The sequence below is a fragment of the Scomber scombrus genome, chromosome 1, assembly GCF_963691925.1.
Source record: "Scomber scombrus chromosome 1, fScoSco1.1, whole genome shotgun sequence".
In the NCBI taxonomy this organism is placed as follows: Eukaryota; Metazoa; Chordata; class Actinopteri; order Scombriformes; family Scombridae; genus Scomber; species Scomber scombrus.
The window spans coordinates 32701337-32773425 of record NC_084970.1 but is presented as its reverse complement, the minus strand read 5'-3'; the positions used below and the strand labels follow the sequence as shown (position 1 = coordinate 32773425).

General features: G+C 39.1%; 3 protein-coding genes across 4 annotated transcripts; 1 reads left to right on the top strand and 2 right to left on the bottom strand.

Annotated features, from left to right (window-relative positions):
• Nucleotides 1-18073: 18073 nt before the first annotated feature.
• zdhhc13 (zinc finger DHHC-type palmitoyltransferase 13) lies at nt 18074-33755 on the top strand. The gene is made up of 17 exons (XM_062439244.1): nt 18074-18141; nt 20497-20738; nt 22957-23079; nt 24206-24283; nt 24594-24738; nt 24982-25046; nt 25388-25550; nt 26288-26413; nt 26527-26660; nt 26807-26909; nt 27573-27695; nt 27787-27849; nt 27994-28087; nt 29182-29265; nt 29363-29520; nt 30013-30110; nt 33134-33755. Exons 1-17 carry the CDS (start codon nt 18115-18117, stop codon nt 33270-33272), a joined length of 1965 nt encoding a protein of 654 aa, XP_062295228.1. The 5' UTR covers nt 18074-18114; the 3' UTR covers nt 33273-33755.
• A 3875-nt stretch (nt 33756-37630) lies between these two features.
• csrp3 (cysteine and glycine-rich protein 3 (cardiac LIM protein)) lies at nt 37631-41130 on the bottom strand. Of its 2 annotated transcripts, none has more exons than XM_062416810.1 (5): nt 41019-41130; nt 39464-39641; nt 38329-38452; nt 37945-38038; nt 37631-37704 (listed from the first exon to the last, which is right to left on the bottom strand). In XM_062416810.1, exons 1-5 carry the CDS (start codon nt 41128-41130, stop codon nt 37631-37633), a joined length of 582 nt encoding a protein of 193 aa, XP_062272794.1. The 2 variants fall into 2 exon arrangements, with proteins under 2 accessions (XP_062272794.1, XP_062272801.1); XM_062416817.1 differs by having other exon boundaries at nt 39470-39641.
• Nucleotides 41131-44445: 3315 nt separating this feature from the next.
• On the bottom strand, nt 44446-55441 carry e2f8 (E2F transcription factor 8). Its single transcript, XM_062416798.1, has 14 exons — nt 55274-55441; nt 53646-53706; nt 53242-53505; nt 52993-53146; nt 51869-52189; nt 51298-51459; nt 50816-50953; nt 50420-50635; nt 50232-50313; nt 48649-49141; nt 47680-47949; nt 47444-47579; nt 46609-46949; nt 44446-45408 (listed from the first exon to the last, which is right to left on the bottom strand). Exons 2-14 carry the CDS (start codon nt 53697-53699, stop codon nt 45238-45240), a joined length of 2802 nt encoding a protein of 933 aa, XP_062272782.1. The 5' UTR covers nt 53700-53706; nt 55274-55441; the 3' UTR covers nt 44446-45237.
• Nucleotides 55442-72089: the final 16648 nt, after the last annotated feature.

Here is a 72089-nt window from a genome sequence, read left to right as displayed (position 1 = left end):
TGTTCAGGGTTTAAGTTACCCTTAAATGTTGCTTTCTTCCCTCAGCTAACAAGAATGTTGCTCTCAGTTTGGAGCTGTGTTTTTACATTATCTGAAATGCTAAAATACCATTTAGTCCCATTGACTTGATGACATAGAAAAGTATTATGTTACTTTTATTACTTGATGTTCTGATCATCAAACTGAGCTTTGATAAGCTAGCACTGCTGTTGGGTCACAGTCAATATAGTGTATTGGCTCAAAATAACTGATATGGATTTCAAAAATGTATATAATTCACAGAATTGCATTGGTGTCCTGCTTTTGTGTCAGTGAGCAGATGGCCGTGGTGGTGGAGTTCACACGAACAGATTAAACAGAACTTGAATGCAGTCCAGTAAAGACCGTTGCCAACCCTTCACTCAGATCCCTCAGCTAAAAATTCCTTTATCTCCACAGAAGGCGTTTAAAATCCTCGAGTTAAGCTCACCTCGCCAGAGTCGGCTGTGCTACAGAGAATTTACATATCCACAAAAAAAGGTGTTTTTTTATTAAAGCGGTCGGGCCGATGAGCCGGCGATAAGACAACAATTTCATGTGGTGAAGCAGTTTCGTCTCCAGCAGCTTTATGTGTTAATGGAAATAATTTCATTCTTAAGTGGGTTCATGTCCTCTGGGCTTAATATGAGCTGTTAATCAACAGCAATGAATGTGACAGTTTCCAGGTCTGTGATGTCATTCTGTCCAGTGTTTATTTTAAAGGGCAGATCCTTTTTTTCTTTTTCTTTAAGGGTTTTTATATCATTCTGTAGCTTTCCAGTTGTGGTCCATATGTAGCCTATTCGGGATCATCTCCATGTTCCCTCATTTCTAAGACATTTTCCTCCCATCAAAATTAGGCCCTATGTTTCCTCAGGCCTACGTTCCCACAGCACAGGTATGGCCATTCCCTAAAGCACATAACATGTTGTTGTTTTTCATCTATGAAAATGCTTGAAAGACAGGTGAAATTCTTCATTTTATTATTAAACTAGGGCAAGGACATAGACACACTCCCGCCTATTCAAATTCGAAGTATGTTTTAAATGCTATTTTTCCAAGCCTTTCTAGAAGACTTATTCCCACGTGACCTGATGAGGTTTTCTGCATGATGACGTTGCTATACATTATAAACCAATACAACCAGTAGCTACCAGTGGAGACAAACTGAGCACTCACTGTTGCTGCTGCTCAAAGTTTAAAATATAAACTCTGAGCTCTCCTCCTGCTATTTAACGGCTCAGTGCAGAATCCAGTGTGACTCACGGGTGTTATTCGTCCCGAAGTCCCTAACCCTGGCACTCCTTTTTGCTAACAGCTGAGTGGGTATTTCCATTTCAACAACCCAGAAAAATACAGTCTTTAGGAGCCATGTTGTTTGATTTTCTTTGTACCAACTTTCACTCAACTTCTATGCCTTCCTACATTTCCCACAAAATTCATTTTTATGAAGTCTAGCTGAAGTTACATTTTCTTTTTGGTCTACTACAGCTTACATATCTGGCCTGTTCTGATAGTCACACTGAGCCTGATAGCATCCTGTTACACAACACAAAAGCCACAGACTATAAATAGCAACTTACAATAGCTTTCCTGCTTTAACTCTCCTTCTTATCTTACTTACAAATATGAGCACACATCTAGTCCTGCACATCAGCTTGTTGAATGAGCCACCAAACAAACATTGGCCAGCAGCACATGAAACAGCATTTAAACATGCCTGAAAATGTCACTTCAAATCTCTTAGATGCTGGTTTGGTGGTTGCGTTTCAAAATCCCTGTTAGCGACACACTGTCTGCCCATGACTTGTAGCTACATCAGTTTTTCTTCTTTGTTTCTGCCTGTATGATGTAACACTGGCACATAGCTGGTTTATGTCAATCAAACAAGCCTCCGACACACTACCCCAGCCAGCTGAGACAAAAAAAAAGAAACATGTTGACACTGTCTAAGAGGGATGGTTAAATGTGATGTTCTTAGTTTAATTAATTCAGTTGCTACTTAAATAGTTGGTATAGTAATACAACAATGCTGTGGGGATTTGGTAAAAAAATATTCCCTTCGTTTTTTAGCAGAAAAACGGCTCAAAGCTCAGATGTGCCGCCTCACAGAGCCACTAGCACAGCTGTGGACTTTTACTCTTTCTCCTATAGTGTTTATATGAGAGGGGGGTATGGATGGAGAAGATCATGATGACAGAGAACACATCAAGCCAATGGATCAATAATTTCCCAAAATGGACTGCAGTTCCAGTGCAGTCTCATCCCTGGCTGACCCCGGTGTCGTGTCAGTGTGTCCCAATCAGCGAGCGTTTACTGTCCAGACAGCACAGGGCCTGTTACATAATGCATGACCACCAACGACACAGTGGGCCGAGCTCTGCTGAATCAGCGGCAGAAAAACGCAGCCGCCTCTGCTGCTCTGAGCGAACGAGGGCCCACAGCGGCCACCGAAGACAGGCAGCCTGAACTGCCCCCCACCCCCTGACAAGAGCACTTGATCACCCAAGTAACCTTTTGCATGAGTGCACTCAATCTGCCACTCACCATAGAGCCACTGCAGACATGGGGTAGACAGGGGGCATTAGGTGGGATTATCGCCCCCGCTGTCCTTTGTTGTTGTGATGTCCATCTCTCGCCAACTCAACCGCTGACCCCTCCCCCAGCATCCCCTCCCCTACTTTACTCCCTCCCTTCCTCAACCGCCTGTCCGGCCCTGGCACTGCTACAGAGAAGCCGTTCACTGGCAAGCTGAAACCAGAAAAACCTCCCCTAAGGTAGCCCACTTTCACAGCCACAGCCACAGCCACAAACACACTCTCACGCAAATTAACTCAAACACACACACACACACACACACACACACGCACACACACACACACACACACACACAAACCAACTGTACAAAATAATGGGGGTGCTTTCTCTTTTTAATGAAGGACATGATGAGGTGAATCCAGGTTAAAGCTATTACCACTCATTGATTTCCCCTTATTAAATCGAAAATGTAATCACAGAGGTGAGACGTTTCATAAAGAGAGGCAGAAAGGCAACAAGACAGCAACGAGAAATAGCAGAATATATATCAGAAATGTAACTGAAAGTTTAACAAATAATGACTTACTTTTCTGAATTCTTACAGGATAGAAAAGAGGACCTTGGAGAGCACAAATCTCCTCGACCGGCCACCAGATTTATCTTCCTGCTAACATCCAAACACATTAGTCCCATCGCCTTAATGTTTAGATTTAACTGATTACTCAAAACTGCATCCTCGAGGGATTCGCAATCAAGTCTGTATCTTGTTACTTTCATAATCATTGCAGAAATCACAGGTCCAAAATCAAATCAATTTGGTCGGCGGGAGGCCGACGCGCCTGCCAAATTTTCATGGAAAATTTCAGATGTTTGAGATATTCTGCCGCCAGATAAACAGATTGAAAGGATTACCTCATCAGTGGAAAGAAAAGTAAAGAAATTAAAGATGAGTTTAGAAATGTATTGTTTTCTTTTGGGGTTTTTTAAAATTACATGACATCCAGATGTTTTTAGCTAAAGTTACAATGAGAATTTGGGAGGGTATCTCTACTTGCCACAGTGCAAAGGCAAAGGCAAAGTCTTCAAAGGCATTAGTCATGAGTAAGTGCTTGAAAGGGGTTGTTGTAATGGGTTGAGACGCAAGCCAAATTTAGCAAAAATAAACTGAAATGTATCAAAATCAGTATCAGTGATGATTGAAATCTGTTGACTAATGTGAGGTGCATGTTGTCAGAGTAATACAAGAACCAAAAAAAAAAAAAGGGGGAGCAACACAAAACAATCGAGGCTTGATAAGTGACAGATCAGAAATTAGAGAAGTGGAATCAGGGCAGGCAGGCTTCAGTAAGTTCTGGGACACTGGCCAGGTGTTCCCAGTTAGTACTCACCATCCAAGAACCTCCAACAAACAAACACACAACTACAAGAGACACTGCAGCCGTCACTCAGGGCATGTATACACGTAGCCGGGTATCTGGAAAAACTAAATTAAAAATATATTTTCATGCTTTTTTGCCTTTCATCCACACAAGAACTCTGTTTTAGGTCACTGAAAATGATTATTTCTGAAAACTCCAGCCAGTGTGCGACAGAAGATTCAACATCAGGTGTGTGACTTTTGTTTAGGCTACCGTGACGCCGTATTTATTATTCAACAGTGTATTTGTGTGGGTTCGTATAGATGAAAACCTTTCTGAAAACGACCTGGTGTGTATGATGTTATTATTGAAAATGGGGGGGGGGGGGGGGGGGGGGGGGGGTATTTGTTTTATAAATACCCGGCTATGTCTATATATGGCTTCAATGTCATCAGAAAAGGTGGATTTCAACCTACAGAAGATGGGCATGTCCTTACTTCAGTGGGAGCCAGAACAGAGAAGAGCCTTGATAGAGATGAGCAACCACAGGGTTTTGGGTTTGACCAACAGTAGGAAGTAGAAAGGAGCACCAGAGTTATGAGCTAAATGCGAGCAGCAACTTCCAACACTACGCACAGATGGTGTGATTATCTCCAAATATCCAAATATCTCCAAGAATGCAGAAACAGTGTCAGAAAAAGCAACAGGAAACCGTTATTGGTTGAGAAGATCCATTCAGAGGCTGATCTGGGGTTTTCAGTCATATCACATGATCTTCAGTAACAGATGGAGTTCACTCGGTCCAACAGCGATGGGAAGTCCTTAAAGTGACTATAAATTATATTTTTCATAATCAAAATGTATCAAATGACTATAAATGAATCTACAGAGAATTATCAGCGACTCTGCAGCTCCCTCCAGCTTTACATAGCTTTATATGGAGTTTAGTTTATTTCAGCCAGCGATATGTCAGTGTTCAGAAAAAGAAGAAATTTGAATATTTACCATTACATAACAAGTGTGCAAACTCTATGTGCTGATGGAAGACCATGAGATATGATCAAAAGCTACTAAATACTCCTCAAATGCCATTTCCAAGGACATGAATTCACTTTGAACCACAGAATACATTTACATTATACTTTAGTTAGCGCTATTTAACACATTTTTAACACATTTATAATACACTGAGCACACATACCAAAGTGACGATTCAGAGCCCACGAAACTGGATAGCATCATGCACATTTCTTTTATTCCTTTGGCCATGTTAACCTCTGCAGGTGTCTGATTTAACTGCAACAGCCTGGGCTTGAATCCAGCCTGAAACTGCCATTTTAATGTCTCCATGACATCCCGTCCCCTCTTACTTTCAACTGTATCCCTAAAGTCAGTAATTAATCTCCACATGTCATTTCGCTCCTTGGCTCTGTCCCTGAACTCTGTGACCACTGAGAGTAAAAAGAGCAAAACAAAGCTCTTGTCTACCCTGAACTCTGACCGACAACCTCAATATGTTTCCCCCAGTGTCAATCCTTTAGCTTGCTTTATCTGGCTTCATTCATCAACTCTGGCCTTGTAAATCCTCCGTTCCTCACAGGCATCATAACGGCTCATATTCGCGCTGATTTACCTCCGCATGTGTCTGTAACTGTCTTTTAAAACAGACTCATTTCAAACATTATACCCCGTCGCCCCCCGCCAGCCCTCTATCAGTATTAAAATGCAGGGTGCTAGAAAGGTCAAGCAGGGTTTTAGTTTGTGACCCTCGCTCTCATAGTCGGCAGTGTTCGGGGTCGACCTTTGACCCTGAATACCACTGGTCTTCTCAGTTCAAATGCAGTCCGTGACCCTGCCATTGAACTCACAAAGGGGGGAGTGACAGCGACGGGGTGGAGGATGGTAAGAAGAACATATAGTACCTACTGCTTGTGTAGCTTCTCCTTTCAATTGTACACCAGAAGAGACAGACTGGATTTGGTTATGCCATGTTAGTCAGATTATCTGGGGAGTTAACTCTGCTTGATGGGTGTAATAGTCCTAATTATGTGTTTGGCTGGGTGGTGTGTAAAGTGTGCAAATTGGACAGGATACATTGGAAGTTCACCAATTTTCAGTGAGATTCTCAGGAAGTGATGCAGATTGGTGGAAGAGAAAAGCATGAACCAGTCTTCTTCTCAGTGGCAAAGAATCAAAGGAAATTCCCGTTTAAAATGCCAATAATCAGTTATTCTGTTATTTGCTAATTAATTGAATGATGTTAATTATGTCATTTGCTTTATTTGGTAATCCCAATTTCTTTATGTCTTACCTACCTCTATTTCAGTTTGTGGATGCCTCCATTTACCAGAATGTCTTTTGACACTGCCATGATAAGGACTGTGTATTGGTTTGGGTTCAATCAGAGATGTATGGGCATAAACATACATGTACAGTAGCTTGCCAGCACCTTAGTTTACATGCACCTGCTGCTTCCTTTAACCCTCCTGTTGTCCTCGAGTCAAGGAAGGAAGGAAGGGAGGAAGAAGGAAGGAAAGGAGGAAGGAAGGGAGGAAGAAGGAAGGAAGGAAAGGAGGGAGGAAGGGAGGAAGGAAAGGAGGGAAGAAGGGAGGAAGGAAAGGAGGGAGGAAGGAAGGAGGGAAGGGAGGGAGGAAGGAAAGATGGAAGGGAGGAAGAAGGAAGGAAAGGGGGAAGGAAGGAAGGACAGAGGAAAGAAGGAAGGTAGGAGGGAGGGAGGGAGGGAGAAAGGAAAAGAGGATGGAAGGAAAGAAGGACAAAGGAAAGAAGGAAGGTAGGGGGGAGGAAAGAAAGAGAGAAGGAGGGAGGAAGGAAAGGAAGGAAGGAAGGACAGAGGGAAGGACAGAAGGATGGAAGAAAGGGGTATAGAGGAAGGAAAGAAGTAAGGGAGGAAAGAGAGAGGAAGGAAAGAAAGAGAAAGGAACAGAAAAGAAGGAACAGTCAAAACAGACGGGGTCAATTTGACCCGGGAGGACGACACAAAGGTTAATTAAATCTGCAATGTGCCTTGGAGGCCAATTTTTGTCAGAAATAATTGTACATTTCCTTATATTATTACGTTTTCTGTGAGGGTATTTTCAAATGTATAGTTAGTTTTCTTTGGTGCGAATGAACCATGTGAACATTTGCTCATTGTGTTTGCAGCAAAGGGCAAGAATGTAAACACAGTACAAAAGAAAGTCCTCTTGACAAATGCAACGTACTCCGTTGTTACTACAGGTCAAATCTCAAATCAGTCTCCAGCTAGCTGCTAATAACTGTTGATTTCACTCACTCACATCCTTGTATACAAAGCACACCTCGCTACGGGAGTCATTTAGCTTGAACTTGCAGAGTCCACCTTATAGCTGGTTCAGATCGAGGTCAGACTACGTTCCCACTTCAAATGAACCTCTCCAAGTTAAGTTTGGGAATGAACCGACACCTCTTCCTCAAAGGGTCTTGGTTCAGTCTGCAGCTGAGTGTGATTGCTTTGGTCAGATGTGCCCAAGTGAATCCTACCAAAGGGGAAAATGAACTAGAGTTGCCTTCAACCGGACTAAACAAGGCAGGTTTGAAAATGCCCTCAAAGTCTTTCCACACTAGGTCCCAATTTACATGTGAGACATTAAATCAGCCATGTAGTTAAACGCTTGTGATTCTAATGTTTCTTGCAAACCAAAAACACATCATGTGCAATGGGAAAAATATGAAGATGTGTTGATTCCTCTTCAATTTTGCTGTATAAAATGACCAATGAAGTCCATGTCCATTGAAGGATGTTGTGAGATTGGAGATGAGGCAGTAGTAAGTTCGGTAAATGTCTTTAGGTTTAGGATTACTATTTTGTGAATGAGTCTTGGCCACGGGCTGAGCTAATTATAACCACCAAAGTCATCAGATGAAGGTAAAAGACAGGAACAGGAAATAGTCTCACCATTCAAGACTTAATGGCCTGGAAACAAATAAAATGATTATGATTCTACTTCAAACACACAGCAAGCCAGTGAAACTCACCACCCTCTTGTCATCTGGGGTCTAAGACTGGTGAACCCAATACTTACTTTTTCTTTTAAGAAACATTAAAAGCAGAATATTATCATCACTATGAGAGCTCAGAGTCTCTCTCAAGCTTAGAGCTTGGAGACCAGACAAAGGAAAAGAAAGAACAGCACATGTTGAAGTATTCATTTTAGTCTTAGAGTTGATGTACAGGAAGGACTTGTATTATCTGTACTTAGTGTAGTTGCAACCCTGTGTCCAAAATCACATGAATATACTAGTTATTTGCAACAGTAAATGGGTACTGATGGAAATCTAATGCCACACAATCATAGCAACTAAACCATAATCAACTTTTTTTTTTAAAGTTATGTTGAGGCACTCAGCACTTCAAGTGTTCTTGGTTAAATATGCAAAGTGGCTTGAAGTATGTAACACAATGTTTTTTACTTATTGACATTTACTGGAAACTATTTTTCCCTAACCCAAACTGCTTTTGTTGCCCAAACCTACCAACATGCTCAGGATGTAAACCTGTGAACCCAATTTCCACTCCGCCCACCTATTACTTGTATGCCATACTAAAAACGTGGCACTGGCACAAAACCTGGGCCATAATCCAAACAGCAATTATATTTCCAATCAAAACATAACTGACAAAACTGATTTGTAGTATATAGACATATTATCTAGAAACAAGGGTTGGCACTCGCTGTCTAGAATAAAATAAACAGCATCCTCTTGGTGAAAGAACTCCTTTAATGCAGAAAGTCCCCTTAATCTGAATTTATCTAAATTCTAGGTCACTAATTACATAAACGTGCTTATTAAGCAATGAGAGTCTGTCAGTATAATTTAGGCTGAGTTCCAATTGGAAATGAATTAATTGATCTATGGTTGTATAGAGTAGCAGAGGGTGTTGCAGAATTGGATGCAGAGAAACATAAATCAAGGAGAAGTATTTCGTGCAATTAAACTAACTGCAAAGGACCAAATAATAATTATAATAAATGTCAGTGAAAAACTGGTGACTCACTTTGGAGGGACTGACACCCAAAACTGATTGATGTTTTATATTACTTGTGGCTGGCTCAAATATTTAACTTCATTTACAACCAATAGCTTTTTTTTAAGTACCTGTCTTGGACTAGATTTTCCCTTTAAGATTAGATATTAGAAACATTATTGACTTCACCCGGGGAAATTGATGTGCATAGTTCATTTTTTAAGTTAAGCACATTTTTGAAGATCATGCAGTCTGCAGCAATCTCATATTCTCATATGATAAAACAACAAGATAACAGGCTCGCCTTAAGACACTTCTTGATCATTTGTTTTATGAAGCTGCCATCAGAGAGTCCACAACAGACAGATCTGCAGCGTTGGGTCCCACAGGCCACACACACTTTATTACCATAATTAACTTCCATCAGCTGGAGTCTTCTCACTTTCATATCTGCAAGTATCTCTAGAGAGTCTGAGCAAAGGACGCTGTGAATGCAGCAGGTTGCTATGCACATTACCTTCTCTTGTGTCACGTTCAGTTTGAAGGGTTCTCAAGTAACAATGATCCTTCATCAAAAATGACTCTAATGGGTCAGTGACAAATAAGGGTTGGCAAGATGAGCAATTCAAAAATATCTTTTAAAAATTTGTCTTAAAAGCAACATCAGGTTCGTTAAAATGTACATTTTTTATTTTTGTTGGTTTTATATCATTTGAAATGACATTTTCACCATTTTTTAAAACCAAAAGTAAGACTGAATGCTCCTGAAAATGTCAAATGGTGTAACCACAAAAGAATGATAAATATTAAATATCTTATCCACCTACAGTGTATTTAAGTGGACTTATACTAATAATTACTTCATTTAAAAATTAATGTAAATGGTTCCTTATTGACACGATTCCCCAGATGAAATGTAATATTTAGAAGAATTGTATTCCATTGCCTTTATTTAATATAAAAAGTTATAATGTAAGATCATGCCAAACTAGTTGATATGGAATTTAGTGTTTTTAAGCAAGTTTAACTATTTGGTACAAAGTTTTTATGGTTACACCACTTAGACATTTTTGCCATAATCCTCTAATATATTCTCTCAAATGGATTAAAAGCAGAAATGTTGAATACAGTGAATCAGTAGGTGTGAACATGTCAGTCATAGTGCACTGAATTCCTCTCAGCTCTATGAAGCATTTTAGCCTCTTTCAGCTCATTGTTTTGGTTTTCCAGCACTTGTTCTGTAAAGTTCAGTGTCACTACTCTCATTAATCTTGTTTACTGATGCAGGAGATAACTGTTTTCAGTAAAAATATTCTACTAAACGTACTTTACGCTCCCTGACCAGCTCCAAATAACAAACAGACAAAATGAGTGACTTGCTAGTGAAGAAAAGAACACAAACACGACTCTGATGCTCTGATAATAATGTTTCTCAGTGTTAAGTTATATGTATAAATGGGTAATTGTTTGATAACGTGTTAGATATAACAGCTTTGTTTATTTTTCTGCTCCCAGCAAAAAGCCAATTAATTGTGTTTTAGAGAATATATTCGCAATATTATAATAAGCAGATAAGCAAAAAGCAGGTATCCATATGCACATTGAAAGAGCTCATATATGAAGCTCCAGCAGTCAGAATTTGTCAAATAAAGTTGACATCTCTCAAAGTTAAAGTCTATTTTAGCACTAAATTCCATCTTTTAGCTTCCTCATTAAGCTGCAGTAAAAGGTTGATTTGGCTAATTGAGATGACTGAAGCCTCACATTAACTTTAGCTAAACATTTAAATATATTTTTGCGCAAAGATTGTGGATTTCATCTGCCATCACTGACATTGGAAGCACATTAAGAGTCATTAAGTGGTATTTTAAAACAGCCAGTATAAAAAGCAGGAATGGTTGCAGGAAGAAAAAAACTGTCTCAATCTTCATATGGGAACCTGATTGTTGTTTTAAGACAGACTTGAGTGATTCTGAACCTACCCTTTAAGATATTTACATAAAATATATATTAACATATCTGCAGGAAGTCTGTCAGTATGAAGTTAAATGCTAATTTCAAATAAATTCATATTCCCTATCAGACATCATATTGTCCTTCTCCAAAATGTCAGCTGCTCGGAGACCAAGTAAAGCTTTATTCTTATAGCTTAATGACATATTTGTTCATTAATAGTCTGAGACGGGTTTCAAAATGCCAACATGTTGTTCACAACCCGCCAAAGACTGCTTAGATACCCTAAATTGGAGTTGTGAGCTTTTCACACAACATAAGCATTATTAAATTCCACGAAGGCTTTAACGGGAGTAAAGTCCACTCTTACGTCTCCCCTGCGCTGCTCTATCGGCAGTGAAACACACATCCCTTACATGTTTTCATTGGAAGGTCCCGCTTCCTTAATCGTTCTGTTTTTAATGACCCCGGCGTCTGCTCGTTGAGGAATATGGACTCAGGCTTTATAATGTGTCTTCCGCTTCCATTCATAAAAAATGCTCTAACTTCTGTTCCTTTTATTTTTCCTCTCACATCTCGATGCAAACGATCACACTTTTGACCTTCTTCACTGAGTCCTCTTCGCTGTTATGACTTCCTCCTGACAGCTCAATTACTTCTGCTTGGTGGTTGGCCTACACGCACACACACACACACACACACACACGCAGGCACACACTCACATACGCACTCAAGCTAGTCTTTAGTCTACATTTATTTAATGTATTTTAGTTGGAAATTAAGTTAATTGGAATCAACTTCTTTTATCTTGCCTCAAAATACTCACATTTGGAAAAGAAATTAGCTAAATTAGCATAGCTTAAAAAGAAAAGGTACATTTTTATCCTGTCAAAATGACAAAAAACACTAAAAAACTGGCACTTAGCAAATTAGCAATTTATTTTGGGCATTGGTGTGTATTGTAATTAAAAGTTAAGTTAACTCTTTTATCAAAGGAAAGTTTCAAAAGACTCAGAGAGAAAAAAACAAGAACAAAAAAAAAAAGTGACAGCCTCTAATTAATTAACAATCGACCACATAATATCATGTTGTAAAGACAAAAACCTCGTTATTAAAAGCTTTAATTGAGTTTATCAGGCTGCAACAAGCGTGGGCCATAAAGAGAGAAAATAAAACACAAGAAACATCTCAAAGTTTTACACAGTAAACATAGTCAAACACTAAAATGTTAGATACACCTGCAATGAGATGCTTTGAAGATCACTTCCTGTGTAGTGTGTGTGTAGCCTCACCTCACTCGCTGGTCAATTGTCTCGATCTGTTTTAATGCTCGTTTGTTGGGTCAGACAAAAGAGACACTCAAAAAACTAAACTTAACTTAAATGATCTAAAAACTGCTTTTCATTTGACTTGTGACTGACGGACTGACTCAGTGGTCTCTGGTTCGACTCCCGAGATCAGCAGGATAAATCTGGTAGGGACTGTGACAGGGCAGAGCTTGTTTTTCCTTCATCTTGTCCACTGAGGTGCTCTTGAGCAAGTCGCTTAACCTCCAACTGCTCCAGTAGAGCTGCTCAGTGGACAACAGATCAGACTTTGGTTTGGAGATTTCTGTACAATATGACAATAAACTTAGAGGGTTAAAACTGTGTGATAATGCACTGCAGACTTTTCAAATCAATCACACAACTGTAACATATCTACCAGCAACTAAAGCAGATGTTATGTTCACTGTGATAATCTATCTGTATCTTTATCAAGCAAGTTTCAAGACAACACTTCACTCATTTACACCTCATAATATATATTTACATGATCATGATTGTGTCTTTTGTACATTCAATCCAAAAAATCCTGAAGGCTTTAACACAACAGATGAATCGATCTGTCTGATCATGGATTGAACAATGGCGCCATCATCTGCTCATCACTCAGAAATGCAAGACCCAAGAATTTAAGTTTATTTTTTATGCCATATTATTCTGGTAAATTTGGGAACTGTATCACACAGAAGTGGATTATATTTAAGGTTTATCTTTCTAGAATAACAAATATATTTTTATTGGATATTGTGTTAAAATGATAAAGGAACAAAAACATCTATTTGGGTTTAGGGTCTTAACTCTCCTTTGAACAGTTGTGCCTTTCATTAGAGCCTCATATAAGAGAGCATCTGGTGTGCAGTGAAATATAAGAATGTGTGTATTTATTACAAAATGGGGCTATTTGCATTTGACTTTTATATGTTAAAATACGGTTGACATCCTGCTTTCTTTTGGCTTTGTGGAGCTGTTTCCAAATCTCATGTTTTACCTACTTTTTATATTTTATCTTCTATTTAAAAATCATACAAATAAAGAAAGATAGAAGGAAGATAAGATTTTGACTGTCATCCTCTGTCATATCACATGAAGTCAGATTGCACCTGACTTTATAGTTCACTTACGGATATATTTTGCATGACACCTATATATATATACACGTATGTTTTGCATGACGAAGCAGGATAGAGCATTTTACAACTCCATTCAGGAGACTGTGGGTTTCAGAAGGCCTGTTAGGACTTCCTGAACAATTTAACAACCTATAACGTCCCAAGAGACTATTACCTATAACTACATTTACTTCAAAAAATGAGCAGCACAAGACAAACAATTAGTGTTAAGTAAAGCACATAGGATAATAAATCATCTGTTTCCATGTTAGTGCTTGAGTTCATTCACAGGTCACACAGTCTCACACAACAAACAGCTCCATGGTGACAGTCACTCCAGCTCGATGATTTCTGTTGCTTTGGTTCATGTGTATCTCCAGATCTCTTATCCAGGTGAAGGTAAATAAGAGAAAAAAAACACTCCTTTGCAGCATGACGAGCTGATATCTGCTGATCTCTGTGACACATGCTGTGATTTCACCTCATCAAAGCAAAAAGTGACCCAGAAAAATAAATGTTGCCAAGTGCAATTTTATCTGAAGCTGTCTCACTGTGTAAGTGCTGCACCTGAGAACGGAGGTTTTTTTTAAAAGTGGAGGGGGGGTTGCTCCAAACAGCTTCAAGGGAGGCTCAGTGAAGCGAGAAGTGAAAACATACTGCATCAGTTATTACTTTAGTTATCATAAGTTATCAAAAGGAGATCACATAGAGGAGATAGTTTAGAGATACAGTAGTTTTCCCAGAGTCAGGATACAAATAAATGCCTTCAGACACACCTTTTTTTTATATATTTTGTGTAGTCTGAAGTACTGTACATCAAACAGCAATATCAGGCTATCTTGGCTCAGTTGTTGAGTGTCTCTGGGCTCGAATAACATAATAATGATCCCACAGGCATCCAGGAATTGAGCTAAACTAAGCAAGTAAACTAATGTGGTGCCAAGTTTTGTCTGAGGGGAGGCTCGGAGTCTCAGACTTTTAAACTGCTGCGTTAGAAAATACTTGACTATAATGTTTACTGGTGCCCTAAAATATTAATGTGTTCCAACATTTAACTACAGCATTACATCAAATGGAAAAAATATGAGTTGTGTATGAATTTAGTAGCATTTGCACCCAAAAAAATCTGCCACACATATAGTTGGTACTTCTTGTAACTTCACTAAAATTTGAAGTTGGCTTGAATGACAAACATCACATAATAAGAATGAGGTGTTATCCATTTTAAAGTGCCTGTATTTTAGTTGTTATTCATACATAACTTTGAACCAACATGAGCGTTAGAAAAACTAAAATCCTGGATGTTTATCACTATAAATTCCAGTGTATTTCTAGGCTCTTAAACTTAACCGTAAACTCTCATCTTGACTCATTTCTACAGAAGTTGTGTTGTCTGTTTTCCAACATATTTGTCATTCCTAACCCAAATACTTTCGTTAAGGGGCTAGACCAGTGAACCTAAGTGCAATACACTGAGGCAGGATGCAGTGAGCGGTCTAGAAAGATAATTTTATTGTTGGTAAAACTGGGACGAGGGCTTGTAGAACCTGATAATGTAATAATTTCCCAATAATGTAATTAAAAAAAACCTCATAACTCAATAGAAAATGTAATAATGTTATTACAATATTGGAAAAATATTACATTATTATTGCAAAAATAAGGTTAACCCAATAATGTTATAACCTCCCGTTAATGTAATCATTTATTACATCATCGGTACAGAGATTGTTATTACATTATCAGGTTTTATTAGGGCTGGAGACATGGCACAGAGAAACAGGATTAACAAAATACAGACACCATATAATTCTAGGAGGGCTAGAGATGTGACTGACTGGGTTAACAGAGTCTACAACGAGGTGTAGGCTGAACCAGGTATATATGCGGGACTTGATTGATGTCAGTTGATGGCCTGACTCCTCCTGAACACCTGTCTCCTCTCCTACAATGAAGCACAAGGAAGGGGAAAGGGAGATAGAGAGAGACTTTGGAGGTTATTCATTAGTTTTAGGCTCTGAATGCCTTACACTTCATCTGGATTAAAGGCTTTTTAATGCACCTTCCACAAAGTTTTATCTCTCTCCCTTTCCTCAAGAAAATGTTTCTTGTCTATTTCCCAGCAGAGCGGTTATTCCGGTTTTCAAACCTGGTATTGAAACCACAGAAAGTATTTCCGTTGTTCACACCCATTATCACATTTCATTCTCAGTCTACCACGCTCCTATAACTGGTTTGTCATAGAAATTTGCATGAAATATCAGGTAAAGACAGTAATATTTCCCCCTGTCTCTTTATGGAGCTTTATCTTTATGGTGTTTCTGGGGCTGCTTCACTCATCCTCTGTGACGGTTACATAATATGCAAAAAATATATTATTTATTTTTTAAATAGTGTCTAGCTCTGATGTTTGAGTTTCAAATTCACCCCAGCAGATTTTTATCAAACTATCCACTAAACATTAAAGTAGAAAGCAGAAGAAAGTTGAGCCGCTTTGGGTTTTGTTTATGACACCAAAGCAACTTTTCCAGGTGAATAATAATTTTTAAAAGCCTTTACTCACACACTGTGGATAAAAAATATAAAGTTTAAGGACTATTTATGTATTATTTATCTTAAAGAAGAACTGCTTCAGTGTGTTTCTTGTTGTTTGTTTCAACTAAAGCAAACCTGGATTTTCATAGCCGCTGGGGCGTTGTATTTCTTCACTGATGCTATAAAAAATGTATTCTTACTTTTGAATAATGCAAAAAAAGAGGCTTGAAGGTGGAAGTAAAATAATAGTCCAATGAAAGTCACTCTTGCATACCAGGAAGAAGGAAAGAGTAAAGAAATACAATGTGTCAAGGTAGCAAAAATTACCAGAAAGCTAGTTTCCTGTTCAATGATGTTGCCTTTATAATAAAGTGTGAACTTTATAATACATAATTAAAAGCAGCACTGCATAATAACAATACAACTATAACCTACAAACATCATATACTAAGAAAGTATGTGGACACCTAAACTTTATATGTGGTATAGAGGTGAGGGATGAGGTCAAGCTCTTTCTCCAACACCAAATGGAGAAAACTATTTGGACCTGACTTTGTAGTGAAACAAGAAATGTGTTGCTAAAGGTGAAAGTTAAAAGCACACGGTTGTCTAAATATAAAAGACGGGGAATAGTAAGTGAAACACATCAGTTTAACTCAAACCATGAAAAACATCACCAGACCAAAAGCATATAACAGTATACGGACAGGCCTGTATTGTATAATTTAAACAGAAAAAGTTAAAGAAGAATGAAAGAGAGTGAAATAAAGAGCTGCAAATTATAATTTTGCATTGTGGTAGCATGGTTACAGACCTTTGAATCACTGCTTACTTCTTTTCTTGAATGATTTGAAAATTTGAAGTGACAGGAAATTGCAGTGTAGTCAATGATCAGTGACGTGTAAAACTGCAGATGCAAACATTATAAATATATATATTTAGGACTGAAATACAAATAATTGAAATGGAAAATGGGATAAACATCACGGTGACTTAGTGAATACACTCAGAAGAGCACAAAATATTAGGACCACCATTCAGTATAATACACTCCAGTACAGCACCACTTCCCACTACGACATCAATAATTAACATAAAGTAGAATTATCACCTTTTCTGACAATGTTAACAAGAACTGAAAATGTATAAGGCTTGTAAATGTAGAATTTAAGACAGAGCTGTTGTATTGGATTGCATTAAAATGTACAGGTGTTCCTAGTAAAGTGGCCAGTGAGTGTACATATTTGATATTCTCAGCATGAGGTGTAGTAAAGCTGATATAATTGGCTCATGTTAGTTTATCACTGATACACTGGTATTGACAGGTATGTTGGCTAATAAGTAAATAGATACATGAATGAATGAATGAATGAATTTTATATAAGTCACAACAAAACCACACAACAAGACCGTACTATTTGATTTAATGGGTTTTAATGGGAAGAAACCTCAGGCAGAACCAGGCTTTAAGTGGGTGACCATCTGCCTTGACCGGTTGGGGTTGAGAGAGAGAGAGAGAGAGAGAGAGAGAGAGAGAGAGAGAGAGAGAGAGAGAGAGAGAGAGAGAGAGAGAGAGAGAGAGAGAGAGAGAGAGAGAGAGAGAGAGAGAGAGAGAGAGAGAGAGAGAGAGAGATAAAGAAGAGATAAAGAAGAGCAGGAAAGAGGGAAAAGAGGGAGAGAGGAGAGAGGAAGAGTACCAAATTTCAGACAAAATGGCAAACCCAGATGCAGACTTTACCTCTGCCTCTTTGTGTTTTAAAACATAATTTCATACCTTTATATAGTCAATTGATTCTTTTAAAGACTTTATACAATATGTAAAACTGAGTAGCTAGCAATTGGAAGATTAAAAAACAAAACAAACAAAAAACAGGCCAATATAAAGTTAATTCACTAAGTCTTTGGAAAGTTGCTAGTTCTTTTAAATGTGTCATATAATGTTTTAAATCAATTTATTAATCTGTTGTCAGAATTGGCTCTCTCCGATACTTTACTGGGAATAAACACACAAAGAAGACAAACATTAGCTGCAAATGTCTCTTTCCACCGCAAACCAATGTAAAATAAACCATGCCGAAATATTTTCTTACTTTTCTCACATCTGAAAACATCTCATGACATATTGACGACTTGTAATTTGAAAAGCCGAGTAGCAACGGAAGTCGAATGTTGACATTTTTAAAAAACAATTTTGAAAAGCAATTGAGCGGAAGTAGAATCTGGCCGTCGGCAGGAAGTAACTCTCTTTTTCTCTTCCATTCCTTCACAACAAGATGGACTGGAGGGAGGACGGCAGTGATGTAAGTCGCTTTTATCTTTATTAGCCACTGTTGCTGCATCCATTGCGGACTCACTGCCTCATCTACTTAAACCCTGACCTGACCAACTTTATCCTAAACAATATTATATTAGCAGCTTGTTAGCATTAGCGTGTTAGCCGGCGCTCAGTGGACATAATTAGCCTGCTGCTACTTACCTGCTGCTAATCGATACTCTCCGATTTAATCCCTCTTCAGCATCACTGGTTATATGACCACTTTAGGCTTATCCTCCTTTGTGATAAATGCATTGTCATCCACCTTAAAGAAGGTTGACGTATTGATGCACTGACAAGCCAAAAGCCTGTTTAACCATTTCATTTCCTGTTTAAAGCCACCTTTCATTATCTATTCTTATATTATTATAACACTTTAAATCTCTTTCACATTAAAACTACTGTGCTGTTTTCTGATATCAACTAATAAAATACATGTGTTTATACTGATTAAAGCCAGTCAGTGACCAGCTTTTACCATTTGTTAGTAGTACTTATATATATTCTTATATTATTATAATAAGGGTGGATTTTGTAATGTGGGACACAATTTTTTAGGGTTAAAAATACTTTGATTTATACAAAGTAGCCTTATCTGCCAAAACTTTTGGCCTATATGATTTTTTTTTTTTTTTGCTTTCTCATCAGAAAGGTTAAAAAAGTAGTAGCCTGTATGCTCACATGTGTAATGTTAAACAATATAACTTACACAGTTTGCATATACTAGTTAGCTTTAAAATAACTGAATAAAAAAAGTGATAAATGCACTGGAGTCTGTTTGTCCCACATTATTCAGTGTCCCACATTTTCCTAATCCACATTATAACACTTTAAATCTCTTTCACATTACAACCACTGTGCTGTTTTCTGATAGCAACTCATTAATTACATGTGTTTATACTGATTAAAGCCAGTCAGTGATCAGCTTTTACCATATGTTAGTAGTACTTATATATATTCTTATATTATTATAATAAGGGTGGATTTTGTAATGTGGGACACAATTTTTTAGGGTTAAAAATACTTTGATTTATACAAAGTAGCCTTATCTGCCAAAACTTTTGGCCTATATGATTTTTTTTTTTTTTTGCTTTCTCATCAGAAAGGTTAAAAAAGTAGTAGCCTGTATGCTCACATGTGTAATGTTAAACAATATAACTTACACAGTTTGCATATACTAGTTAGCTTTAAAATAACTGAATAAAAAAAGTGATAAATGCACTGGAGTCTGTTTGTCCCACATTATTCAGTGTCCCACATTTTCCTAATCCACATTATAACACTTTAAATCTCTTTCACATTACAACCACTGTGCTGTTTTCTGATAGCAACTCATTAATTACATGTGTTTATACTGATTAAAGCCAGTCAGTGATCAGCTTTTACCATATGTTAGTAGCTAGCCACCTAACTGTCATGTCATGTCATTTTATTTAGCCCCCAAATTTCTCCCTCAAAGAGCTTTTTAAACATTTTAACATCTGTCTGGGATCATGACAGCAGCTTGTTACCATCAAAGTATCATCATCCAAAAATAGCTTGCAGCAGATCCATCCCAGAGGGTGGAGGGCAGCAGCCAGGCGCTGCTTTGATACTGGAGTAGTTCATCACATAATATAAAATTCATGACAGTAAAACATCCACTGTGTATTGTGTTGTAGCCATCCTGCAGTCTTACCCAGTCATCACAAAGATATTCAGTTTACTGTCATGTATATTTTAAAATAAATAGTTAAATCATCACATTTTAGAAGCTGAAACCAGCAAATATTTTTCATTTTTTGCTTTAAAAAAAGTTTTTAAATTATTCGATTATCAAACACCCATTATTGAGAATTGAGACAAATCATGTCCAAAAAAAGAAATTATTCATCAACACACTAATACCATTTTTTTTTATTTGTCAAATATTTTTTAGGGATTTCATATGTATGAAATAAAAGGGAACTAAAAAAATTTTGGGACCATTTTTTTTTCTTTTTTTTACTACTATACTTGCCTTTGCACGAAAACACCCATAGTCCCAGACAAGAGTTCATTACTTAAAGAGTTCATAACTTCATATATGTTTTCATGAAAATGTTGGCTATTAAAAGTAATTTCCTGTCAATCATCTAATGGATTCATTGACTTAATGTTGCAGCTCTAGTTGTGATTATATGGTCAGCATCTTAAACCCAAGGCCTTCATCCTTTTAATTCTCCCAAATTCACTAAACCAGCTTTCCTCCCTTTGGATGCCCTGTAGGAGGATTTGCTCAACCCAGTAAAACCACTGCTCACTGCCAGTTTGAGGTTTCCAAGCGGACTCTTTTACAGCAAATGTTTTCCTTGCCTTACAGAGTCACGGTCACGGCCACATGCATGACAGCTGTCACCATGGACACGGAGGACACGGAGGTCATTCCCACAGTCACGGGCCAAGAGCGGTGGCAGGGTTCGGCGGGATGGCGCCCCCTTTCATGCCGTCCTTTCACGGACAGTTTGGCAAAAACGCGGATCAGGTGATGGAGCTCACGCAGCAGCCCAAGAAACGGTCCCACATGGACGACAGCAGCAGCTGGGACATCGTGAAGGCGACGCAGTAAGTGGTGGGACGGGGACGTTAATGCTCTCTGTCAACCAGTGGATGTTTTATTCTTTCATGTGGTGCCTCAATTATCAAAGGCAAGGCAGCTTTATTTATAGAGTGCATTTCATACACAGGGGCAACTCAATGTGCTTACATAAAAACAAAATATTAAACAGTAAAAAAAGCTGGACTAAAATAGAGCATAAAATATGAAAGTGCAGCATAAGATAAGGATTTGCTTTAAAATGATTAAAAGAACATATGGTGCAAATGAAAGATTAAAATTTAAAGTGCTTTATCAAGAAGGTAAAGCAGCAGATATGAGTAGGTAATTTCAGCTAGCGTCAGTGATGTGCACATTACTGTCTACTGCGTAAATTAATGCACAATGATTCCCATTTATTACAATTTGGGTCTTAATTTTATTGATCTGGGATTACAGCGAAGAGCAGTTAGAGCAGGTGTGTCAAACTCATTTTAGTTCAAGGGCCACATACATACAGTCCAGTTTGATCTCAGGTGGGCCGGACCAGTAAAACCATTGTGTAATAACCTGCAAATAATATATAATGTATATATCATAACTTTACTATAATAAACCATCTATTTACTGTGAAAAATGAGTGCAGTTTTACAATATCATGTCTGTTTTGGGGGTTTTTTCAGATTATTTTGCAAATTACCCCAATATGAATCAATACATATATATATATATATATATATATATATATATATATATATATATATATTTTAATAACATATTTGTATATAGTTTTTTCAGAGGATTATATTCATTATCAGGGTTGGGGAAAACCTTTGAAGCAGCAGACAAATTGGAATTACTTTTATTCAATGATCATACTTTTCAAACTTATCCAGTGGGCCGGATTGGACGCCTTGGCGGGCCGTCTTTGTCCCGTGGGCCGTATGTTTGACACCCCTGAGTTACATGATTAGGAACGTTAGAAACCAGCCAACCTATAAGCCAAGCCTGCAGTGAGTGTATCTGTAGTAACAATCTGTGACTCACTGTTTTTCATTGGTGTTTTCTTTGCTCACTTCCCTTTTAGACCAGAAAAAAAGTGTCACCTAGATTATTATAAGACAAAATGGTTTAGGACTTTAGTTTTTATATAAGATCAATGTTTTCCAAATGCTATAATAAGACAATTCAGTTTATTTTTCAGATAGACGAAAGATTAACACTAAATTTGAAAAAAGGAGCACCACAGTAAGCCCACTCCTTGTCCACTCCAATTATCTGATCAATATATTTACTCAGGAGTTGCACAACAGAACTCCAGGATTGCACAAAGGCTTTTACGAGAGCTGTGCTTCTATACCAGTCAGAAGGAATGCGATGATTCATCGGTTTTAAACCAGTTTTAAAACATCAACATAGTTTAAAAGCAAAAAGGGGCAGCACAAACCGGTGTCAGTGTGCAGTAGGTGAGAATGAGACGACTGAAGCTCCAGCTCTGCTTTTATTAACTGATCGATGAGTTTCAGGCGCAGCAGAGCGAAGGTCACTTTTAATGTAATGCGGGAACAAGAGAGAGAAAGAAAGAACAATCTGCAGAGCCACTCCTTTTCTTTCACTTCGCTCAGCGCACCCGCTCAGTACAGTGCAAACCATGAGGTCATCTTCACTGCACACTCTGAAGTTAGGGTTCAATTCAATCTGGTTTACTTATTTAACACACAGTTTTTTTTTTAACAGTTTTTGCTTGTTATGTGCTTTAGTATTTGGTTTTGTTCAATGTCATGGAGATTCATTACTTTATGTGTGTTTTAAAGGACCAGTGTGTAACCTTTAGTGGGATCTATTGGCAGAAATGGAATATAATGTGCATAACTATGTTTTAATCAGCGTAGAAATCACCTGAAATAAGAATAGCTGTGTTTTCGTTACAATGAGCCCTTTATATCTAAATAGTGGGTCCTCTTCCACAGAGCCTGCTATGTTGCATCATCATGTTTCTACAGTAGCCCAGAATGGACAAACCAAACTGTGGCTCTAGACAGGGAATTTTGCATTTTTCGGCCACCTTAGATTCTCCTACACACTTCAAAGCAGGGCTGGGGAGTATTCAGTTGATTGCTATATTCAACCTCACCACTAGATGTCTCTAAATCCTACACGCTGGTCCTTTAAAATTTTGAAGAACTGCGCAATTTGAAGCATTAGTTCTATAATTTGTGTGTTTTTTTCTCTGTGTGATCACCTCAGGTTTGGTATCCTGGACCGCTGTAAGGAGCTGGTGGAAGCAGGATACGACGTCAGGCAGCCGGACAAAGAGAACGTCACGTTACTACACTGGTCGGCCATCAACAACCGTTCGGATCTAGTCAAGTAAGAACTGCAGATATGCTGTAACTTCTGTCTCAGTGCAGCGGACACCTCAGAGAGACGGGAAACATCTATTCTGTGAAGCATAAAAACATTTCAGAATTTTCCCCTCCGGATATTTACAGGGTTTCAGATTGCAACCATTTTTTGAGACAGTGCGAGTATTTTTTACAACGACGTGCATGTATGCAACCTGCAAATTTGACTACCTTCTGTTGTTGATTTTTTTTTTTATTTCATGTTAAAAAAACGAGGAGGGAGCGACTCTGCCAGTGTGTGTTTGTATTTGTGTGTGTGTGTGAGAGTGAGAGTGCGAGTGAAAGTCATCATCTACACTCGGTGTCTCACTTCCAGCTCACTTTGTGGCAGCTGCATGACTTATTGAGCGCTAGTTATAGTTAAAAATATAATATAAAACAAAAATAATAATAAAATCTAAAAATCAAAAATTGTAAATAATGTGAATAATAGCATTGCAGGTCTATTTAAGATGTGCACCTAAATGTTCTGCTTGTGCTCCCAACATTTTCAGCAAAGGGCTACAGTGCTCCTAAAAAAGAAATTAGTCTGGAGCTCTGATATTTAGGAGGCTTATCTCGCTGTGCAGAATGGAAACCCTTCACATCGTTCTCATATCTGAGGGTGATTCTTGGGATGTGTAACGTAAACTATAATTATAATATCTTACAATATAATTTAGAATGATCATTTGGTACATAAAGGGTTAACACTGTATTGCACATGCTCAGTGAGTAGTAGACGTTATCTGCTGAGACACACAGGGCCAAAGTACACTGACAGTATTTAGTACTGTATCAGCTGCTCTCAACACACAATCATACAACTGCAGCGTTCCCTTAAATCAGAGTTAAAATCATCATCCAAAATGCTTCATTTGCAACCTAAAGATGATATAAAGAGGTCTGTGTGTTTCTAAATCTTCTCAGTTTAACATCCAAAACACAAACAGAGGTCCAGTACAGGCAGTGTGCTTCCTCAGGAACTTCATGTGTTGTTATTTATTGATAGAGAGGTCTTAGATAAAACTCAAGAGTCAGGAGCATAAAGAAAACTCTGCACACTGGCTTTTGTTCTAACACTGATTTTCTGATATTCTTTTTACTGACAGGTATTACATTTCTAAAGGGGCGATAGTTGACCAGCTTGGAGGAGACCTGAACTCTACTCCTTTACACTGGGCCATAAGGTAACAGTATGAGCTGGAGGGGATTCACTGCTATGGTTGGGTCTGCTTTCAAGTTCAAAATTGTATCATATCTGTTAACTGGAAAAAAGGATTATGCTTTTATTTTCAATAGATGTATTAATGTAGGATTTTAGGATTTCAAGAATTGACACATAGTTTAAAAAACATGTTTTAAATGGATTCCCACTACTAAAATCAAAAATTTGGCCGTGCTTCTTGCCTCATTTCTGACAGACGACACACAGACTTGTCTTGAAATTTTTCAGTTGTTTCCTCCTTAAAACTGTTGGTGGTTTTTGTCCGTGAACAGGCAGGGCCACCTCCCCATGGTGATCCAGCTGTTGAGATACGGAGCAGACCCCTCCGTCGCAGATGGAGAAGGTTATCGTGCTCTCCACCTCGCCATCCTCTTCCAGCACATGGCCATAGCAGCTTATCTGATGGCTAAGGGACAGGTCAGACCACCACCCATCCATACACACACACACACACACACACACACACACACACACACACACACACACACACACACACACACACACACACACAGACAGACTTTCCCTTTTCTCTCTCTTTTGTTTCAGTTAAAAGTCTTTCCTAAGTGCATTTGTGGAGTTAATTTCCACTTGATGTGATTCTGCTTTTGTTTTGATTGGATTTTCTTTGTCGGTAATCTTCATTTGCCTCTTTGCTTTCAGGAAGTCGATGGACCTGACTGCAACGGACAGACGCCACTGATGTTAGCAGCCCAGAAGATTATTGGGTAAGCACAGTTATCCTTCACAGATGTGCCACCATGCCTCTCCGGTTTCTGCTGAATGTATAAATACCTAAAATATCATTGAATTTGACACTGACTGGAGGCCATGTCGGTAGTTCTGAAAGTATTCTGTAAATGTTGTCTTTCAGTATCTTTGACATATAATGATAGTGTTAAATCAGAGCACACATTCCTCTCCAGGGATACATGCTTTCTTTCTTTTTTTCTTACTTTGATTCAAGAATAAAATGCTTTAGTCTGTTAGTTATTCACAACCTCTTGATGTTAGTATATTGAGGGGATGTTAAAAAAGTAAAATATCACTTGTTGTTTTTCTATCCCAGGCCTGAACCCACTAATTTCTTAATCAAGAATAATGCTTCTGTGAGCGCTGTGGATAAAATCAACAGGAACACGCCGCTGCACTGCGCTGTGCTGGCAGGAAACGTAGACGCCGCCCACATCCTGCTGGAGGCCGGGGCCAGTGTTGATGCAGAAAACATTAATGTGAGACTCACAAAATCTAAACAGTTCTCAGTTCGGTTCAGTTTAAAGCTCTATTGTCCCTCAAGGGGAAATTTGATTTGCAGTGACAGTACGAAAAAATAAATAAATAAACAGTGTCATAGAACATCAATGCAGCATACAGCACAACCGAACACACACACACACACACACACACACACACACACACACACACACACAAAATCACCTGCTGTTTGTTTCGGTATCACATGAAACTAGTCAGCAACTCACTTTTCTCTGTGTTTAATGATCAAAGAAATTCTGGACATTTTGCAAGAAGAGAAATAATATTGCTCAACTTCTTCTTATGATTCTGATATCATCTGTTAACAGACTTTTTTGTATTTTGCACTTCCTTGAAACATGCTGATTTAACACATATAAGCACTTTTTAGTTTCTGGTTTGATTTAAAATACTGGAATCATAATCTTAAAAAATAATAATTTTTTAAAACATTTTTTACAGTTGGAGTGGATAGACAGCTGTTTTGTCTGTTAAAATGGTTTAAGCTTATCTTATTGTAGCAGTTAAATTATGTATTTAGCAAGACACAGTTTGCTTATGTAAATGTTGTAGGTACAGCTCTTCACACTGGTTAAATCTGATGAGAATAGGCCGAGCCATTAGTTCACTTACTTGCGTGTGTAAACATGATATTACCTCACATTTGACACAATGCAGGTATTCATGGTGGTTTTTTGTAATATTTCTCCCTCAGGGCCACACACCTATCGACCTGGCTCACCAGGTGAACAGCCCGCTGCTCATCCACATGCTCAACCACACCAAACAGGAGAGGATTCGCTCCAACTCCCGATGCCTGCGAATCATGAACAGATACAGGGTACACAGATACTAAAGAGCCACGCATCAGAAAAAAACTGCTCACAAAAATACACAGTAATCTCTTAAAAGTTCCCTCTATTTCTAGCATGTTCCCGTTTGCCTTTCTTCCAGGTGTTTCTGCAGTTTTTCCTCTGCACCACCATGTTTGGAAGTGTGGGCGCCATACTCGATATGAACTCAGAGTCCTGGTTGCTTAAAGGGATCCTGCTGGCCTGTGTGATCGGTGCGATCAATCTGGCCTCGAGGTGAGGACACATTTCCACTGAGCTCTTCTGTTGACTGTTCTGAATGAAATTTAAATGGGAAAGGAATAAAACTCCCACTTGTTGCACTGGTTCTCATGTTCCTTATCTGCATGTTATACAAAACTGGTTTGGTTGTGTCTACACAGGAATTTCCCAAGTCCAGCCTTTCAGTCTCTTCTACCGGCCTCAGCTCTCATGGCTTCAGTTTTCTGGATGCTCGTCACCTGGTGCCTCTGGTTCCTGCCAGATATCCTTTCATTGAAGTAAAAAAAAACAAGCTGCAAGACAATTATTAGTGATTTTCTCTACATATGAGTGTCTGTTTTACCTCTAGATGACTGTTGAGATAGACATTTGCAGATCAGACCTAAATATGCATTTTACTTCAGGTCAGTCCATCAGAGTGAAAGCTGCAGTTCTTAATTGACATGAATGAAGAGCAGCAAACACAAGCTTCTACATTTACATGAGCAGAAAATAGAGGTGATAGAATGCAATATATATGTAAGACATGTGACCATTGTTCAGGAAGCTCGTTACATTTATATTTATATACCCATTTTAATTGAAAAAAAAGGGAAGTTCATGCCTCAATCTCTGGAATTTGCTTTAGATGCATTATGAAAAATGTGGAAAGACAAAGGCGCAGGCAAAGCCATTGGATGTAAAGTGTGTTCATTATATCTTACACCATAATAGCTTCTGAAGGGGGGAGCAGGTTTCATTGTAGGCAGAGTGAGAGGCAAAATGTCAAAGTGTTCTCATCATTATCAGAGACAGGGATTAGAGAGTGATGACAGAAGTATTCGTTGTCATCAGTAGCCGGTAAACTTAGCAGCTGAATTTATTCCTTCAGTTCGATGTTTGATATTTTATGATGAATGAAAAGTTTCTTAACGTCCGACGCCACATGGACACAGCGCCACCATTCAGGTTCTGTTCGCTCTCAACGTCACTGCTCTGCTCTACTACTACCTCCGCGCCTGCAGGACCGACCCAGGCTACGTCAAGACAACTGAAGAAGAGAAGAAAATGGTGTTTAAAAATGACAATTTACAAACCATTAATGATATTATCCACATGTAAATGCAAAACTGAGCCGGGTTGTGTTTGTTTGTGCTGTCAGAATGTGTTAGTGTTGGCCGAGGCCGGCTGTCTGGACCCCAGAATATTCTGCACTTCTTGTATGGTGAGTCTCCAAAAACCACAAAACCCACAAAACCTATTTAACCACTTTATTTTACAACAAATGTACCACTCATAACAGAATCAGTGACTACTACTACTACTACTACAACTACTGTTTTATATTGTTATATTTGTTACTTCACAGATAAAGAAACCAATGAGAGCGAACCACTGCTTCAACTGTGACGCCTGTGTGGCAAAGCAGGACCACCACTCCGTCTGGACCAACACCTGCATCGGTACGATAGATTGTAGCAGATAACAAACGATTACAAGAAACTGTAACATCTAAAACCATCAAAATATGTCAAACTATCCGATGTGAGAGCCTCGACTTCCACTAAGAACAATCTTTTAAAATTTGTTGAACTGAAAATGTTAAAATCTGCATCTGGATCTGCACAAATAATGGTGACAGTGGTCAGATTAGTTTGAATCAGATTGTATGTGATTGTAGAATATATACAGCATTAAGTACTGCCCCTCTAGAGGAAGGTAGACTCGCAGCCTACAGGTGTTATTGGGGCTAAAGTGCTTTTATAAATAGCAGCAGAGGTGGTGGCAGCAGCAGCCGTGTGAACTGAGTACTGACGGTTTAAGAACACCACTATAATTAAAAGGGTGTGCTGGATATATGCCGCGATGACAGGAGAGTGCCGTCATGTGAGCGTAGCGGCAGACTTGAATTGGGCTGCCTGAGCTAACTCGCAGGATTTGCTTCAGTGATTCATGAGAAAAACATGTTTGGAAATGTCATGTTTTCCAAGTCCTGGATCCACACCAGAAATTAATCATTTCAGATTCAGATTCAAACAACTTAATTGATCCCACAGAGAGTGATTCAAACAGGTATTACAAAATAAACAACATTCAATATGTCACATGTCAAAAACCCAAAACCACAAACAAACAGGTCGGTGAAAGACAGCAAGATAAAGATAACTAAGGTAAAAAATAAATAGGAATAAAATGAATAAATAGTTGGTTTTTTTTTAAATATTCTGCTAAATAACTAACAAAACTGAGAACTCACTGCCAGATGTAATTTAAAAACGTGTTTCCTATTCTGTCAAAACAAATAATTTAAATATAGCAACAGAAATATCAACACAGATATTAAAAAAATATTGCCTATGTGTCTCGAATTAGATTATTCAGGATTATTAGTGAGTAAAAGTTCAGTAGCTGAAGTCTAAAATGACCTGAAAATAAAGGTGGATTGACTCACTTTATCCCTAAAAAGTGATATCCCTGAGTGATTTATTATTTAGTAAACAGCATTTGTCTCAATATTGGATCATATTTTTAGTGATTTGAATCTGATTTCTTCCAGGTGCGAGGAACCATCACTTCTTCGTCCTCTTCCTCCTTTCCCTCTTCCTGATGGGCGCCTGGATGTTCTACGGTTGTCTCATGTGTGAGTGACCCGACATACAGTACAATAACCATATGTGACCTAGTTTTACATTTACAGCAGTGGATACTCATGCCTGTGATGTTTTCTATGTTTTCAGACTGGGCGATTCGCTGTCAGATGAATTATAAGGACCAGGGATTGTGGGGTGTGGTCTCCGCGCTGGTCAGCTGCTCTCCCTGGGTGCTCAGTGTGTTCCTGCTGGCCTTTTACCACACCTGCTGGTCCGGTGCCGTCCTGGTACTGCAGCTCTACCAGGTGACTGACTGTGTGGAGTGTGTTAATATGCCTCTAAGATCTTCTAGTTAATAATAATAATACGAATAAGAATAATAATAACAGGAATAGAAACTACACTTTATATCTGCTGTTATAAATTAAAAAACACTAAACCCACATATATACACATATTTTACCTTCAAGATGACGTGTATCCAAGTATTTCAATATCTGTCTGAGAAGATCTATTATAATTTCCTATTAATGTGATATGAAGATAATACAGTGTTATCTAAAATAATGACTTGCTATGAATTTTTATAATAGATTTCATTACGGGAATTAGGCAGAATACAAGTAATTAAAATACCTTGATTGGCAGCTAACTCACTCGGCTTCATTCTTTTAAGACTTTATGACTACCGACTTAACTCATGAGCTTTATATCAGTGACCTGTTGTAAATGGTGAGTGACACCCGCTGCTTCTCTCACCTCGATATATAACTCATGTTTTCTTTGTTTGGGAGCAGATCGCCTTCCTGGGACTGACCACAGCTGAGAGGACCAGTCTGACAAACCACCAGAGAAAACTTAGACAATCCGTCTCCCTCAGACAAAATCCATACAAGTGAGTTATCAGATGCTATCGGTGCTCTTGAGTGTTGTAGTTAAATTTTTACTCACTGTTTTGTTTTATGATCTCTCGCAACCAAATTAGTGCTTGATACAGGCTACTTTGCACATCACAATCATAAAAAAAAAAAAAAAAAGGATAGGCCTTTATTTTACATACTTTAGTGGAGCTCTATAAAAGCATATCCTTTATGTTGGTTAAGTATTGTGAATCAATATTGTCACAACCTGGCTCAAAGGTAGGACAAACTATGGAGACCACACATTACTTTTTAAACTAGGAAAGATAAATGTATTTAAATGAACTAAATTAAGTATATATGTCAGTTCATCAGTGATGTTTGTAGTGTATTGGTGTGTAAATGTGTGTGCAGGAGCATTCACACCAAATAAGTGATGAGCCTCTCTCACACTTTCCCAGATCCAAAGCAAACAAAAAGAAAATAGGCCAGAGGCCTTGGAGCCATCACAATATCTAAAGTCAAAAGAACAGCGTCTTCTGTTTCTAGTCAAGGTCTCTTGTCGGGACATATTGTGTAATAATGAATGTCTTATTGTACGTTAGTCCTGATGTATTACCGGTAACACTGGGCCATATGTGGTGTTATTCTCTGTGGAAGCATGATTGGGACTCAGCGCTTATTTAATGTTACTGAGAGGTTTGTGAACGTTCCAACAGATGTGCAAATGCATGCTGAATATTATAATTGTGTTCATGGATTTGAAAATATTTTAAGTGGCTTGTTAACAGATGGCTCAAACCAGTGAACAGCAACATAGAAACACTGTAGGACCCAGAACTTCATTCCCTAAACTATAAGAAAATGCATAGCCTAATCAAAAGAAACAAAGCTGTGAAGATTGGACTACCAGGCCCCCGTCCTCCAAAAAGAACAAAAAGAACAAAATGAAACAAGGAAAAACACAAAGTTGGTCAGGGTTACATGCCTGGAGGAATAGAGGAAGAGAGCGCTCCTTCTCCTCTACTCTCCTCCATAAAGGGTAGGCAGGTCCAGCCACAATGCAAAACAGATGACTCAATTGTGTGACCAACAACATATAGAAACACTGAACCCGAATACAAGTGTCAAAACTGAATTTTATCCACAAATAATGTCAAAAACTAACCAAAACTATGGGAGTCTGAAGGCCTGGCCAAAAAGAACAAAAGATGAAGGAAGGGCCGTGAGCCAGCTCAAATTATAGTACTATAGGACCCAGGACTTCAACCCCTAAATTATAAGAAAATGCATAACCTAATCAAAAGAAACAAAGCTGCAAAAACTGGACTACAAGGCCCCCGTCCTCAAAAAGAACAAAATGAAACAAAAAGAAAAAAACACTAAGGAAAAATCTCAGGTAGCCAGGGCTGCAGGAAGAGAGCAAGAGAGCGCTCCTTCTCCTCTATTCTCCCCTGTATCTGTGTGGCAGGTCCAGCCACCAATCAACCAGCTCATCAGGAGCACCTGAAAGTGGGAAAGTAGAAGAGAAAAAAGGGAGGCGGAGCGCGTATCACCATGTAACTAATTCTTCTCAGCACACGTTGGTACAAATCTGAAAATGTAGCTATGAAACTAATTATTCAAATTTTTTAATATCTTGCCGTAATTAACAGGAAACAGCAGCTCAGTGCATATTAGAGTGTGCATTTGAAGGCTAGTTTTTTTTGTGATTATTAAAGCCTAAAATGGCTTTTTTGAAAGGCTGCAGTCTAATGTGTGTCCTGTGTTTTAGGCATGAGGTAAGAAATGGTTCACTTTGTTTAAATTTAGTAACTGTGCGCTGAAAGTTGAAGTGATGCAGCTCTGCCAGAGCAAAGAAAATCCCTCAGGCCTCAATGGGTTCGCAAGAAATTTGGTTGACTGTGACTGAAGTTTAATTTTACTTCTCCTGGGTTTATAATTGAGGTTGTGAATAAGATAATTGGAATGTGGAAGAGTGTAGTGATTGGTAAAAATGTTCCAATTAAATGATTTTTATGGAAATGTTTGCAAGGATTGGAAAAAAAATGGGTTCACTAATCTTTTGTGGGGGGGGGGAGATAATAAATAATAAAATAATTTTGGTGGAAAGAATTAAAAAGTAGAAAAGGATTTGCGAAGTGATGCAAAGAAGGAGGATGAAATTATATATTTTCAGGAAATTGCAGCAGATCCAGAATTTAAACCAAATACAACAGATACTGCTTTCAAAAGATGAGCTAAACAGAGACACTTATATAATATATAACTTAAATATTATAATAATCCATTTTATACATACTTGCAAACAAGAAGTTACTTAAAGGGTAAATGGACACAAAAGTAACAGATGAAAAATGTTTAATGATGTTCACAAAACTACTAATCCTTAATATTGGAGACTAGCGGAAAGTATACAGTATATCGGTCAGTGACAAATAAGGGTTGAAGATGAGCAGTTAAAAAAGTGTCTTAAAAGCAGCATCAGGTTTGTTAAAATGTACATTTTGTATTTTTGTTGGTTTTATGTCATTTGAAATGACATCTGCACCATTTTTTTTACCAAAAGACTGAATGCTCCTGAAAATGTCAAATAGTGTAACCACAAAATAATGATAAATATTAAATATTTTATCCACCTACAGTGTATTTAAGTGGACTTATACTAATAATTTTAAAAAAGTGAAAAGGTGTTTTTATTGAGAATTTAGCGTTTTAAGCTAAATTTAAGCTAAGTTTAATTATTTGGTACAATGTTTTTATGGTTACACCACTTAGACATTTTTGCCATAATCCTCTAATATATTCTCTCAAAATGGATTAAAAGCAGAAATTTTATGCTGGGCCCACAAAAGAAAGAATGTGTGCAAGTTATTCGTACGTTTATTTCCATATTTTAACCACTTTAAATTTGACTAAACCACATGGACACAAAAAAACATCACTGACTTGTATATTTCAAACCGTCTGGTCGTCTATTGTCAGAGATGAAGTGCTACTTTTATTTCCTATAGAATGAACTACCTCTCTCTCTCTCTCTCTCATCGTCTCTCCACAGTCTGGGTGTAGTGAGGAACCTCGTGTCCTTCTTCCACCTGCGCTGTTGTGGCCTCTTCAAAGCGCCCGTCATCGACTGGACGCAGCAGTACCCGCCGGGCCGCGACCAGCACATGTTCGGACACACCGACATGGTCTGACCTCCCCCGCCCCTGCTGCCCCTGCCGCCCCCGCGCTCAGGGTCAAGGGTGAGAGTTTTAAAGTGGTTCTGGACCAAAAGCACAGAGTGTATTTATTTATTTTTTTAAATGTACGGTTCATTGTGAAGAAGGAACGTGGTCGGAGAAGTCGGGAATAACATGAAGCGACGTGTAGATATCGTTACGATTCAGTTGCTCTTTGTACAGACTGCTGCTGCCTTATACTTGACCGATGTAAGTGGATTTAAAAAATCACAAATGTTTTAATTTGGGGAAAGGTTGAACCTTTTAAAAGGCCTAAATTGTAATTGAACTTTTGAGCTGTTTTTTATGAGCACATCAAGCCTATTTTTTAATCATCTGTTGTGGGGAAAAAGGACCTTTGTACATGTTAACAGTTGGTTTTATGACTTTTTGTAAGAGTTGCATGTGTTTAATAATGAATAACCACTATTATACTTCAATAAAGCAACGTTTTGTGTGCCTGTCTTTTCAACTGGTTCTGTGTGGACTTCGGGGTGGACAAAATAATAGAAACAATGCACAACAGTAAACGCCACTGTGGTTAAGCATTATATAAATGTTCAGGGTGCAAGATTTTTTTCATGTCAGCGATCATTTTTGAAGCCTTAGTTTGTGGTGGTGTGAATCAAATATCAAGTTGAATGTCTCAGTCATTGTTGATGAAGGTTTATCTGTGATTTCTGTTCATATGTTGTCGTTATTTTTCAGATTTTTGCCACATTAGATCAGTTTTCAGTGTGTGTGGCTGATGCACTCATTCAGGCAGCTACTGTAAAACAAGGCAGCAAATCCAGCTTGTAGTATGTGTCAGCATTGAGATGCCTGACTATTTTATCTCTTTTTAAATCAACAAAGATTCTTAATTTCAGATATAACCTTCAGCCCTGCACAGCCTTTTAGCCAAAAAAGCTCTGATAAACCAAATGTGCACAAACTGTCCAGCACCAGACAGAAGACAGAGTTGTGGAGCATTTAGCAGCTAAAAAGCCAGATATTTCTCTCAGGAGTCGGTGGAGACCAAAATAGAGATAAAAGGAGAGTGAATCGGGCTGTGTCTGATATCGCTCCATATTTACATTAACCCTCTGTCATTTTATTTGAGAGTATTTGAGTTTGGAGTGTGAAATGTATCTGCTATGTAGTGCTGTAGTGTACTTGGCATGTACACTATTTTCTGCTAACAAACCCAGTGTAAAGTGTCAGGAAAATGATAAGTGTCGGAAAGCTCAATTTACTGCTAACTGACAATGTTGTGGAGCATTTAGCAGCTAAAAAGCCAGATATTTCTCTCAGGAGTTGGTGGAGACCAAAATAAAGATACAAGTAGAGTGAATTGGGCTGTTTCTAAAATAACTCTATATTAAATATATGGTGCACTACATTAACTGTCTGCCATTTTATTTAAGAGTATTACATTTATCCACTAAGCATTACTTTCTGCTACAAAACCCAGTGTAAAGTGTTGCGGTGAGAGTGAAATCTCAATGTACTGTTCACTATTGAATGTGAATGTTGAAGTATTTAGTTTTTGTAATATAGAAAAATAGTGAATGACAACTTACTCCAGATGAACACTTATCTGTACTGCTGTGTGTCTGCTGGATGTATGAATAGGTAAACGTAAGCTAACACATTAGTCAGATCAACTGTATGAGACTATAATATGTGAGGTTGTGGTTTTCTCAACCTCTAATGGAGCTTCTCTGTCCCCAAGTGGCAGGGGAAAAAAATTCAAGTAATGCAGCTTTAAGACAACAAAGACTGGGAAGCAGTAGTTGCATGAGTGGCTTTCACAGCTGCAAGAAGTTTGCATGGTCTAACTTCAGTAGCTGCACAGACACTTGGAAGATCCTATGCTGCTTTTGTCAGGTTCGAACCAGGATGTCAGCAACTTGCCACCTCCTTGTCTTAAAGAGCCATTAGTAAAACAAAGAGGACAGTTACAGTAGATGCTCCATTAGTTGCTGTGGCATCCATCTTTAACATTGAAATGTATGTGATGCAGTGGACAAAAATGAAAAATCATGACAAACTGTATTAGAAAAAAAGGAACAGTGCTCACAAGAAAAACATCAACACTGGCTGAGAGAAAGCTTGATATTTGTTCCCACTGCACCATAATGTATGTTCTCAAGAGACGCTGTTGAGCTGAAAAAAAACACCTGTGACCGTTTCAGACAAAAGTTTCTCCAGATTTATTGCACACATTCGACGTGTGCTTCATCTGGTCTGTTGGAAACTCACATCACACTCTCATAATGTGCTTTCTTTTCCTTTGTTGAATCAATCAGTAAAAACAGAATGTCTTGACGTTCAGCAGCCTTAAGTGTCCCAACCACAGAGACGACGAGCAGCTTCTTATTGTTTCAGTTGTCATGATATGTCAAAGCTTTTCACATTTAGGTCATGTACTGTATGTTACATCGGTAACAACAGAAAGCTATGTACCATCAGGTCACTGCACTGTATATTGAAACTAATAAAAGCAAAGATGTTTTTCCACTTGGATGGTTTGAATTATTTTCATCTTTTCAGGCTGATGTTTCTGAGAAGGGTCAGGGACAGATAAGGGTTGGCAAGATGAGCAATTCAAAAATACCTTTAAAAATTGTCTCTAAAGCAGCATCAAGTTTGTTAAAATGTACATTTAGTATTTTTTTTTTTTGGTAAGACTGAATGCTACTGAAAATGTCAAATGGTGTAACCACTAAAGAATAATAAATATTAAATATTTGATCCACCTACAGTGTATTTAAGTGGACTTATACAAATAACTACTTCATTTAAAATGTTTAAAATGGTTTCTGATTGACATGATTCCCCAGATTAAATGTAATAATTAGAACAATTGTATTCCATTACCTTTATTTAATATAAAAGTTATAATGTAAGATCATGCCAAACTAGTTGATATGATGTTTTATAGAGAATTTTGTGTTTTTAAGCAAGTTGAATTATTTGGTACAAAGTTTTTATGGTTACACCACTTAGACATTTTTGCCATAATCCTCTAATATATTCTCTCAAAATGGATTAAAGAAAGATTTTATACTGGGTCCACAAAAAAAGGATGTGTGCAAGTTATTCATATGTTTATTTCCACATTTTAACCCCTTTAAATTTGACTAAACCACAAGGACACAAAAAAACCCGTCATTGCCCCATTACATAATTAGAAAACTTAAGATTCTCAGTGTCAGGTGTGTGTACCTGTGTGATGGGGGACAGCGAGGGGAACGTGGGGGGGTATTCCTACATTTAAATTTTAAAGCATTTTGTCAATATGAGCAAGACACATCCTAAAAACAACCATTTTTCTCGATAAGTTGTGATAAATTATATAAAATCTGTTACAAATCATAGTGTTGCATTTATTCCACATTTTAGTTCACATTTATTTTCCTGAATATAATCAGATTTTTTTTTTTTTTTTTAAATACCGGTTACACCAATTGGACACTGGGTTGCATCACATCATTAACTCAAAAAACTATGTAGGAATATTGGAGTAAAGCATGATTCAAGTATCTGCAGGTTTTTAGATGCAACTTAAAAGTGCAAATTGCCAAATAGTCAGGTCACGTTTACACTGTGAATGTTTTTCCGTGTTGTTAGCTCTTCTAATTTAATAGTGTGAGATAACAGCTCTAATTTTACTTTGACAAAAACATCTTAACCCATCCCGCTCTGCACGGTTGCTCAGGCGAAACTGTTCGAGGGGGAAAATTAGCACACTGCATTTATTAATCACTTCTTGTCTTGATTAGTCTAATTAATTATTGCAGAGGAGTAAATCCTGAATGCAAATAAGTTTCTGTTAATAATTAAATTTTAACAAGATGAGGCATTGCTAATTGTCTCCTGACAGCAGCCGGCAGTAAACTCACTGGCTAAAGGCAAATTAATTGTGTTGGTTCTTGTTTTGCAGTTGTTCTCCGTACTATAAATACACCTCAACTCTAATTACAAGCAACTGGAATAACAAAACAATAGTGATTTATTCTCATAATGATTAGTTCAGCTCAATATGTGAAGTATAAAAGATAAATAATGAAATTAAATACTCAAACTGTATTTAAATTATTTCTTCTTTAATAAATGTCATTCAGGAAACATTTTAAGGTAACAAAATATTTTTATTTTGTATTCAAAGTGAACCATTTTGAGTATCATCTCAACTTTTCTGTCTCAAAATGTCACACCCAATACGGTGTCGACTCATGTATAACAAACACTATCCAGACTAACATAATTAAAATTCGGAGTCTACGACTAAACAGCTGCAGTTTAAGTCAGTAAATGTGAGTTTGAGGTTCTTTAACTGCAGATAATGTTCACTGCTGCTCCTCCAACATGGCCTCGTTCCCCAGTCCAAATCCTTTAGGGCCGAAGTTTTTGGCGTAGCAAACTGAAGAGAATACAAAACAATGTGAGAGTTAAAGTTAGTTTGATGTTAAGTAATGAGTTTTTATTCTATATTACACTGTTTCTTTACTAATGCACCAGTTATTGCCTCAGTTTATTTATTGACTGACTGAGTGTGTGTGTGTGTGTGTGTGTGTGTGTGTGTGTGTGTGTGTGTGTGTGTGTGTGTGTGTGTGTGTGTGTGTGTGTGTGTGTGTGTGTGTGTGTGTGTGTGTGTGTGTACCTTTACAGTACAGCTCTCCATCCTTGTCAGTCACGGTGGTTGATTCCAGACTCTTACCACACAGGGCACAGCGGAAACAGGTCTTATGCCATGGCTACACACACACACACACACACACACACACACACACACACACACACACACACACACACACACACACACACACACACACACACACACACACACACACACACACACCTTGTGAATCATATAGGGTACACATAGGGTTTAAAAAGTTTATATGAGATTAAAACTCTTAAGAGATCTTCTTAATCAGAGTTTAATCATGGGGATAAAAATGTATGTATATGTGGAAATAAACTAAATCACACCTCAACTAACCTCAAATTAAAAACCTCCATGTTTCAACAGGATGGTTCTTACCTTCCCTGCTCCCATCTGCTTCTCCGCTGCGTAGACAGCTTTGGAGCAGCGAGGGCAGCGGTCTGAACTCCCAAACTTCTGTGCAAATTTACTGGGATTGGAGTTTGTCGGTCGTGGTTTTGAACTGGAAAAAAACAAAATAATGAGTTTCTAAATCCGTAGTTTCTAAATCCACACACACACACACACAGAAAAACATCAGTGTGTGTGTGTGTGTGTGTGTGTGTGTGTGTGTGTTGAGGAGCGATGCCAATATGATTGACTTTATCTGTAACGGTGTAGACATGTATCAGCCTGATTATCATCACTGTTATTGTTTGAGTGCCTAATGTGCGCCCTGTGGGTGTGTGGTGAATCGCATGCTGATGGCCTGATAGTATACAGGTGTGTTTGGGTGTGACTTCCAATCTGCACATTTGCTCGTGTCCTTTTGTGTGCATTATGATGTTGTGCTGAACCTGCTGCTGTTTTACCACTACGGCACAAATGCTACGACCGGTTCAACCATTGACCTGGCTGACTGCTGGCCAGCAACAACACAGCAGTTCTTGGCGTGAGTTTTTTTGGAGCACACCCAGCTACACACATCCTGTTCACCCTTCTCCAACTGACTCTAACTCTCCTGGCTTTGTTTTAGCCCTTTTATTCATTTATTTATATACTGGCTTTGGTCAATTCTGAACTGGGTGTTTCGACATATTCAATATCATTTGAATTTGTCCTTCTGTTTATCTGCAAGTTGATTTACTGTTATCAGACTGGAAACGTCTCTGAAACAGCAGTAACACCTTAATGGGACACTAAAGCTACATTTACACCACAGGTCTTGCTGCCCCGTTTCAATTTATGATTAATTTAGCAAGAAAACAACATTTTTAAGGTTATAAACTTTTGTTTCTTGTTGTTGTGTTCAGAAATCAACCTTCATCATACTGGAGAAAAGTGACGTTAACTTAATTAAAGGTTCAGTTCAGTAAAATCACCGAAAATGAAGGTTTATAATGAAGAAATTCCTTGAAACCTGCACACACAACCAAAATCAACTAAATGGCTGAATTAAATATAACACAAATATGTTCCTTTTGTGATTTGGGTTAAAAGCCTGATGGTATTTCTATCTACACTGTGTATGAACTCGTACTTTTGAGCCTGCTGGTTGGCGTTCTCTCCAGGAGGATCAGAGCTCAGAGCCCCGGCTCCCTGCCCGTATCCGTAGCCTTTTGGTCCATATTTCTTGCCGTAACAGGACTTGCAGTAAATTTCAGACTCGTGTGCTGCAACCGTGTGGCTGTCCAGAGCTTTTCTGCAGGTCACTGTGCAGGAGGAAACAGAAATATGTTACATGCTTTAGTTATTTATTGTCTGACCATGAGGCTGTGTGACATGCAACATGTGAAATGTGAAATGCACACAGTCATGATGGAGTAATGGAGGTTAAATAAAGCTCCCACCTAGTTTGTTTTATCAGTCAACGTTGGCATTACACTCAGTCAGATGTCTTGTGTTTCTATTTGTAGGAAGAAAGGTGGGTGTGAGCTGAAGCTTTGAGAAAAGATGGAACACTTTAGCAGATGGGTGAGCTTATCACGGAGGCCTTTCAGAGCTCCCAGTGGAACAATCAAGAGGTCACATGTTCCAACCAGCTGGAGTGTTTTGTGTTAAGAGTTAACGTATATGAGATGTCCACTGTCTGGGCTGTCACGTAGCTCTGAGTCCCTTGGATTAGAGACCCCTGCCGCTAGATCTAGTTATGCCTGTTACTTTTGGCTGCACCACAACAGAACCACAACTGATATATTTAGGTCAGGATGTCCGTCCAAACAGGAGACGTGGAGGGGAAACTTTGTCACACCCAGTTGATTTTTGAGTGATTGCTAATAGCTGAAGTGGTCTGAGATGCAGGAATAAGAAGAGTAAAAGGAGCATTATGAGAATAGAAAGTATGTGTCTTTGTCTGTTGTTCTATGTATAATGTCTTGCTGTTTTTATGTGTTATTAGCCACTTGTTATACTGCTGTGCAATGACAATAAAGGCATTGAATTGAATGGAAAGACAGAGGAGAGCCAAGAAAGAAAGAAAGGGAAAATGCAGAAGGAATTAAAAGGACCAGATGGCAAGAGGAAAACTGGAAGAAAAATAAATGACAATCGAAGGGAAGAAATTACGGAGCATCAAGAAATAAAGGCGGGGAAATCAATAAAGGAGGTAGAGGAAAGGGTATAGGAAGAAACCGGATTACATATCTCAGCAAGGGAACAGAGAGGAAAGCTACTGAAGCTGAATTGTGCTGCTGTGCTGCTCTACTGTCAGTTCACTGGGAGCTTTTATAAGCAGCTGAAGGTGTCAAAAGGCATCTGATAAGAGCACGAAACAGCTGGAGACGAACAGATTAAACATGGAGGGGGGATGAAAAAGGGGGCATAGTGGGGGGTTGTTACATTCGCTGCTGTTTATCCAACCAAACAGTAGGGAGAGGAAAACATCCAAATATGCTGTGGTGGCTTTTGATGATGAATGAGTGAAATAAACTGCATCAAAGTGGAATTTCAAGATACTCCCCATTTCCCACCTCTCCTCTAGCTCTTCACTTTAACTCTATATAACTTTTCTGATACTTTTAAACCAATTTTTTCATTTGTAAATTTGTAATCCTGATTTTGAGATTAGATTAGATTATCAGTCTTCTTACTGCAGATGAAGCAGGTCTTGTGGAAGCTCCTCCCGTTACACTGGATCTCCTCTGCATGATAAACCGTCTTCTCACACGCTGAACACTTCGCTCCGCCTCCCCAGTTTGGCATCTTAAAGAAAAAATAATGAATACATAGATGATATAGAAATATTCATTTTCAATCAAATTATTGATTACATAAGCTTGTTAAGTAAATGTCCCAGAGTGTCATGTAGGGCTGCAACAGTCATTCATTTCCATTAATTATTAATCTGTGCATTATTTCCTCAATTAATTCTATCAATTTAATTAATTAAATCTATAAAATGTCAAAAAATAGTGAAAAATGCTCATTAAAATCAGCCAGAGTGCAACTTGAGATGTTTAAATGCTGGAACCAAAGAAAGGATGTTAATTATAAGAACCTTTACTGATCAATTTTCATTAAACTAATCCATTAAACTAACAATTTCTCTAATCTAACATACCTTAATATTGTTCAACTATTGGTTTATAATGATATAAATGAACATGATGTTAAATGACAAATAATTCATGAGAATCTGAGGATGTTTGCTGTTAGATGTGATTCTAGACTGTATAATAAAAAGTATAAGGTAATAAAATAATATATAATAAAAAGTAGGAAGGTAACAATGGGTTGAGACATAAACTCGTAATCTAAATACTTGTATAAAGTGAGGAAAAACTAAGTCATACACATTTTTTGGCATGTCCCTTTTCATTGTTTACACTTGATGTTCAGTCTATTTTCTCAAATTTAAGCCCAATGTAGAAGCATATTGAAATGTTTTTAAATGGTTAAAATGGCATTATTAAATTATCAAATTAATAGTGTTAATAAATGACTTAAAATTTAACCCAAACCTAAAGAGTACCCATCCCTAATACTGTCTAGACTTGTTCTAATGTTCTTCTCTTTTAATGTTCTGTCTGTTTAATGTTCAATATTAAACCATTGAACTCTTACACAGCTTTACTACTTTAAAAAAAAATCAGTTTGGATGGTTCTTGACTCTTAAATCCTCCATTTTTCACTGAAAGCCTGGAGATGTGGCCTCGGTGCCCTGCCCGCCCTTCTGTCTGACATTCTAGTTTCCACTCATATCAGAGGCTGCCCATCACCTCACAGGACTGGTATGTGATATTCCAGGAACAGAGGCTTTACTGGGACATCAGGCACACCATAGCCGAGCAGCCTCTTCCTCATCATCAGACTCAACTGGAAAATACTAAATCCCCTCCAGACAACTGGGAAATCTCATATATGGAGGAAAGTCAGGGTCAAAAGCATCAATGAGAAACAGAAGAAGAGTCTACACAATCAATAAATCACACGTTACCTGTGTGTTGTACTGTAATATACCACAATCACTAACAAGAAGCGTTAATACAAAGAAATCACAGCTTACCTTGAATCCAACACTGCGTGTTTCTCTCCCAACATGGCAGTGAACGCTCCCAGCTCAGCTTAAATACCCTCCACCTCGCCATCACCACAGACCACCGGTGACGCTTCAGTGAAACCATCATCCTAAAATAACTCGTGACAAAAGCCGAGCCCTCCGACCCCTTCATCACAGGCCTGAAAGAGGCCTGAACATCAGCCACTCATTTGACATTTGTTCTGGACTCACACAGGAAACTCAAGCCTGAGCCGATGAACTCTGACTGACAGCTGCACGCAGGGATGCACCGACACCGGGTGTGTTGGAGGATTATGGACATAAATGATGGGCATAGAGTGCATGCATAAAGTTAGTAAGTATGTAGGTAACTTTTTAATATGAGCAGGGATGTCACAAAGTGCTTCACAGAGGAGATTAAACAAAAACATACAGACATAAAGCAATAAAAAAGAGAAAATAGAGAAATTACACAAAGGCAAGTCTGAATAAATGAGTGTTGAGCTGCTTTTTAAAGATGTTTACAGTCTCCACAGATCTTAAAACCAAAGGGAGAGAGCTCCATAGCTCTGTAGATGATCACAATGACTTATAACTCGATTCTGGATTTAATGGGAAGCCAGTGAAGAGAAATCAGAGTCGAGGACCTGGTCAAGAGTCTAGCAGCAGCATTTTGGTCAGCACCACGTGTTTGGCTGAGGCAGGTGAAAAGAGAGTTACAGTAGTGAAGAAGGGATGAGTTAAAAGTATGAATTAGCAGTTTACGTCTCCGCTTGAGACACAACAGGCCTGAACTTTGTGATGTTTCTCAGCTGGAAGAAACAAGAGGAGAATCAGACACTTGAGCTGTTGGTCCAGAGTCAGAGTCTGATACCTACATTTATTCTAGATGATTTAAATTAAAATAAATACAATTTAAAATGTATAAAAACACCAAAGAGCTTGTGAGACTGTGGTGCCATTTACAAACCAGAACACAAAATAGATAGATGGATAAAAAAAAAGTGTAGAGAAAGCTGCTGGTTATAGATCCTGACCACTAGTGGGCCAAAGTGAAGGGGGGCACCAGAGGAGAGGTCATGTTATTACCTAAATCTGACTTTATAAGCAGCCTTAGAGGACTATTCATGCCACCTTCAGATCATATACAGAATGTATGCAGCAGAGTGGTTTACATTGATAATCAAGCTGGATTTGCAATTTCTATTTGAATGACAGAATGAAGAACCAGGCTATAAAAAACTGGTCCTTAGTTATAATTATAAACGAGAATCATGGAAACATTCAGCTTATATCTCAAAACCTCGAGTTGATGTTCAAGACTTCAAGAGAAGTTTATTGTCTCTGCAAAAGAAACTGCAGCTGATGAGACTCAAGACAAGTAATATATCTGGCGTAACACTACCTTATATGCAAAGCTCAAGTTATATATTTAAATATATGATCATTAATTTTACCTGGTGTAATCTGAGGGCTCAAAACAGGTCCATAAAATGAGTATAAGTGGTCAACAATGTGCAGAAAACTTCCTTATATTTTCTGGTGTGAAAAAACTTTGTAATTGTTACCAGTTTAATGTAAATAAAATATTATATTTAAAAAGATCTCATTCACACAATATTGTAAGCTTTATAAAAAATAAAAAAAACTCTGCTTTGGAATAATGTGCTTTTTCTCAAAAAAGTACAATCAGATCATAAAAACCTTACAAATCCAGCTATATATCAAAAGATTAAATACTAAAAAAGGGTTACTTCCACTGTAAAGTCCATTTTCTCAGTGTTTGTGCACCGGTCTAGCCCTAACCCAAATTTCCACATCACACTTGTGTAAATTGAATACTGGGCCACGAGCCTCCAAACTACCCATGATATCACAGATCATGCTTATAGACCCGCCTTTAAACTCTGATAATTAATGAGCAGATTATTATGAGAAACATCACTGAACACCAAAACAGACAGACATCAGATGATGTTCGTAGACAAAATGTATTAAAATTTATTTTGCATTTTACATTAAGCAGGACATCAGAAAACAAACATACTCTCCTTATATAAATTATAGTCATCAAATGTCTGATTAGGCTTAGATCACAAGTATTCACATATTTTCAACATTTCCATTTTTTAAAGGGGGTAACAGCTGACATGAACATATTGTGCAAAAGTCATCTCATTAGTTTTTTTTTAATTTAAAGACAAAAATTATCAGTTGGCAATTTCTTCCCAATCAAACTTGACTTTCAGTCACACAAAAAAACGCCCATCTGACTCGGATGTATCGTTCTTTACAGCATTAATGTGACGGTTATTTATCTTGGTCATTTGGAGAATAAAACAGCATTTCACATTAGCAGATATAACTCAAATAAAATTTAAAAAGATAAAAAAACCTGTCGAAAAAAAGAGCTGTTTTGTTTTGTTTTCTGGAAATCTAATAATAATAATAATAATAATAATAATAATGATGATATAAAATAAGCTACGGGGAAATGCTTTGACCAGCATCACTTTGAGCATGACAATAGTGTTCGTGAGTATCTGGTGAACTTTGTTTGACACCTAATTTCTGTGAGTCCACTCCGCCACGGCTCCAGCCTGCATGGCAGCTATTTTTAGACCGAGGTCGTGATAAGAACGACGGCAGTGAGACCGCTGCGAAATGTTCAGAGGTAATGAAAAAAATAAAATAAAAAAACCCCCCTAAAACACGTGACACCCACCCACATACGACACCCATACATACACATACATACACACACACATCACATTATGTACACAGACATCAGTCGGGTTCCTTCAAGGCTCTCAGGATTCCTCAGTGGCGACGTCCAGCCTCCTCTGAGGGATGTAAACAGTTTTGGTGGTTGGTGGGTGTCCTCCGCTGGTTACCACGGCAGCGAGAGGCGACAGGGGGACCGGCGTGTGGAAGAAGCTGTGCTGGGGGAGCGCCGTCCCTTTGGGGGTGGTCATCAGAGGCTGCAGGGAGGGGACAGGAGATGATGTTCAGTTAGTTTGACTGCTTGTGATGTTAAAGGTTTAGTTCGACCAAATTATGAGGAGGGGAAAAAATAAAAAGAAGCTTCTCTTTCCAGAAACAATATTTCATAGATGTCACTATGAACAGAGCTAGTTTCTACCAAATAAACTGTCCTCATTAACTGCTGACAGCAAGACCTGGAAATCCAAAAACAAACTATTTGAAGTTCTAGATGCATATTTTTGTGGTTTCTGTGAACTGATGTTTATAAAAAGTAACTCCACATTCAAATTCTGCTCAGCTCCCTCCATCCCTGCATACTTAAAAATACAGCAGACGACTGAAGGGTGTGTGGCCTCGTAGCTACGTAACGCGTGACACTGGAAATAAGAGCACACCTACCAGAGTGCATTAAGACTGACCGCCGCTCAGTGTAGCATGAATCACGATAAGAGCTGTTAGTCAGATCTTAAACAGCTGCTGTCAGACTCTCCGTGTCCCTGCTGTAAACGCTGGAGCTTTGCCAGTCACTACAAACACATTCACGGCCCCTTTGAAAAGTTTCGGTGTGATATTTGTGTCGTAGCTGAGCTAGCGGCTCGCCACTGTGTACGTGTCATAACCGTAGTGGTGCCGTTTATCGTGGTTAACGTCACCATCGTCGGGTGTGAATATCTTGTGAAGCTCTGACTGCAGCACAGTTACAGTTAGACCCATGTGTTGTGTTTACTGCCACAGAAAAGCAACAAATCTTTGAGTTATTTATGTAATCACAGTTCTCTGAGTAGCGTGACGTCACCTCTCTTCCATCTCTTATCAGACTTGCCGACGCTACCGGCAGCTGTGTGTGGGAAGCTACAGTTAAACAGCGCTCTGATATTTATGCCCATCACAGCAGCTGATATGAGATATACTTCAGAGTGCCTGTTATGTCACGACTGGGGAGGAGCAGAGAATTTAGCTAAACTGAAAAGCAGACAGAAAAAAGCTAATTTGAGCAGAAAAGGCTGTTTTTTTCACACAATATTGTTGGAAAAACCTTTATTTTCCTACATTAACAGGCTCATGTGATTATATTTAGATCTAAAAAATGATTAAGTGTGTAGTTGCCCTTTAAAAATGCTAAATTAACAGTTAAAATACTGAATTCAAAGGGTGAAATACAAAGTCAAAAGTTACTAAACACAGCAGTTTTGTACCTGTTGTAAGCTGATGAGGGCCATTGGTTGCGGGGGCCCAGACTGCTGGAGCGGCACCGGTGACAGCGGTTTGATGAACACCATGCTTCTCTGCTGCAGGCTCAGCGGGCTTGGCAGCGTGTTGCTCCGCTCTGGAGTCTGAGGGGTGGCGAAAGCGGCTACGGGACTGGGGCTGGAGATCAGGCCCAGGTTCTGCAGGGTGAAGTTGAGGATGGCGGGGCTGGGGCTGTGGAGGTGGTGGGCCTGCGGGGGGGCGTGGGGCGAGGCGGTGGCGGCAGCGAGGGGTTTGTGAAGGCGAATGCTGGTGGGTGTAATCTCCTGGGCTGGGGGAGGTCTGGAGCCTGTTGAAGACAAAATGATCACATCTGTTCATTCTGAGGTCGTTACTGACCCACGATTACAAGTTTTATATCCGAACTACTGCAGAAGAAATTAGTTTAACCAAAGAAAAAAGGAGCCTTAACATGAAGAGAATAATGTGTTTGAACTAGTGTTTAATTTATCATATTCATTTATCACTCATCTGTTCATTTTCAAACCTGCAAAACCTTCTCATGCTTTTGTGTCTTAAATGTGAGAATTAGTTTCTTTTCTTTCATCATGAATTAATATTTTTGGGGATATTAACAGTTCAAAAAAGTAATTTAAAGTTAAAGCATTTGTCCTCTTGTGATGGACATTTTTTATTTATTTAAAATCAAATTGTAAGTTGTTGCAGCTCAAATCTGAATATAATAAAGTCAAATCTTCCACTATAGTTTGGCTAAAGATAAACTGTGACATCCTCAGACTGAAACCATCATTTTATCTAATCGTCCTCTAACGACGTAAATACCTGCAGTTGGTGTTTGGAAGATGTTGTAAGTGGGAGTTGAGTTCTTGTTGCTTTCTCCGCCTGAACTTTGAAATTCCTTAAAGCCGATGAGGGACTGCTGGGAGATTGGGATCAGGTATCCTGCTGGCACTAACGTCTGAAAGGAGAAGAGAAATAAATGTTAGACACAAGCTGCTTAACTAATACAACAAAGGTTTAAAATCTGTGTAACTGAAGCTCAGTAAGCAGCGTGTTACCTCTGTGTGGATCTGTCCGGGGGTCAGTGGGATCTCTCTGAGCGGCGTCAGTCCCGCCTCGCTGTCAGAGTTGGCCATCCTGTCCTCCCTGTCCAGGAAGGTCTCCAAGCTCTGCTCCAGTGTCTGGTGGGCTACGACCACGCCGCCGGGGGTGTTGACGAACTCGGGGTCCAGGTGGAGGGCGCGAGACGAGGGCCGGCTGGAGAGCTGACCGCCGCGTCGGGCTTTCAGGCGAGCCTGCAGGATCTCACACAGCTTTGGAGAAGCGTCCTATATGAGAGACACAAATAACACAGGGTTAGATGATTCTGTATTTATTTAACACATCTGTTTCATTAAAAGCACATCAATGTTTTATTGTTGAGGAATTCTGAAGAAGTTACTTGATTAGAGTTGATTGTTAATAGCCTGGCACAGCATGATGAAGACACAGAGCAGCTTCATAACAAAGATATGAAAGGAACTAATCCTCTCACTTTCATTTCAATCAATCAGTTCATCATTTCTGTCCTTTTATTTCCATTTTTATTTATTTTCTCTTGTTTTTTTTGTATTACTCCAATCAGGGGTTCCTCTACATTTCTAGAAAAAAGCCCCCTGATTTGCATACTTGTGCCGTGTTTGAGGATGACACCCCGGTCATTTCCCCAATTTCCCAGCATGCACTGGCCTTTAGTTTTGGGTTTTACACATTAACAGAAACACGTGTAGTGCATTTATGTTAGTAAATTAAGTCATTTATGTTTATAGCTCCTCGTCAATATAAAACAGTCCAAAGTACGACTACAATAATAAACCTAAAGTAGAATTATTGCCTTCCTGACAATGTCAATGAAAACTGACAATGAATTTATGGCAGTGCTGCTGCATTGGATTGTGTTAAATTGCACAGCCTACCCAATAAACTTGCACACTGAGTGTAAATGTTCCACGTATATGAAAATGCTTCACAGTATTTATTTTCCTCACCTTGAAGTTGGAGTCAGTCCTCTTGGTTTTGGAGGGGCTGCTTTCTGAAGCTGAGTCGGGACACAGCCGTTTGAGCACCAGGGGGCTGACGTCGGGCGCTCTGGATGCCGGCTGGCTCATTGCGTTCGGCTGGGCCGTCGGGCTGCGGCCGGTCTTATCCTCGAAGGTCATGGAGCGCACGGCGAGGCTGGTGGGCTGCGGCCTGGCCCGATGGTTCGGCATGAGGGAGGAAGAGTGCAAAAACACGGCGTAGGAACCGTTCCCCTGCTGCTGAGGTAACAGGGTAACGGGGATCAGAGGGGAACACTGTGCGGGGATGTAGGCGACGGTGCCTGGAGGAGGCTGGGCCTGCAGCTGGGCCTGAGGCGTGAGGTGGACAGTAGTGTTGACTGGTGTCTGAGGTGGTTCCATTGAGATTGAGGCGGTCGACTCGAGCCGCTCAGCAGCTGCGTCCGGTTCAGATGGAGCAGGAAGTGGATCTTCATCTCCGGTCCTGAAAGAGGAGCAGATTAATTAATCCTCCAGAGATCTACAAGGGATCATAAATTATAACATCTAAGGCTGAGAGCTGAGTAGTAAAGTTCTCTTCTACTCTATCCAAACATTAAATGATGAGTTTTTGTCCATTTCAAAGGGTTGACAGTGTTACTACATTAATTTTATTTGACCTGTTGATTTGTTTTCTTCTTCATACATAACCTTTTATTTCTGTTTTACTTCATTACTTTGGCTCTTTTACTCCTAACATCTCCGGTTTTACTCACTTTATTCTATAGGGACTTTATTTTATTCTTTTCTTTTATGTATTTTTAATGTTTTATTAATCTTTTATTAGCTTTTTTTGATTTATTTTTTTACGTTTTTTTTCTACCTCTGGTGTTTCCTCATTGCAGATTCTTGAGTTATGATAGTGTTTCCTTAGTCCTTCCCCCCCGACTATGTAAAACCCTTTGTTACATTGAATGTATGCAAATAAAGTTTTATGTGTTCAGTTATCTGATGAGTACTGTGTGGCTCCAAAAGGGGGAAAAAAAGTTGTTTCCTAACTAACAGCAAGTCATGCTGCTCTTAACTGTCGGGGGTTGGGGGGCTTCACTGCTGAATCAGACCATTATATAGAGGATTATATTTCTCAGTAACAAAGTAAAATTAGACTCAAGTGTCGCTTAATTTCTCTTAGAGGTGTAATGTCTAACTGCAGTATAATCAATAGAGATGGCCAAAAAGAAGTCAAAAAGCATTAAAATCTGCATCAGGACTTTTTAAAAAATGATGAGCAGCTAGAAAGAGTAAACATGCTCAGACGGTGACGTGATGGGAAAATGGTTGCTGTACTGGCCAGATGGATTTATTAAAGTTGTTTACCTCTCAAATTAACACAAGATTATATCACATGATGAAGTGACTGATATGTGACACCAGAGATGACTATGTGCAGGTCTTTATTCTGCACCAGGATCCAATCAGTAGTGTTCTCATCAGTGTAAATACTCTCATTTAAATGGACAAACACACCAGATTTCATTTAAAGAGCCTCAAACACTTTTAGTTTAAATATTAAGTCTACAGGGAACCAAACTTACGCTGACTCCTGGTCAAGTTCGATCTTACAAATAGCAGCAAGTTGGGCCATCTTGTTGGGGAAGTCAGCATTTGATGAGTCATCTGAAGGCGAGAACAGGAAACCAAGGTTAGAAGTGTCATCTCACTTTTCATGAAAACACACCGCAATCGTGACCTCGTCTAAAGAAGAAACGAGATCTGCACTCACTGAAGGAACTCTTGACGGGACTGCTGGGTGCGGAGTTGATCTTGCGCCGGTCGTCCTGAATGCTCTTGGCCAGCTTTATGAGGGAGGGGTGTCGGGTGAAGCCGCGTTTACCCCCCGATGACGGAAAAAGTTTTTTGGCACAGTTGTCTACGGAGGTACGCGACTCCAGCACGCTCGTCTTCTTGGGTAGAGACTTGGATGTGGAGCTCTCCAAGTCTGAAACAAAGAGTTTAATATTTAGTGTTAGGACAAGTGGATTAAAAACGAGCAGCTGCAGAAAATCACTGAGGAAGAGAAACTGTAGGGAATATAAATTAGACGCTAAGCTTTTGGGTCAAAATATAAACATTAACTCAGCAGGAAAAAAAGAAAGAAAGAAAGAAAAAGTCTTGATACCTTTGACTTTGGGGAATTTGTCGGGGCCGACCCATTCAAACGCCGGTTTCCTCCCCCTCTCTTCCGTCACGTGGACTTTCTCGATCAGTTTCAGGCTCCGCAGCACGTTCGCTATATCGTACAGCCGCCGCACTTTGGCTGCAAAACACGCAAACAGACGGCAAGGTTATCTACTGCTAATTCAAGGAGCACAGAACATATTTGCACTGTGTCACAAGACCTGCATTTTAAACTAAATCTATATCCAGGCTTTATGTATCTTGCTACGGAACCTTTTAAGATTGCACATACTGCTGATTTTAATGTGGAAAGCAGTCATTCTGCATGTGATGAAAGTAATACTGGTGATACATTTTATTTTGAATGATTTAATGCTGTAAGAAAGCCTGACTAACACCTTACAAATATTTGTATTATAAGCTTATCCAGGACTTGAGACCCTTAACTGTGCCATCTGAGAATCATATGTGGCAGAGACTCACTCTTGAATTTGTTCTTGTCTTGATCTGCAACCTGGTCCTCCCCGATCAGGATTTTGGCGGCTATGTCCAGACTGACCACGCGAGGATTAGACACGAGGAAGAGCATGACGAACTTCTGGCTCATCACCCGCAGAGATTTGTCCTTCCGGCTGTTGACGGAGGCTGGAGAGGACAAAAAGGAGGTCAAAAATGTGTCAATATGCCACAAAAACCAACACTGTATTGCAACATGAAACAGGAAGTATCGTTTTAAAATGTACGTAGTCATTTGGACATCTGTCAGGGGGGATTTTCGAGGTACTGTTTCATGAAATTTGGTACAATATACGATTTAAGTGTTGATCTTCAGACAATTACAGTGTAAGATTACTAAGAAAACTTAAATAAGTCTTTTCATGGCATGTTTTGGGGATTTTTCTGCCAATGAATCGACATAAGCAATCAAAATCTGCCAATTTAAACACTGTAATGGGAACATTCAGATAGTGTACCACGCTTGGTGCTGGACACAAATAATTTGAGGAAGTGGATCTAAAAATATTACAGAAAACTCTCCACTCAGCTCTCTCACCTCCTTTGAACTCTACTCCTGGCAGCTCCACAAAGAAAAGCTCCCTTTGTCCCTGTTCCCTGCTCTCCAGGTCCACCACCACCTCCTCGTTCTCCTTCTCCTCCCCACCGTCGAAGTCGAACTCCTTGTCCAGGAGTCGGTGGCGGATCTGCTGCATCTGCTGGCCGTACCGGTGCTCCTCGCCCACCTGCTTCAAAATGGCCAGAGTCTGAGCCAGTTTGGTGCGGCCGTGCCACGTGTAGCGGTTCTTCGCCGAGCGGCTCACCATGTGGAGGCTCTCAAGCACGTTCATGATGTCATAGATGCGGCGGCGCTCGACGTCTGTGCAGGCAGAAACACGAGTTGATGAATGAAGTGGTAAATAAAAGCGTATCAAGAAAAAAAAGTCTCCTTAAGAACAGGAAAAGTGGAATTTTAGGGAGCTACAGTAGGTAATGTGGTATGAATATGAAGCTGCTATAAACTTGCATATTTTTGTATATGAGAATACACTCAATCAATGGGTTAATTCGTTATTTCTATTCTAGTTGATTGTCTAACATTTTACACAGATATTTGTATTTATGATGTGTTATTTATAGTTCATAATGTAATGTTTATTTATTATTTCTTTTTTTAATATTGTGCTTGGCTAATTTGATGACCCGCACAGGTACTACAGATAAAAACTGACCTCTTGGCTAACTCTGACACATTTACATTGGGGTGTTAACTTATTGATGTGTTATTGTCCCTGCCAAATAAATCTTAAAATAAATATAAATTCACATTTTCCTACCTAGTACGATTGATGAAGTTATTACACATATTATTACAGATGTTTTCAGGCAAAATGTAGATTAGTTTGTATTACTAATTTGCTATAGCTACCATAAACAGTTGTATTTGATCATAAAGATTTATAAAGTAAAAATGCTAAAATGTTCTGGTCTACAGTCCTTTCAAAAGTGCAGATTTTGTTTCCCTCTCTGTATTCAACCATAAGAGGTTTCTTTGGTAACCTCTAACGAGCATTATATAAACGGAGTGATTAAAGCAGGCATTAGCTGCTTCTTTGATATCTGACACTGACTGTAATGATGTTACATTATAAGGACAACAAATAGCCGATATAGCCGACATACTGAGCTCAGTGGCCACATCATCCAGGCAGATGTCGTTGTTGACGGAAGGGTCCGGGTAATCTGGGTAGCGGGCGAGGAATTTATGACAGAGTAAACCCAGACTCTTCTCTTTTCTGCTGATCATTTTCTCACATTCCTCTCCATTTTCATTGTCCTACAAGAAGAAAGAACATCAGATAAGACACGTACTCCTTTGCATATCTTTACTCATCTGGAAGTTGATGTGTTAAGACTTTGTTATTTTAATACCTGCGTAGAGTCCAGACCGTCCCGTCCGTCCGGATCCATGCACAGCTCCTTCTCTCTGTTCCTGATGTCGGGACTAGCAGCACTGATGAGCATTTTAAGATTGGAGGTCGGCGTCCAGGGATCCACCGAGCCTACTTCCCTTCCTTTTTTAGGCGTAGTGAGGGGACCCATGGCTGGCTGCTGGCTCTCAGCTGATAACACGCAGGGGCCAGTTAATTTCTCTGGGGTATTTCCTGGAACCTGAGGTGCTACAAAACCACCATCCTAATCAGCAAGAGAAGAAAGGAAAAAGATCATGATATATATATGCAAGCTTATCCATTCTTATTGAAGTATTTTTGGATTTATCAGAAAAGAAACATGAGAAATAGTTTGCGTTTAAGTTAGATTCTTCACTTACTGACCTGGAAATTGGATTTCTGGGCCAAGTTTTGAGTTTCAAACGCTGCTCTTGACATTTTCCACCTTTGCATAAAGAATTTAACAAGGATTATATTAGATGGTGTTTGCAAAGGTTTAATGCAGTGATAAATAAGAACAGAAAAAGATCTTTAAACCTACACTAAGCTGGTTGACATTTCTATCAAACTTTAAGCATGCTATACTAACATTATCTACTATTTCCCTCCATTTTTTCACGTTTGCATAAGAGTTTAAGAAGGATTATATTACCTGGGGTTTGCTAGGGTTTAAAGCAGTGATAAAAGAAGCTCAGAGATTGTGTTAAATATTAGGAAAAACCTTTAAATCTAAAAAGTATGTGGTTAAGAAAAAGAGACAACAGCAGACATTAACCTAAAGTAAGCTATTTAACATTTCTGTCAAACTTTAAACATGCTAGACTAACAATATCTACTATTTCCCTCCCATTTTTCACCTTTGCATAAGAATTTAATAAGGATTATATTAGCTGTCGTTTGTCAGGGTTTAATATAATAAGTGCAGCTCAGAGATGGAGTTAAATATTAGGACAAATCCTTTGATAACTAACTTAAATAGTATATGGTTAAGGAAAAAACGGAGATATGAACTTAGACTAAGCTACTTTACATGTATTCCATCGATCAGTTTTAAACACACTAAACTAACATTATTTCCCTATTAATCTAGTTTATCTCTCATTTATAACATCATCTAAACTTTAACCTAACATTTCCATTATTAATTATGCTCATCATTACTTTCTACACTACTGTTATGTAACATTAAAGTCAGTCAACGTTAAAATATTTTAGGAGGGATCTTCTTACCGCTTTTTATCCGTAGCCCACATTATTATTTTTCATAACAGCACTAACAATAACTTATAAATATATTGATGCTGTGAATATATTACTCTTGTCTCCTCATTTGCAGGTTTTAATCTTATTATTAAAATAAATAAATCAGTTTGAATCTAATCAAAACACCAGATTCATATTGGCGGTAAGTGACGTGGGTTCCATCGAATCGCTGGGGTCCAACGGACGCAGATGTCCCGCCCTTTTTCTGCGAAGTAGCCAATGGGAGTGCGGCGTGCGGTGACGTAGAGGAAGTGAATAGAATGTCCCGCGCAGGTAAATATTTTTTGAAAATCCTTGGCGCGGAACGTGAATACAGTAACAGCGGCGCCTCACTTTAAACTCTGAACCATTTAGCGTGGTGTTAATAGTGTTTTTATATCACGACAACTAATGTAATAGTTTTAATAGCGTCGTAACCCCCCCTCCCCCATAATGTTAATGTTTGTTGTCGCGTAGCAGCCAGCTCCGAGCGAAGGTTTTGGGGACAGTTTTAACAAACATAATAAAAACGCAAGATACTCCTGGTACTTCTCATACTTAAACCTCTTTTGTTTTATTGTAATAATAGAGTTGTTAATGTATTGTGGCCACAGAGAGTGGAAAAGGAGGAGGCGGCAACTCAGCGACTGCCGAAACCAGAGCTTTTAGTCACATTAAACCCTTTTCATTTCGTACTAAAAGAAGCAAATACTGTCAAGATAAAACACATATATACACACACATATATATATTAGTATTGTTTGACTTACTCAAATCAGCCAAACAAGTCCCATCTTCGCGGTAACGTGTTGTGGATACCCAGTTACCTCCAAAAAAAAAAATAGATCCGTCTAATGGTTTAAAAATGTGGATTTCATGCACCTTTACGCACAGGCACGCCAAATAAATATGTTTTCCAAAAAGGGGAAACTGTACAAAACGTTCACAGCTCTTTAGTTTTCACACTACTGGGCAGCAGCAGCCTACCTCTTGGTCAACTTTACTACAGTTGTGTAAAAAGTTTGCCCAGTTGTGTATGTGTGGGTGACCAGCAGCGTTTGGCCCGCCCAGTGCGAGCATGCGCACTCACAGCAGCACCAACACCAACCAGCTCCACACCTCCTCCCTATGTGTGTGGGGGGAGGGGGGCAGGCGGGCCAAGCTACTGTACACATAAACCTGATGAACCCTAGTCTCATGATCGATCAGTTGTTCTTGTCTTTTAACATGTAGGAACTTGTTTCTCAAAGCTCAGATTGCAATCTTAAATGTAATCTTTTTGACTTTTTTGGCCATCAGTCCACAATTGAAATATAATCAGTTTTTGGTCACAGAGGACTAAAGAAACCATTTACTATGAGAATATTCACATTTAAGAAGCTGACAACACATAATTTTAACATGTTTTTTAAACATAAAGACTCTAAATAATTACACACTGATGCGTCAAAAATCTCTCATGTGTATCTCAGGTCAATATTTTTTTAATATTATAGTCATAATAATGTGAAGTTACAGACTGTTGTATTACAATATAGTGAAGATACACACAAATACTGCACACATTAAACATATGAGTTAACAAATAGTTTTATTTGATATGATATGCTTCATTAACAACTTCAGTTGTGGTTTCATGTTGGATTTACTTGTTAAGACTAATGTTATTTCTTGGGATAGATTTATGTGCTGGAAATCAGAAAATACTCCAAAATGGACACATCAATGCTGGTATACAGTATTTAAAACTTAATTGGAGTCATCAGTCTCCTTTTCCAGACAGACAAGTGCAAATTCACCAGTTCTAACTCATTTTTAAAGCTGCATTAATGTTTCTTTGCAAACTGCTAAAAGCACATGCCTGACAAGGACAAGTTCACAATTTTTCAAGTCTGTCTAAAAAAAACAACAATAAACAAACAGCCAGGAGCTCAAATGAGCACTGAAGCTCATTTTTCTTGCTGTAATTATTCCTCCTGTTCATACTGACTATTAGAAGATCCCTTCATAATGCACTTACAATGTAAGTGATGGAGGACTAAATCCACAGTCCTCCTTCTGTGCAAAAAACCTATTTAAAAGTTGATCTGAAGCTAATATGAAGCTTCAGTCGTCCACATGAGTCAAATCTTCATCTTCTATGTTTCAACATTACAGTGTTTTAGTGCCAAAGTTCCTCTTTTTGTTACTATACTTCCATCACAGCTCAACAGGGAAACACAAAGAGAGAATGTGATGCTAAAAAGACGTAAATGTGTCAGATATCACTTGATATGACTAACTCAGACTGATGAAGCTGAATAGAAGCTTCACATCTATTTTTAAATGACTGTGTGGACACACTGTGGACTTTGTCCTCCATTACTTCCATTGAAAGCACATTTGAAGGAGATCTTTTAATAGTTAGTATAAACAGGAGGAATGATTAAGCATGGAAAACCTCTTTCAATGTTCATATGGACCCCTGACTGCTGGTTTAAGACAGACTTGACACACATAAGCCTACATTATTATTAATATTTCTGCAACTGTGCTTTACAGATTTCTTGTGTGGTTTAATGTAAGCCTAATGTATATTTTTGATCCTAAACTCTTATTATATTATAACATTAATAAAGGAAACATGGCGAGATTAACCTCTTAAAGGAACCTGAGGCAAACATTTAGTGCTTGCGCCTTACTGATCAACCCCCATGTTCAAGTCCTGCCTTCGCCCACAAGGCCCCTTTGGGTACGCTCCAAAACCTGCCAGACACAGTGCCGGTTTCCACTCCATTTCAATTTGTCACACAAAACAGCACATGACACTGATGCTGGCTTGAATCAATGGCTTTATGCAGCAAATAAGCAGAGTATTGTATGTACCAAAGGCACCATAAATAAATATAGAAGAATATTTACATACTATTGAATATAAATGGTCAGTTGCCCACATTGTCTGGTAGGTAAGTATATTTTTTTCTGCTGTGCTACGTGTTAAAATAGTTATTTGTTGTCACCGTCATGTAAGGGACATGCTGGATCTCATGTATCATTTACTGGAAGACAGGGAAATAAGTCTCTGCCACTTTCATTTAAGGCAGCTTTGAATTGTGTGTCACATTTAAATGCACAGATGCACACACTAACCAGATTATACAGTAAATAACTAAATTAACATGATTGCTTGATTGAAGCCTTTTCATGGTTTGTGGTAAACCAGAGTTTTACATGATTTGATTACTGGGGTAGTTTCTGCAATGATGTTTAACTGCTTATGGGAAACATAAAATGACAGTACATAACAGAAAATGGAAAGAACTGAGGATTTATTGATCCTGGATAACCAACCGGGGTCATCAAACATCCAAGGGTTTATGTTCAAGTTTGTTTATTGCACATAAAAGAAAAAAAACATAATACAAGAAAATAATACCTGCAGAGTTTTTTGAGATTAAGAAAAGAAAACAATAACTAACAAAAGAGAAATGTGCAGCAGGAGCCAATAAAACCCATCAGAGCTTGTCGGGTGGTGAGATATACAACATAAAAACTTAAAAGTAAAGAAATAGAGACAAATACATACTAAACTAACAAAATACCCCCCCCCCCCCCTGTCTTGTAAGGTGTCCATGAGTGCTTTGAAAGGCTATAAACCTTTAAATGAAATGCATTATTATGATGAATATGTGTATATATATGCATTTTCACTTAAAATCTGTGTAATAACAATATCAAACTCCGGTATATTACCACTCAACACCAATATTACTCCTGTACATAATGTTGCTATTATTTTACAATATTTTTTACTACTGTTGTTTTTATTGCTTTTGTACTTATTGTTAATTGTTCTTTATTCTTTTTTATTGATGCACTTTTATCTTTACTGTACACTTTGCTGCTGCAATAATGTAAATACCCCCATTGTGGCACTAATAAAGGAATATCTTATCATATGTTTTTGTTGTCTTTGGGAGAATAATGAAGATGTACTGTTTTTTTATGCAACAGGGTAAAACAGTTGTCTAAAACACTGAGTTTTTAATTGACACATTAAAGTTGGACCTCTCTGTTTCTGCTATCTCATTGACGTATCTCTATTTCGCCGCTAGGTGGAGGTATAACCCTCCTTCTTGCGAGTCGCCATGGAAACCGACGTGCGCCTTCAAGGATGCTGGGAGCTTCAAGCAGCCCAGTGACGTAATGTTACGGATGTGAGAGAGAGCGAGTGGGACCCTGACGCTGCCTTCACTTACTCCTCGTACATTAGACTACCCACTGTACCTGGGCAAGTAGGCTACAGTAACTCACATGGATCAAATCTGCAAGTACAATATGAATGGATAATGGTGACCTTCCCCTGGACTAAGGACTATACAATACTTTGTTAATGATTGATGGCTGGTATTTAACTTTAACGTCTCTAATGCTTTACCAATTAATAATTATTGTTTGATTTTTATCACTGGTTTTTCAATTGCATGACCTTCCCTGAGTGTATGTATATGTAGGTATGAATATATGTTCTGTCTTTATTATTTCTATAATTAATGTACTATGTTTTCCCTTTTTTACTGCTGTATTGCATACCTTGATATTTCTCTGCCCCCCCCTCTCTCTCTCCCCCCCCCTCTCTCTCTTTTCATGTAAAGCACATTGAGTTTCCAAGTAATGAAATGTTTTCTAAAAATAAAACTGCCATACCTTGTCTTGTCTATAATAGTCTCATCTCACTAACAGAGGTGGCGATAGAGTCTTAATTCCTGCATATCCTATGTGTTGTGTTGTATAGTGTTGTTAATTAAAAATCTGTTTAAAATAAAGTTTAACAATAGTATAACAAGCTAGAGGTTTGTTGTTTCTAAATAACTTATGATTTATTCTTAAAATAAGTTTACAGAGATTTTTCGAGCATTCAGTGGTAAAAGTTTTTTTGGCCATTTAAATAAAGGTAATGCTCTTAACTTAATAAAAATGACTATATGCTTATTTCATAAAGCATTTTTTTGAAGTAAGGTTATAAAGTGCCCTACCGAAACACAAAGCAGTGAAACAACCAGGAAAAAGATCTAACTACAAGTAAAACAGTGTAGAGAATCACAACATAAAGAGAATAAAACAGTAAAACCTAATCAGGTAATGTCAGATATGTTAAATAATAAGAGCCTCTTGACAGTACATCTGTAAAAAATGGGGTATTAAAAGAGGAAACTGTAGTTGTTGCCCAGAAAGAGGTCATTGTGTGTCTACCAAGCAATGATATATACATTCTCAAATTCACCAGTCACTCAATCATCATTTTGGGTCTGAAATCTACCAGCCACTTTCATGTATTACCAACATTTGGCTGGTGGCTGGTGCTAATGTATAAGCCTCCTAAACTATCCTCATTGCAATATTTCCGACAGCACGTAAACGCATCAGCTGGCTGCTCCGCTCTCAGCCAAAGAAACGGACAGCAGTACACACGAGGCAGGGACCATCTCCACCGGGAAGGAAACAAACACAGAAGTGCGGGGTAAGCATCATTTCATACCCATGATACTTCTCTCTAAAGCTCACTTCTCCTCGCAGTTTATGTTATTGCCATTTTTTATATTTTTGCTTAATTTTGGGAGCAGTTTGCAGAAAGCTCAGTGCAGCCGGTCTGTCAGTGCAGCCTGGAAGGTCTCGCAGATTTCTCCTGCAGGGATGCTGCAGTAGCTCAAACCTTTCGACAAGCAATTTGTTCCAGATTGTAACTCTTGAGTTAATGTTTTCCTTCCCCTCCTGAGTGTAGGCTGGATAGTCATGTTTACAACACTCACGAGAAGTGCATGGCATGATGGCAAGTTTGTAAGGCAACAAAAAGTTTTAGGTGGAGATGTTTTTAATAAGTGATTTCATGGTGTGAATGGTGAAAAGCGCACACCTGCAGCAATTAGGTGATGGTTTAATGAGACCTCAACTCTGTTTTCTCAGCATTGATTTGCATAAATTAACTATTTAATTGATAAAATAGATACAAATGGAAGGAAATGCAAGTTTACAGGAAGTTTTTCTTAACCTTTACATTCTGACTCATAATTACAACAATTCACATTCATAAATTCCCCATCAGTCATTAATACATGTTTGATTAATATTATGGAAAAATTCACAATTCACAATCTCTGTTTTATGGTCCAGGAGAACATTTAATAGAATATGATGAATTCAACATGTTTGAATGCTGATTTTTGATTCCCCCCCCCCATCATTGCAGGTCAAATTTGTACATTTACATACACAAAAATGTGTATCAGCTGCACAAAAATTTAAAAAAAGATGCATTTTATGTCCATTTGTGTGTACTGTGGGTGACACAAGGAAAAGTCCACCTATAGAAATGTGTGTAGGGTGTTTCTAGACCTCATAAATGTAAAAGTGGGTCAAATTAGACCCTGAACAGTATGTAAGGGTTAATAATCAGTCAAATATGTATCAAATTTGGTTTATCTAGTAGTTTGCAAACAGCATTTTAAAATCTAGGTTGTGTTCAGTCCCTTTAAAACCTTTCTAAATGCTTCATTTGAATTCTTTTCTCTCCCAACCCAAGCACTTGTTCGCTATCAGGATACCACACTTGACCTTTGAGCTGTGAGTGACACCACACACACATTTTTTTGCCGGTGGATGCTACCCGGGAAACCGAACCCAACTCACATTTTTCACAGTGGATTTCAGTGTGACCCTTGGCCAGTAGAGAGGATCATGATTAACACATCCTCCTTTAAGATCAGATCTCCACTGCAGCTGTGATGGTTTTGAGAGAAAGAGACATCCTGGTTATCTCTGGCTCCCGCTGCCGTCTGCCCTGATGCTCGTTTCAGGCTGGCCTTTTGGGACCAAGAGCTGCAAAGAGAAACCATCAAGAAGAGATATGACTGAGACAAGGTGCATAGCTGAGGTTGGATCCTCTCAGAGGTTGGGTGTCATCAGTTTCATGAAGCAAAGTTGATGGACAGACATTTTATTTCGCCTATTTTTTGGATAGATCTTCATGCACCACAACTGGAAACCAAGGAGGAAGGGGACTGAAATACTTTGAGCAGGTATTTCCCTTCGTTCCCTAAAAAGGCTTGTCATAAAGGCTGGATATTCAGCAGTAGGAGAGCCCTGAAGACTCACTCACATATGGGAAGATGGAGGCAGGAGCAGAGGCTAGTCCACAACAGCACCCGAGAAGGAAAACTGTGCTGCACGCGTTGGAGGACCAGAAAAGGGTGAGTCGATGTCAAATCCTCTTTATCTACTACAGTACTCGCACCTGTCTGCTTTGTGCTGGGCGATTTCTTAGAGTCCAACAAGTGAGCTCTCTGAATAAGTTGTTTAATTTAGGATGTACAAGCAAACCAAAGCAGTTGCTATAACGTTAAAAAAGTACATACATCTACTCGGCTAGGCTTGAACGCCAGTGGATGAAGAAATATTTTATTGCATTTACTTAATGTGCTGAGCCAAGGTTTAAGAACATCTGCTAACCTCCAAATGTCGTTAAAATCTTTCATTTCGATAAGTTGGTAACCAGAAAAGTTCCTAAACAGTTTGTCCCATCTCTTTACTTTGTAATGAAGGAGATTTAAATATTTGTCACCATTTCAATGCGACCTAGTTCAACCTTCATCAGGAAACCAATTTAGTTGTGAAAGGAAGCATAACTGGATTGATTGAAAGCCAAAGAGCCGGTCAAAGCAACAAAGGCGTCTGTGAAGTCTTCTTCTTTTCGCTCTGTGGTTGTGTAGAATGACTTCAGCTGTCTGCCACTAAGATTGATGGAAGACCTGATACGGAGACTCATTTTCCCCTTTTTTCAGCTTCGCTCTGCATTTTCCACATGACGTGGATGTACTGATGATGTTTGTGTGCAAACCTCATATCTCCAGGTTCCTTTATTTTTTCATGGGTTGACATCAGATGAGGGATTACATGGTTGTATGTTGTGGTATTAACCCTTTCAATGCTGTATCTGGCTCTTCTTGCTTCTGGATAAGCATACATTTGGGATATACAAGGTTTTTGATGTGCTGTTGTGATGGACTTAGACGGGAACACCAAGCGGCAAACCTGGTCAGGCTAAATAGATGTATGTCTTGATTCAGGGCACATGAATCGCTCTAGCTCCTGACTGGCTGAGGCTCGGAGGATTGGCGGTCCAACTCCCAGCTTAACCCTGAATTGCTCCTGATGGCTGTGCCAATGGTTTATGAATGTGTGTGGATGTTAGTCTCCATCTGATGAGGAGGTTGGCACCCCGTGTGGAAGTCGCTGTCAACAGTGTATGAATGTGTGTGAATGGGTGAATGTGACTTATTGTGTAAAAGCGCTTTGAGTGTTCAAAAAGACGAGAAAAGCACTATATAAGTACAATCCATTCACATCAGTCTTCATCTTATTGTGGAGACGGACTGGTTTTCTGCTCCCCAGCTTCAGTGAAAGGTGACTCTCACTTAACGACAGCTTTCATGCCACGTCCAGCTCTGTTTCTGCTCTGTATTACAGTGAACGCAGCAAAACGGAAGAGATCCCTAGGTGGGTGACCTCAACTGGGTATCAGCCGCTCGGAGCAGCTGTAGACTGGACAGCTGTTGAAGCTTACAAGGTCACAGCATGCATTTCGCAGTTTGGTCACAGCTGTATCTGGTTCACTTTCAAACAGTGCAGGGATTTGTCGGACTGTACTCCTTCTGCCAGAGGTGTGTCAAAGATCAGACCCAAAAGAGAGGTTTATTCCCTTTTCTCGTTTCCCTCCTGTCCCCCCCCCCCCCCGGTAAATTATTGATTTGATCAGGTGTGTTAAATTAGTCACGTGGGATTATGTAGAACATGAATATTAATTGATGCAACCAAAAGTCCCAGCTGCTGTTTTCCATTTTTCCAGACTGCCGAGTCTCTCTCTGGATGCTAAGTGACACACTGAGCAACATAAGGACTTAAGTGTCTCTGTCTACTGTTCTATAAAGCTTACGGTGTGTGAAATCCCACCCAAACTAGGGTTTTTCACGTGTTGTTGTTGCTACGGTAACTGACCCCTGATACTATACATAAAGTGAGTTTTTTGCCCTTTGCATGCTCAATGAGTTATCAGCAGCGACACGTCTGGATTTCATTAGATGCCTCAGTCGCGGCCGCAAAAAGGTGGCGGCATCATCAATCAGAGACCAGACGAGGCCAGACGCTTGACGCTCTCCAGGGGAAGGAGAGGTTGTTGCTAGACTGAGCCAATGCTCACCTTTCCTCTTAATGGACATCAGCCGACTTAAGTAAATTGAAAGCACCGAGGTAGTAATGTGGACACATGGACGCCCGTTGTTGGAGAATTACCTGCAGCAAGATTCAATGTCCCCGAACAATTACCGAGGCTGTGTGAGTTCAAGATCCTATATGTGATACTCGGCCCCAGTCGGAGATAATTGGATTTTGTTCTCTTTTTTTTTGTAGGTTTACTCCCTCACATGTCCCCCCCTGCTCCATATATTCATGTTCATTTGAGTGGCAATCATGGGCCTACATGGGGAAGCAGAGAGCATTAGAGGGGAATCATAGGCCTATTGTGTGGCACTGAATCCAGGCTCATTGTGCGATAGAGCAGAACTGCAGACTTTGCTACCATCAGAAACCTGCCGATTTGTAGTCAATTGATATTCATTCAACTAGCGTAGTATGAGATTGGATCTTTTACTGTTTAGAATTGTCCAGCTGCAGTAAAGAGAGGCGGGATGATGTACAATATGTTTTTTTAATTTTTTTTTAATCCTGGCTTTTAAAGCACTATAACATTCCTCTCAAGTAAACATTTTGTGACTCATATATGCTTTGTTTGGGGTTATTTTTATGTTTTAGCTGTAAAGATGAGAATCACATAGTTTTCTCTGGATTGAGAAGGTTCTGCATGGTAACATTATTCTTGGAAAGTATGTTTTTTCAGAGCATGTTAGAAGCACTGTGAACAAATGCTGGGGAGGGGATGTACTTTCTGTGTCCGAAATCACTCCTTTATCGACCCATTCACTACTCAATATATAATAGACACTAAATAGCCCACTCAATACTGAGGAGCAGCAAATCAAGATTTCAGACACTAACTAATCATCATCATTTTGTGTCATCAACATCAGCTGGAGTCATGCCTTGGTAGTTTTCACAGCTTTAAAATGTGGAGCATTGTGTTGTGGGACTGTTAGCAGAAAGTAGTGTACATGTCATGGACGCTAATGTTATATAGTGGAGATATTTACACACTCAGCATTGGGACACATGGTGGAGAGTAAATGTAGTGCACTGTATAGTAAATAGGGAGTGATTTCGGACACAGCCACACTGAATGGAAATGACTTGATTGAGCTGTGAGGACAAAGTGAGGGACAGTCCTGAATGGGTAGTTTGAATAATGCAATGACAAATCTTACTTCTTTTTAACCCCACGTTAGAAACTTTAAACGTTTCTGTATGTTTGATTTCCAAGAAAAAAAAGCAGATAAATGTTGTTCTTTTTAGTGGCTGGATGCCTTTTATAAAAGATGCTAGTGGGTAATAGTGGAATTAGTGGGAACACTAACACATTCAAAGTGTAACCTGATGATGCTTGGGGGGAGAGTGACCGCTCCAGCAGGGATCAACCAAATCTGTAACATCTTACTGAAGTACAAAGAGACAGGAGTGAAAATTTAAACTCCTTCCAACATTACTATCAGAGGTAAATAGATGACCTGAAGAATTTAATGTTGTTAAGTTAACAAAGAGGTCGCCTTTTTTAATTGACATTATGGGCAGCAGCACCATATATTTCAAATTTCAAATTTCACTTGTAGCATCTCTATTGCACAAATTTGCGTGAGCTGACATGAAAATGAAGTTGGAAAGATTTACATGTCTGTGAATACAGGTCTAGACAGGCATGCCTAATTTACTGGAGCGCAGTCAGAGAAATTTAACCGTGAACTGATCTTTGATTTAGCAATGTCTGAACGGCATATTGAACTGTTGGCATATCGCTGCCTTGTATGCAACCTCATGTGAGCGTTAATGAAACACTGAATAAGAATAATGTTATCCAACAGCTATTTGATTTATATCCTGACCTCACATTGAGTTGGTGTGGATACTGTGCAGATTTGCAGCACTAATGTTAAACACAGGGCTGAAGCACAGACAGTGTTGATATAAGTCAGAAGATTGAATTTATTTATTTTTTGAATCTTGCCTTAACCCTTAAACAGTGGAGAAAATGAGATGTGAAAAATAAAATCCTAGTTATGTCATGTGCACGTAAGCAAAACATTTCCATGAATATATTTTGGATTTTTATGAGTTGCATGTCCTTCAAGATACATTGTCAGTATTAAGGTATAAACATGGTCATAATGGTAAACAACTTATTTGATAAAGAGAAGTGATACATTCTTGCTTTCTCTGGTCATTAATATCACACATACTAGTTTTATCTTTCCTATCAAAGTCTAGACCTACCACAAGCTTCAATTCTACCCATGTAGCCCTACCAATTCAAGGCACATGCAACTGAACAACCACCTTCACCAATCATGCTCCTAACACGGTGTTAGAGTCTGTATCTCCTGGTGCACGTTGCCTGTTAAAGGGTTAAAGTGAACCACATGTTTTGTTATAGAAAGCATTGCTCACAATAGCTTTATAATAAAAAGTGTCAGACGTGAACATAGACCAGGTTTGACTATAGTGAGAACAAAATAGGTAACGAGGAGAGAGCTAAATTAAAATTTGTATCAGATTTGAGTCCAAAACTGTTTAAAATAAAGCATATGAAGAGATTGACAGCAGTTCTCCATTCCTCCCACGAACATCTGACGCAAATGATGAAGGGCGTTCAGAAGGTGACAAAGGACGTTCTCTAATGGAATCCATTATTGATTCAGCTCATTGAGGATGAAAAGGAATTTGACACTAATTGCTCAATCAGAACCATTGGAAATTATGTATTTATTTTCACTAGTCATTTCTGACTGCTCATTAAGAGGCGTTTGATACGGTTGGGTGGGGCTCTGTAGGATAATGAGGTGTTTACGGTGAATGTGTGCGCTGTTGACTGCTCTGCTGCAGCCATTCTCCAACAGCCTCATAATTAGCTAAAGAGGCACAGACGAGTGGGAAACCCTACATGGGCTTTTTTTATTTCTTTCACAGGAACGTACGTAATCCTGAACCTCAGGATACAGTTCATGCTCAGCAGGAGAGGCTCAGTTATTGAGCTTTAGAGTTTCTTCCCATGGCTGTCAGGCTCTGGTGTCTCTTTCTGTGCAGGAATGAGACATGATGATGGGACACTGGCTTGTTAATAGTTAAAATGACAGAGTTTGCTTCATTTTAATTGTTTATTCAAGCAGCAGGTACATGCATAAAAGATTATGATTATGAAGGTAAGCAGCCACGTAGTTTTTTAAAATGATCTAAAGGCTATCAAAGGTATGAATGGCACTGAGTATGTATGAAGTAGTTCAATTAGATCCTAACGTGCACAACAGCAACATGTCCATCCATCTTTCGTCTCTCTAGCAGGCTAAGTATGTAAGCCCAAACACCTTTTTCCATTGATACTTCCTCTAGCTCCTCCTGGGGGATCCCATAGCGTTCCCAGGCCAGATTGAATATGTAATTCCTCCAGTAGGTTCTGGACATGCCCTGAGGTGTCCTTCCTGTTGTTTAGACCTGGAATACCTTCACAAGGATAGGTAGGCATCCTGATCAGATTCCTGAACCATTGCACAGTTGTAGCATCTCTACTCCTGCTGTTGTTCCAGTTTTCTAAGGTCTCGAGGTTCCTGAGGTACATGGAATAACCTCTATTGCTGGAAGCATGAGATCAGTAGCGGCACTCTTTCTACTCCTGTCTCCTTAGGTTGTCTGAACTCTTTATAATGTTCCTGAGGCTGGATAACCTGGAGATTTCAACACATTTCAGTTGCTTGTATCCAAGATCTCTGGCTTCTGGTTCATTGGAAACACCTCTAATACAAAAAGTATGAGATCAGTAAGAGATCCCAAAGGCTGTATGTTTCAGTTACAGTATTTACATGCTTCTTATTAATGGAGTTGCTGTAATAATGTGGTGTATATGGATTTATTGAATAACTGGTGTGCTGTTTGAAATGCTACCGCTTTATCCATCTTTACTTTGTCAATACATCAATCCTTCTGGTGATCTGCTTGTTTGAACAAAGCAAGGTAATTTTGCAGCCTACAAAATAGAAACACCGAGCAGATTATTGAGTTTACTTGACCATTATAATCGTTAGTTGTATCAAATTGTCAGTGTGCTTGTAAAGAGAAGTCAAGGCAACAGAGAGAGAACTTGCATTTCTTGCGTTTCCTCCAGCAGTGGACATTAGCCAGACATATGGCCAGGGTCACAGTGGCAGTACCCTCCCTTAGCTGCCAACCTGTTCATTAGATCCGCAACATCTGTGCTAACCATCACCGAGATTGCTGCAGTCAGTGCCCTCTTACATTATTCTCTTAAACAAGCTAACAAACGCCGAAGGCCATGTCTCCGTCTGCGGTAAACTCTTCATATTTTTATGATGATAATTTGTTTGCTGGCACAGGGAGAGATTTGAATAATGATCCGTTTCTTTGCTCTCAGCGAGAATTGACACTGGATTGCGACCCCAAGTTGAGGCATCCATTAGACTTGGTGATCGCCGCCCCGGCTCATCCCTCCGCTGTTACGTTGGCCCGTTGCCTAGATATGGAGAGCGATTAGCAGGGTGACAATTTGTCATTGACAGTGTTTGATTGATTGTGTGTGCCAGCAGCACGGCACTGCTGGTATCTGAAACTAATTGAATGTAATATCAGAGAGATAGGATAGCGTGATGACAAACGAGCGGCCTTGTGAGGTTATTTAGAACCTATTGTAGACATTGTGCCTCCTTTTAACAGTTGCTCATTTCTAGCCAGCACTGGACTGGATTGCCAAGATAAGTGATAACTGACCTTATTGATCACAGAACCTGGATCTCCTAATCCTGTTTAGCTCATGTTCTTTGTAGCTGAAGCAGACATCAAGATTTTTAGTTAACCAACAGAAGGATCTTCATCGAGCAGGTTTTTGGGAATTTTGTGATAGTGAAAATCCTAATTGCATAACTGTGGTAAAGCCACTAAAGATGAGGGCTCTTTTAGGCACCAGCTAAGCTTTTCTTCCAAACAAGGCAGCTGCAGAGGAGAGACAGGGGATTTATTTTGGTGAAGGACTGTGTTTGCCCAGTCATGCAGCACTGACGAGTGCTGGGGCTCAGGGGTTTGGATTGGGGAAAGGGGAGAGGAGGAGGAGGGGGTCAGAGGGTGGAGGTGGGACCAGGCATGGAGCTCTGAGGCTGGGGGTGGGGAAGATACCGCACTCAGGATGCTGCTTGGCCCTCAAGAGCCATCTGGCCGTCACCCTCTCGCAGTACCCAGAGGGAGGATGAAGGACAGGTGGCAGGGGCTGGTGGGATGGCTTGGACTTTGGCTATGGGGCCACACGATTGGCTCACTAGGCCCCCTAAATCACTGACCCCTCACATACCAAACGCCTGCTCAGCTTCGTGTCAGGAAGGACATCCTTGATGACCCTAGAATGAAATTTCATTGTCATTTATGGTCTTTACAACTGCAAGGTAATGCATTTGTGGTGCATTCAAGGTTGGTGTAATACATTTTTACTCCCAACGTGTTTCATTTAAAAATATGATATCACTTTTATTTCACAGTTTAATAATGAAAGACATTTTCTTGTCGTTTCAGACTGCCTACTTCTTTTTCCTAAAACACAAACCGCCTTTTCTGATAACACACTTGAAAGAATAATCATTTTTTAATTGCCTACAGTGAACCAAATAGGATAGCAGTAGCACCGAAGCATCAATATATGACAATTTAATAAAAGAAAATAACCAATTGAAATGCACATAAAAGCTGCCAATTTCACACCTTTACTTGCATGAGCAGTTTTTTTTAATATTCCAGAGCTTTATTTTTGCTCTAAACCTCCATTCATTTCCCAACTTTCTCTTTGAAGATTGGTGATAAACCTTTTCTCTTTCTGAAGATAGTCTTGTCAACTGTACAACTTACAGCTAAATCCCAGTTGTGTGAATATGTGCAGATTTTATGCAGAGTTAACTGCATGTTTATGTGACAGCTCAAGTCTATATGACCAGAGAAACAGGGTTGTCAGTAACACGCCCAGCAGGGTGTGTGATGGTCCGGCTGTCCTGACTCGCACAACATTGTAATCCCTGTCTCGGGGTCAGTGGGCAGGATCTGGTTCAGTCTGGTTCAGAGGAGGTGCTCGGTTGATAAACAGGTGCTTCAGCTCGCTCCTGTGGCGATGGGATTTCCTCTGTGCGGTGGCCATTGTATCCATATACACACGGAGAACAGCACGTTTTTAAAAAAATTTAACACTGTTAATAATTTCAGCAGGTGGCTGTGAATTGGGAACAGTCCTTAAAGATTAAGGACTCTTTTCTCTTTGGTTTTTATTTCAGTGAATAATGAGGTTATAATTAAAGCTGAGAACCAGCGTTCATCACATCAGGAGAGGGCTTATTTTAAAGCGGTTCTACCCTCCATTAGATGTAAATGCTGCAACCACTTTCACTGTTTAATTATGTTTTACTCTTAGAGCTGTTATTTTGATGGGTTCTTTCCAGTGGAGATATTATTAGATGCATTTTCTCATTTCAAGCTCATAAAAAATATAAAATCCATGTGTAACACCTGTAAGGATAGCTTAAGGCTCAGGTTGTATCTCTGTGTGTGTGTGACTGGAATAGATTGAAGGAAAAGGAAAGGGACACACTTGGCAAGATTTTAGATTAAAATCGGCAAATTTCTGTCATTTGTTGCCACCTGGGTGCGAACACATGGAAGAGCACAGTGCCACCAGATCAGCATGTATGATCCTGGAAGTGGGCTCCTCTTTGCCTCATTGGCTTAATGTGAGTCCACCTTGGCATTTGTTCTATAAACACAGAGACCCTTTTTATCTGTCCGTCTGCAGGAAAAGGGGGACTGAGCCGTGGGTTTTAAAAGCAGTTGCCTTCCAATTCCTGCCCTCTCATCTTCATCCTGGGAAACACCATCAGAATTCAATTTTACACACCAGGAATTTTCCAAATGATAAGGAGGGATGAGGGGTAAAAAAGAAGGTTCTGTTTTTCATCTATGGCACTGAGTGTGGAGCTTGAGTTTCTTCACGTTATTTCAACCAATCTGCCCCAGACACATACACACACACACTCCACAGCCTCTTAACCTCAACCCCTGCCTCCATCACTGAGCCCATAGTGTAAATCCGCCACACTTGGAGAACAATTTATGGTCACTGTTGTAGTCGAAGGCTCCCAACAAAAGGAAGGGGAAGAGAGAGAGAGAGAGAGAGAGAGGAGGTGGACAAGTTTTCTCTACATCAGCCTCCTTTTGTTAGGACAAATAGATATTTGCTCCATTTGTTGTTCAATTAAATATTGCTGGGCAGTGTTTGCCTGCAGGGCGAGGGGAAGCACAATTGGCACTGCGGCGATGAACAATGGTACTGAGGGGAACATGGGGTCTCTTTGTAATTCTATCAAGGACTGTTTTTCCAGAAGGAAAATTATATTTTACCTCTAGCTGTTGCTCAAAATGTCATTTTTATTTCATAATTTATAATTTATTGTTGTTTACCTTTTAGATAATGCAAGAGCGTGGAGCCATCTCAGTTCACTAATCCAATAGCTATATAAACCCATGTCCTACAGGTATACAGATAACAATATTTAAGTGTTAATTAGATGCGTCTTCATGAAATCCATGACCATACATTGTAGTACCTTCTTGTCGGTATGTTGCCTCCAAGAGATCATTTATTAGCGTTCCTATGGAGGGATTACACCTCAATGCTCCTTTTATCTCTCTGAATAACTAATCCTGTTTTATTCATGGAACAGATTTTCCACCACTGTCTCTCTCAGCGTGTAATCCGCTAAACATGAAGTGATGAATCAGACAATGATTTCCTGTCTCCAATACCCCCCCCCCCCCCCCCCCCCCCCCCCCAAGTCTCTCTCCCTTTTCCTTTTCCTCGACACCTTCTGTTGCTCTTCTCTGCATCTTAATGCTTTCTGTAGTCAATGTGCTGCAAAGGAATCTGAAGGATGAATAACTTCTACAGAATGCAGAGGTGGGAAGGAGCCAATTATGACTGCTATTGTTTGTACTTGAGGAACGCTGGTAGCTTCTTTTTTAGGAATCAGTTTCTAACGTTATTGATAATGCATTTAGAATGCATGTACGAAATATGTCCCACTAAGATAAGTTTCATTTGAAATGATCGTATCACTTAAACCAGAGGCAATTTGAGCTACTTTAGATGTGCACCCAATCTCATTGTCAACATCCATTTGCAAATCATATATAATATCATCTGCAATTTAATCTTCAGTTTACCTGCTATACCTTTAGTAAAATTGTGATAGTGTTGATCAATCTAATTATAGGCACATGTAGTTAATTTCAGGGGAACAAAAGGTTGTAGATGTGCAATGTCCACATAGCTTTTATACTTGACCAAATAATTGCAGT

Bases quoted from the DNA above. Each gene is read 5' to 3' on its own strand.
- zdhhc13 (XM_062439244.1), top strand. From the start codon at position 18,115: ATGGACTGGAGGGAGGACGGCAGTGAT. The intron at 18,142-20,496 runs GTAAGTCGCTTT...CTTGCCTTACAG, and splicing joins GGAGGGAGGACGGCAGTGAT to AGTCACGGTCACGGCCACAT. The intron at 30,111-33,133 runs GTGAGTTATCAG...GTCTCTCCACAG, and splicing joins CTCAGACAAAATCCATACAA to TCTGGGTGTAGTGAGGAACC.
- csrp3 (XM_062416810.1), bottom strand. From the start codon at position 41,130: ATGCCAAACTGGGGAGGCGGAGCGAAGTGTTCAGCGTGTGAGAAGACG. The intron at 39,642-41,018 runs GTAAGAAGACTG...CCTCCTGCACAG, and splicing joins CAAGACCTGCTTCATCTGCA to TGACCTGCAGAAAAGCTCTG. The intron at 38,039-38,328 runs GTAAGAACCATC...GTGTGTGTGTAG, and splicing joins AGCAGATGGGAGCAGGGAAG to CCATGGCATAAGACCTGTTT.
- e2f8 (XM_062416798.1), bottom strand. From the start codon at position 53,699: ATGTCAAGAGCAGCGTTTGAAACTCAAAACTTGGCCCAGAAATCCAAT. The intron at 51,460-51,868 runs GTGAGAGAGCTG...TGTCCTCTCCAG, and splicing joins AGGAGTAGAGTTCAAAGGAG to CCTCCGTCAACAGCCGGAAG. The intron at 47,580-47,679 runs GTAACACGCTGC...TTCTCCTTTCAG, and splicing joins CCGGACAGATCCACACAGAG to ACGTTAGTGCCAGCAGGATA.